At 35.5% G+C, this 60,948-nt stretch overlaps 7 protein-coding genes across 12 annotated transcripts in view; 4 read left to right on the top strand and 3 right to left on the bottom strand.

Annotated features, from left to right (window-relative positions):
• Positions 1-10,217: 10,217 nt before the first annotated feature.
• LOC147568284 (uncharacterized) lies at positions 10,218-17,793 on the bottom strand. Its single transcript, XM_086654745.1, has 14 exons — positions 17,620-17,793; positions 16,965-17,073; positions 16,595-16,722; positions 16,335-16,488; positions 16,031-16,140; positions 15,706-15,789; positions 15,571-15,619; positions 15,349-15,440; positions 14,108-14,243; positions 13,828-13,907; positions 12,342-13,747; positions 11,574-11,684; positions 10,716-11,483; positions 10,218-10,450 (listed from the first exon to the last, which is right to left on the bottom strand). The coding sequence occupies exons 2-13, from the start codon at positions 17,055-17,057 to the stop codon at positions 10,882-10,884; spliced, it is 3,045 nt and encodes a 1,014-aa protein (XP_086510871.1). The 5' UTR covers positions 17,058-17,073; positions 17,620-17,793; the 3' UTR covers positions 10,218-10,450; positions 10,716-10,881.
• Positions 17,794-20,192: 2,399 nt separating this feature from the next.
• On the top strand, positions 20,193-25,101 carry LOC147568283 (protein RETARDED ROOT GROWTH-LIKE-like). The gene is made up of 7 exons (XM_086654737.1): positions 20,193-20,668; positions 20,758-20,869; positions 22,099-22,258; positions 22,754-22,902; positions 22,975-23,126; positions 24,380-24,494; positions 24,592-25,101. The coding sequence occupies exons 1-7, from the start codon at positions 20,253-20,255 to the stop codon at positions 24,730-24,732; spliced, it is 1,245 nt and encodes a 414-aa protein (XP_086510863.1). The 5' UTR covers positions 20,193-20,252; the 3' UTR covers positions 24,733-25,101.
• A 704-nt stretch (positions 25,102-25,805) lies between these two features.
• Positions 25,806-28,155, bottom strand: LOC147568282 (uncharacterized). Its single transcript, XM_086654736.1, has 3 exons — positions 27,672-28,155; positions 27,426-27,581; positions 25,806-27,337 (listed from the first exon to the last, which is right to left on the bottom strand). The coding sequence occupies exons 1-3, from the start codon at positions 27,993-27,995 to the stop codon at positions 25,898-25,900; spliced, it is 1,920 nt and encodes a 639-aa protein (XP_086510862.1). The 5' UTR covers positions 27,996-28,155; the 3' UTR covers positions 25,806-25,897.
• A 4,224-nt stretch (positions 28,156-32,379) lies between these two features.
• Positions 32,380-35,184, top strand: LOC147568281 (L-ascorbate peroxidase, cytosolic-like). Of its 2 annotated transcripts, none has more exons than XM_086654734.1 (10): positions 32,380-32,432; positions 32,802-32,927; positions 33,229-33,403; positions 33,498-33,563; positions 34,012-34,060; positions 34,194-34,279; positions 34,389-34,468; positions 34,556-34,658; positions 34,758-34,816; positions 34,923-35,184. In XM_086654734.1, the coding sequence occupies exons 2-10, from the start codon at positions 32,809-32,811 to the stop codon at positions 34,936-34,938; spliced, it is 753 nt and encodes a 250-aa protein (XP_086510860.1). In that variant the 5' UTR covers positions 32,380-32,432; positions 32,802-32,808; the 3' UTR covers positions 34,939-35,184. The 2 variants fall into 2 exon arrangements, with proteins under 2 accessions (XP_086510860.1, XP_086510861.1); XM_086654735.1 differs by having other exon boundaries at positions 32,380-32,506; positions 32,551-32,927.
• Positions 35,185-41,953: 6,769 nt separating this feature from the next.
• On the top strand, positions 41,954-44,850 carry LOC147568280 (nuclear transcription factor Y subunit B-1-like). Its single transcript, XM_086654744.1, has 6 exons — positions 41,954-42,084; positions 42,208-42,424; positions 42,535-42,664; positions 42,903-42,974; positions 43,104-43,161; positions 44,539-44,850. Exons 2-5 carry the CDS (start codon positions 42,210-42,212, stop codon positions 43,152-43,154), a joined length of 468 nt encoding a protein of 155 aa, XP_086510870.1. The 5' UTR covers positions 41,954-42,084; positions 42,208-42,209; the 3' UTR covers positions 43,155-43,161; positions 44,539-44,850.
• Positions 44,851-48,694: 3,844 nt separating this feature from the next.
• Positions 48,695-58,549, top strand: UPL4 (ubiquitin-protein ligase 4). Of its 4 annotated transcripts, none has more exons than XM_086654743.1 (19): positions 48,695-48,808; positions 49,841-50,022; positions 50,207-50,925; positions 51,015-51,125; positions 51,392-51,508; positions 51,616-51,774; positions 51,883-52,044; positions 52,973-53,128; positions 53,212-53,333; positions 53,419-54,580; positions 54,873-54,945; positions 55,085-56,304; positions 56,421-56,648; positions 56,740-56,844; positions 57,193-57,273; positions 57,363-57,431; positions 57,516-57,644; positions 57,836-57,916; positions 58,028-58,549. In XM_086654743.1, exons 3-19 carry the CDS (start codon positions 50,269-50,271, stop codon positions 58,091-58,093), a joined length of 4,698 nt encoding a protein of 1,565 aa, XP_086510869.1. In that variant the 5' UTR covers positions 48,695-48,808; positions 49,841-50,022; positions 50,207-50,268; the 3' UTR covers positions 58,094-58,549. The 4 variants fall into 4 exon arrangements, with proteins under 4 accessions (XP_086510869.1, XP_086510867.1, XP_086510866.1 ...); XM_086654741.1 differs by having other exon boundaries at positions 49,841-50,121; positions 50,196-50,925; XM_086654740.1 differs by having other exon boundaries at positions 48,703-48,808; positions 49,841-49,930; positions 50,196-50,925.
• Positions 58,550-59,907: 1,358 nt separating this feature from the next.
• The window catches only part of LOC147568278 (V-type proton ATPase subunit a1-like), an 8,165-nt gene continuing 7,124 nt past the window's right edge, over positions 59,908-60,948 (bottom strand). For both annotated transcript variants that reach the window (XM_086654739.1, XM_086654738.1), the window contains exon 18: positions 59,908-60,526. In XM_086654739.1, the coding sequence (XP_086510865.1) occupies positions 60,322-60,526 (205 nt within the window). In that variant the 3' untranslated portion in view covers positions 59,908-60,321. The remainder of the gene's footprint in view (positions 60,527-60,948) is intronic.

The raw sequence follows: 60,948 nt of genomic DNA, 5'->3' as shown, positions 1-60,948 counted from the left end.
AGGGAGGATAATAGCAAATAAAGAATATATTATCACATTAGGAAATATATCTAAGATATTCTTGTATCCATACATATCATTCCATGTAACCATACTTAGAATATTGTGTATACTCTAATAAGAGTATTAAGACTATTATAAATAGTCATTGTAATCTCATTGATAAATACACTATTCTTCATTCAATCACCTTCAACTATGTCTGACAAGTTTGAACTCCAAATGAGATAAGAAAGAGAGAGAGAGAGAGAGATAACATTTAATTTAAGAGATGATGAAAGTTAAGGAAGGATACGACAATACGATACTGTAACATTGAAGTAACTAGTCAAGAGAGAGAAAGAAAGCCGATCCTAAGTCAGTGTCAAATCAATCATAAAAACTCTTTAGCAAACAACAAAACAAAACCATTCTCTATCTTTATTTCACTCAACTGTCACTTGTCTCTCTCTCTCTCTCTCTCTCCTCTATTTATAGTACTTAGTCGGATGGTCTTAAATAAACAGAGCTTAATATGGGAACAAACACAAACAGGATTATTTTTTTGAATTACAAACAGGATTATTGATCATTATGTTAAATATTACTCCATTTTCATACTTGGGACCGACCATTCATGATGTTAAATAACGGTCTAATTGAGAAAAGGGTGCCTCTAAATGCCCTCTCTTGACACTCCGAGTGGGTTTCACACTGTTCACGGATTGGAGTTGTCCAAGGGAGCTCAGACTAGACCTACTCCATTTTGTGCTTGAAAGCACGAAGAGAGAAGAAAGTCCAAGAGCAAAAAAAAAGAAGGGCGTCTATAGACCCAATCTTGAGAAGTTTCCATCTTGCATATACAAACGCATGATGAAGAATTTAGGTTCATATTTTATGGCTATGTTTGGCACTTGAGAATGAAATGTGATTTGTGGGAATTATAATCTCGTTAATGGTTTGGCTCGCGGGCATTCAGGGGGAATCTCATTCTCGGTGGAATATGATTCCTCCTAAATGGAGTAATAGAAAATCCAGAGAGGGAGTGGATATATACCATTCCCGGAAACAATTTGTTATAATATTTGTGGACAAAATTATCCTTAATAAAATATCATAATGACTAATATTAAAATTAATTTTTGAGCTTATGGTCCAAAAACCTACCCTTAAACACACATTTAGTCCTCTCTAATCTTAAAATGGGTTTGTAAACCAAAATATTAATGTAAATAGATATCTAGACCATTTGTATCCATCATGAGAGAAAACACAAATCCCTAGAATACATATTAAATCATAATATCTAAACTAACCTTTGATATATAAAAACTGATTAAATTGGGCCGGACACCCAATTTCATGTTTTTTTTTTTGTCAAAAAGACAAGTTATCTTTTTGTCCTTTTAGGCCCCATATATAGTTTCGAAATAGTCTTGAAGAACAATTCTAAAAGCACTCCCATTTCTAATGCCGAAATTGCGCTTAGAATCTTAGCTTGCGAAGCTTTGCAAACTGGTTTGCACTGCTTTTGCAATCTAGTTTACAGAGCTTTGCAAACTAGTTTGCATTGCTTTGCAATCTGGTTTACAGAGCTTTGCAATCCCGTTTGCACTGCTTTGCAATCTGGTTTGCAGAGCTTTGCAATCCCGTTTGCATTACTTTGCAATCTGGTTTGTCTTGCAATGACTTTGCACACACTTTGCAATCTAGTTTGCAAAGCTTTGCAAACTGGTTTACACTACTTTGCAATTTGATTTGTCTTGCAAAGCTTTGCAATCTGGTTTGCAGAGCTTTGCAAACTGGTTTGCAATAAGGTCAGTTTCGTCTTTTCCCTATATTAGATTATTTACAAAAATGCCATAGGGAGCCGAAGCTTATAAAAAGTTGATAAATCCTTTTTAACCAAAACTCAATTTTTTTAGGGAGTTTTGGCCAAATTTTCTTCAAAATCCCCAAATATCCGTTTCCATTTTTATCTCCCACCTTCTCTCCAATCACGATTCTATTAAAAGCAACCATTATCTCCATTCTTCTCCAAAACGAAAACCAATAATATTCTCTCACTAAAACCGAATCCTCTTTTCAACCTCCATTATTGAGTCTCGAAATCTGCTTCATCGTCATTAGACTAGCTGAAAACTCCATTGTTTATTTCGATTCCCATCATCAAATATTCAGGTTCGTACCTTTGTTAAGATCTACAGTTGCTTATGAGGTTAAAGTAACAAGTTTATCTTTCTTTGTAATGATTTTCATCATCATCTTTAAAAATATTTATGATTTTATTATAATCTATTTCACCTCTGTATCATCTTTTCAAAATATTCATCATTATTCACGATTTTTTCTCTCTAAGATCTTCATACCCGATTTATGATGTTAATGTTAAATCCTTGTTTACTAGTTCATTATTTTCGATTATGTTATGTCTGTATCCATGTATTATTTTTTTCATTAGACTTAGGTTACAGATTTTGATGTTTAGAACATTTCTTGATATCAGATCCGGTAACGATACCATTTCTGATCCGGAGAGGATTTCGTACGTTTTTTTGTAACAGAATGTAAACGATGTGTAATTTATATGAAACTATGTGTACTTTATTGAACATGACATATTTTAACCAGAGAACATTCCGTACAATGTTATTGTAACAGAATGTAAACGATGCACAATTTACATGAAAATATGTGCATTTATTGAACATCACACATTTGAACCATTGAAGATTTCGTACAATGTTACTGTAACAGAATGTAAACAATGTGTATTGTACAAAAAATTATAGGTAATTTATTGCATATTATACATATTTTTTCACATAACAATTACCTTGTGATTCAAACTAAAGTTCTGTTTGTCTCCCAACACATTATGAAGTTTAACAAACAGTATGCATAATTTACTCCATTATACATGTCATTTCTAGTAAATTATATGTTTTGTTGACAAATGTATATGTTTTTCTTTTTGTAGTTTTGCTGTTACTTATGGAATTTCCTACAGAATCGTCCAATCTAAGTAAGACCACAAAACTAAAATCTGGTGGATGGGACAAAATATTTACTGAAATTGGTCAATTGTTAACTGGTGGTGCAAAAGCATTTCGATATGCTCTTCGACAATATAGTATAAACACAAGGCATGATTTCAAATTCATTAAAAATGATTTAAAACGTGTAACTGATGTTTGTCATGTTCAAGATTGCAAATGAAAAGTACATGGATGGGCACCATTTCTGAACCAGAGAAGATTCTGTACGTTTTTTTTTGTAATAGAATGTAAACGATGTTTAATTTAAAACAAATTATGTGTAATTTATTGAACATGACACATATACATTTGATAAATTACGTTTTATACATGACAAATGATCGTTTCCTCGTCATAAATAACACATAATTTACGAACTTGTTTCAGAATTTGTATTCGATGTGTGGTTATGTATGAGTAAAAACGAAAACAAATGTTGTTATAATGTTCCCAGAAAAATATACTCTTTCCTTATCTGAAAGTTAAGTGAGAGAAAGTGATATATACGTTTTGTATATTAACACCCAAATTGAAGGAGTTGAAGGAGATGTCCTTCGACCAAGGTGACAATGCGAACAATTTGTCGGATAGGACAATTGATGTGGAAGATCATCAAGTCCGATTGATTTAGGGATCGTAGAGTTGTAGCTAGAGACCAACTACGATCGTCGAATTACGAAGTAATTCGCGGCTAACTTCGATCGGATCCTACAACGGGTTACACATAAGAGTGACAAATTGATCTAGGATATGACTAGTGGGAGTGAGATATAATCATGGGAGTGTCCCATAAACATATCTCATAGGCCTAAAAGGAATTAGGCAAAGATAGTACAAAAAGGCCAAAAACAGGGTTTTTGGGCCTAGACCGGTTCGGGTACTTCTAGGACTCGGATTGGGCTGAATTTTGGAGGGTTAGTTGCTGATATAATAAAAATTATATCTGCCAATTTTCGTGGTGTTTGGACACCTCCTCCTTAGGGAATTGAGAAAATACCAATAGTTGCTATTTTCGACTATTTCCCTAAATCTTATTCTAAAGGGTGTTTTGGGAAACCTAAAAGGAGGTGGATTCTTATTAGGGTTCTATATAAACACTCTTAGGGCAGAGAATAAGGTGTGGAATTTCTCTCTAAGCTTTCTTACTCTACCACATCAAGTAGAGAGGAGAAAGTGAGCTAATTCCCATTACTATCAATCTAGTCAAAGAAGAAGGTGTTCTTCTTTCCAACCACCATTGGTGTGCTAGCTATACAACAAGGTGGGAGATCAAATTGATTGCTCGTGTCCAAGTAGAGGAGCTACACTTGAAGCTCTTGGTCTTCTTCAATCAATTCAACTAGTTCGAGGGAAAATCGATTAAGGTAATCTACTATCTCCATTAGATTAATTACTAGTTTTGCATGTGATCCTGGGGATACTAGTGTAGACATTAGATGTCTTATTTCCGCTATAAACACTAGTATAAGGGTATAAATCCCAACACAAATCACGCTAATTGATCTTAGAAAATATATTCTTTCCAAATTTGAAAGTTGAGTGAGAGAAAGTGATATATACGTTTTGTATATTAACCCCCAAATCACGCTAAATTGATCCCAGAAATTTTCGGTTCTTGATCTGATTCGGGAAGAGGGAGATTCGATTTGGTTTCCAAATCTGAAAGGATGAGAGAGAAATTCTGTTGTGAAAAATATCCGTTTTTCATATTTAATTCTCCAAAATCACTCTAGAATGTTGTTGTTTCAAATTTACGGTCTCAATTTTAAATCAGCGAAAAATCTGTTGGGGACATGGACGGAAATATTTATTATATAATAAGGATTTTTAGGTCCAAAGTGCAAAAAGACTAAAAACCCATTTTTTGGGAAGATTGGAACTTAAACCCTTTTTGAACATTATTTTGGGTCTTATACCCATGGATTTAATTAAAATTTTCCTTCACATAATACCACAAAAAAAAAAAACTTACGATTTTGGCCACCAGCATAACATCTCTCACTCGAACATTACTCTCTCTGGGTGTTTTCATTTCTATTGTTCTTTGCTCATTCCAATCCATTTCATACCGTTTAAAAAGAAAAGAAAAAAGTTAGCCGAGACAATTATTTATTCTAAATAAATTTTTAAATATTACTTAAATTGGTGTGACGCGTTACTAATTCATATCTACAAATTTGAATAGGTAATACTGATCAAAATACATAACAAAGTTGACATATAATTTATGTAGTTTAAGTAAAAGGATAAAACATGACTTTTACAAAAATTTACAATCTTATTACGAACAAACACTAAGTTAGGAATCGAATTCCTATTCCTGATCAAACCAGACATCAAACTAAAGTAATCTTATTCTCAGGAATCGCGTTGTGGTAATGCGATTCCCAAGAATCACATTCCATTCCCGCAGACCAAACAAGGCCTAAAGTCCGCAGTTCCCAACTTCCAAGTACATTGCATAAGGTCGCGGCTTTGGGGAATAAAGAAGAATATCCGGGGAATAAATTCTCTTAGGAATACATGTTTCTTTGTAAAACCTCCAAAGCATATTTTCTATGGGGGATGACATAAAAAGTTACAATTTACAAAATTAACTTTAAGTAAAAAAAGATAATTTTTTTATTTATTTTAAGTCTTTTCCACCTTTTTTTCTTTCCTTCCCTTTCTTCTTCTCCGGAGAAAAACTCATCCATCTCATCTCTTCCATAACTTCTAGCCAAATTTTTGTTCTTCCTTCTCCATCACTTCTCTTACTAATCTTCTCCAAATCTTCAACCCCTACTACCCTGACTTCTCTAAAATCATAAATAAAGTTAGAGAGATAAAGAGGGAAAAACATTCTAAACTAAAAATCTTAAAAAAATCTCTTCAGGCTCTTAATACATCTTCCTTAGACGTCCAAAGTATAGATAAAGGCATTCTAAACCCTAGAAGTCAGTTAATTTTGGGCCTTAAAACATATTTTTAATCACTTCTAAGCATCTGAGAGCAAACTCTACAAAAAAAACGTTTCCTCTCTTCTCTCTTTCAAACTTTTTTTCAGATCTTGGTGTTTTCTGGAAGAGGAATCCCTCCTACGGATCTTCCTCTTTTAGTTTATATGTTAGATCTATAATAAGATCTTGTAGGTTTTTAAAGAGAAAAATATGGAATCTAAATCCATCTTACACAATGTTTCTATTACACTCTTAACTTTAGTAATATCATTTTCAAGATCGTCAATTTTCTCTTCTTCTTGTATTCTTCTTGTTCTTCTCTCTCCAACATGGATCGCCTTACAACAATTGAATTTGGATGAAGGTATAATCCACTTTTTGGTGGTTTTATATGGTTATAGAATGGAAGAATGGATATAGAGGCCATGAGACAAGAAGAGTTAATGTTGTCGATTTCTACGATGAACATCTCAAGAATATTGAAGATGAATTTACAAAACAAGAGAAAAGGTCGATCAAGATTTCACTTTTATTAGTTTAATTATTATTGATGTAATTTTATTATTGTTTGGTTATTTTCATGTTTGTTGACCTTTAGGGTCTTTTAATCCGTGATCTTTAGGATCCTTTCATCTTTCGACCTTTAGGGTCATTTTATTGAGTCGGTGTCTAGTCAATTTCTTTCTCCTCATGAGGCACTTTACATTTAAAAGTATGTAACTCTCATGATGTTTTCAGAGAGAAATGGTATGTAACTCTCATGAAGTTTTCAGAGGAGAGAAATAAGAATTATTATCCATGTAACATTGTGATTTTCAACAAAAAAAAATGCAACATTGTGATTTTATCACTTATGAATGAAATGATTTTCACTTGGTTTCCAGAAAAAAAAAAAAATCACTTCTAAGCATGTTAGGTTTGTTTTCCCTGTTCTTAGGGTTTAGTGATTAGAAGAAAAAAAAACTTTAGGGAAGAAGACGAAGAAAAGAATAATACTGGAAAGAAGTTTAGGGTTTAGATCCATAGATAGATTTTGTTTAAGTTTATATAATTACCTTCTAAATTCTTTTACGGAACTTCTAAAAAATCAATTTTTTTTAAATCTAAAATTATAAGGCCAATACGAATAAATTCTTTACAGTAGAAAATCATCGGAGAGATTTAAATAACTGACCCACTCTCTCATATCTTCCTAATTTCTCTCCTAACTATTTCACTTAAAATTAAATCTCCCAATTTTTTTGGTCGCGGCTTTGGGGAATAAAGAAAATTCTCCGGGGAATAAATACTAAAGAAGCATATTTACATTTTAGACCGAAAATTTACAAAGTTGTATCTTCCCCCCTAATCTTCATCTTCCACCAAGTTTATCTTCTTCTTCTTCTCTCTAAAAACCCTAATCCAAAAAACCTAATAGTAGTACTACAAATCAGAATCCCGAATAAATCAAGAGAAGAAGATTGAGGAATTTAAAGACCAACGGGTTCTTCTTCCATCAAATTCGTGTTGGAATGGATACTAAATCATTGTCAATCAACTCACCCAATTTTGATATAACATGACTTTGTAGGTTTCAAACTAATTGGATTTTTGAAGGTGTAGGAATACTACTTCTAAAACTCAATTTGTAACCCTAATCCCTCAATCTTCTTCTCTTGATTTATTAGGAATTTTGATTTGTAGTACTATTATTGAGTTTCTTGGATTAGGGTTTTTAGAGATAAGAAGAAGAAGATAAACTTAATGGAAGATGAAGATTAGGGGACAAAATACAACTTTGTAAATTTTTGGGTTAAAAGTAAATATGCTCCCTTAGACTTTATTCTCCGGAGAATTTTCTTTATTCCCCAAAGTCGTGGCCTTTTTTTTTTATCAAATCTTTCTGTTAGTGATATTTCTTCCATAAATACAGTTTTGTTATCTCTTCTCTATTGATTTTGGAATATGATTTACAAATTAAGGGAAGTTAATGTAATTTATGTTATAATTTAAATTTATTTTTCTCTTCCTCAAAGGCGTTAGCCAAGAGGGATCTTCCCCGTCCGTAGGACGGGGAGGAAACCTAGTATCTATATAACAAATGACATAGATTTTTTGCCATGTCATAACTTGCAATCATAAATCTCATCCGTCAACATTCATAGTTCAATTCTCACCATTAGATTTTTTCCACTAATTTAACTACTCAACATATAACTCCCCACCTATTCTTGAGATAACTAACTACCCTCAATTTTCATCTTAAATTTGTGGTGGTCATGTTAATATTGGGACAAAAAGTAATTTTATTTTGATTTTCCAGAGACATGCAAAGTCAGGAGAATTTGACCGAGACTTCTTTTTGTTGTATGATTGTAGTTTGTCTTCATCTACTAACATGATCGACAAATTAGGCCGTGGCGGAGGCACGGGCTATACCCTAGTATAATATAATATAATTAGATATGCATTATACAAAACTATATTAATAATCATTATTAATGAGCATCATAAACTAAGAAATAGATTTTCTTTTTTAGGTATTCAAATTAATAATAATTTCTTCATAAAAAAAATTAATAATAATTTAAAAATTGACATAAAAAATAAGTACCAACCCTTGTTCTTCTCACTCTGGTTCACTTTTTTTTTCTATTAGTTGAATTTGATTTGTACCGACTAGCCGAAATCAGTCCAGTCAAAGTAAATTGAGCCGAATGAAGTAGGTTGATTGTTTCATTGACTCGGCTTCGATCAATGATTTAACCAAACCACCATCGATTGATTGACTTCGTCCTTGCCCTAAATTGCGGACAACAGACCACTTCTAACCCTTATAGGTTAAAACTAAACTTCTTTCTTTTTGTTGAAAGAGGTCAAAACTAAACTGGTTTGTTAATAACAGATAAATCAACACCAAAGTACCAAAATAAATATGGGATAACACGGAAGTACCAAGATAAATATGGGATATACTAGTCTCCCTTGACCCTCAGACCCTGTACATTATTATGCATACTGCATACACTTGTACCTATTGGACATTTGTCTGGACGTGTAAAGAGAAAATTGGACCGGCACACTGACAAAAAAATCTTCAGAGAAGGAAATCTCACTGTGAAATTTCATATTTCATTTCCAGCCGAAAATAATGTTTTTCTTTTTTGAGAATTCGACTGATCTGATCGTTACAAGGCAGTAATACATCATGAAGATGTGTCGAAAGAACGTGTTTTAACATACAGGATTGGCATCACAATTCCCCACTTTGTCCTCTGCTCTAGTCTAGTCCATGTCATTACAGATTTAGACTACCCTAGAAAAGATGTGAACTGGTAGTTCTAACATTTTTGGTTGAAACTTGCTTGGCTCTTTTGACTCTATTCCATAGATCCACCATATATATAGAAAATTATGACAAATATTCTAACCCTACCATACTTATAACTAGATCCCACACATTAGGGGTGAGCAAAAACCGAACCAATCGGCCAAACCAAACCAAGTCGAACCGCATCGATCGGTTTTTGGACCGAACCGATCACCGTTCCACTCGGTTCGGCCGAAAAACCGAACAACCCAAATCGACTTGGTTTGGCCTCGGCTTGAGTTTCTAGAAACCGCCCAAACCGAACCGACCGAATTCTTTGGAAAGAGGAAATAATAATTTTCTCAATAAGGAAAAAAATTAGGAAAACCAAATCAAATCTTCCAAGTCTAAATTTGTCTTCTTTCCTAGTTGTTGTTGTCGGCTTCGTGAACCACACAACCTATTCAATTTGATTGAAAGGTTTTTAGAGGTAAGTCTTCATTAATGTTCTATGTACCACAAGTCATTCTTAGTTAGTAACTTAAAAATGTAGATATTGCATTCGCGCTTCTACTTTTTTTTTGTAATGGTGGAAAAGTACTATGAATTTTTATTTTCCGTATATGTAATGGTGGAAAAGTACGGTAGACTCTTAATTTTTATTTTCCGCATATCCAGTGAAATGATTAACATTAGTTTGTCATTTTCTCTAAATTGTGTTCGGTTAAACCGATCAACCGAACTCAACCGAGCCGAACCAAACCGGGCCGAACCTTGTCGGTCGGCCGATGATTTAGTCGAACCGCCACTTATTGGTTCGGCTCCGGCTCGAACAAAAACCGAAAAAAACCGACCGCTGCTCACCCCTACCACACATCCACCGATTAAGAGTTTTCTGACACAGGTCCCAGAAATGCAACAAACTAAAAGAGAATCTCTATATTACTTATCCACACTTAAGGAGAACTTCAATTTCTCAACTCAAAATCATATATTCAAACAAATTGTTATTGAACAGAATGTAGTAAGTACCATTACTTCACTTACTTTTTCGGTATAAGATTTCATGGGTATTCAACCCGTTCACGACAAATTACAGCTTTCCTTCTGGATGATAACAGAACATAGCCCTCGAGGGGGATTCTTTCAGACAAGCAGATCATTCCACGTTCAACATACCACAATGTTTGTACCAAGTTTTCTACCTGCACACCACCAAAAAAGTAAGAAACTGACAGAATTAACTTACAACAATAGTTATAGAACAGATCCCATTCAACCTTGAAAAAAAATTAATTAAACTTGAGGGAACAATCCAATGTGTACTAGAATATAATTTTGTTGTATATCTAACGTAATTTTGTTGCACTTGCACCAATAGTTTTTTGAGATTTAAATTGATTTGGATCATGCAAGTTGAAGAACAAACCAACCACTGGAGTATAACAAATCTAAAAGAATCATTCTTACCCATAAGCCAGTTAATATCACATTGTCGGCAGGAAATTCGAGATTTCTAGATTCCAAAAGCTAACCATCAGTTGAAACTAACCAGGTAGACATTCGCATGCAAAGATTTGGATCACACTCTATTGCTCTGTTCAGGCAAAAGACGAAGTTTCATATCCACCTAGAATCACATCCTGTACGCTCTGTTGAATATATCTGCCGAACTAGGAGGCATTCTTTGATATTTTAGATCCTCATAACCAGTAAAATGATTTACTCCGAGTCTCTCATTTCTAAGTAATTCTGCCATGAGGAGGTCATTTGGGTTTTGAACTTCATTCCAACTATCCCAATGGCCCCCATTTGACAGAGGTGGGCTTCTAGATTGATGAAACGACGTTTGGCCGAAATGGGAATGATTAGCCATATGGGTTTGATCCGGAAATCTTGAAGAGGACCTATAAGCATCAGTAAGTGGAGAAAATCTATCTCCAACATGACTAGAAAATCTATCTCCAACATGACTAGAAAATCTCGTGTTTTGGTTTGATGACAGAGATTGTTGCATCAAGTGGTGAAGCCTGGGATCGGTTTCAGGGCTTACACTTAGCTGTGGGGTATATGTTGATCGCATATCTAAGCCTAAACCATTCATCCCGTTTGGCCTTCTTCCTTTACCCACAACTGCCATAATTGCAGGATCGATAAATTCAGGATCCTCGATACCGGTAGTATTTTGTGGAGAATACTGATTATTCAGAATCGATGAGCTTTCGAACAAACGGTGCCCTGCAAATATACAGGTATTTAAATATCAGCATAAAGGAAAGGCATAACCACCAAGAAGCAAATCAAGTAATGACTTGAGAAAATACAGACCAGAAAAAGGGTCAAATGTCTGGCCCATCTTCTCCTGAGAAGGAAAACCAGGTGGAGGCGATCTGCTTGGAAGGGAGAATCCCGGAGGAGCTGAAATTTGAGGTCGTGAAGCTGTTCGAAAAATTAAAGTTAAATTCCTAATATAACACATGAAGGTAACTTTGACTAGTAAAAAGACCAACATAAGATATCTTGAAGTTATTGACTCCATTTGCATATGATGAAGTATTGACTCCATTTGCATATGATGAAATATTTGGGTATGATTTACTTCCTGTCAATTAAGTTTGAAAATAAATTGTAACCAGGATATAGTCTTCTCAAATTACACCCACGATGCTTTAACGCTCAAAATAGAGCATATGCTTTAAGTACGACTATAAACAAATAATAGAAGTTTGTTTTGGAGGTCAAAGTTAGCAAGGTACTAGTAAAACCCAAGAATTCCAACTCATATTTCGGGTGGAATGTAAACTTCGAATTGTAAGCTATTTTATTCGCGAAACATATTAATATAAACTTAAACGTCCAATACTAGAAGATATCATGCTAGAGACGGCAATAACTTATGGTAGAGGAGAACAAAAGAGGGAATCAATACAAAATATCAGAAAAAACAGAAGAATTGTAAGATTCCACGCGGAACCCAAAAGCAATCGTTGAAACAAAAGCGTTTGGAACTTCGATCACCCTTCTCAATGTAATGAGCACTGCATAAGTTTGTAACTAGAAAGAAATCCATTGGTATAAAAATATAAGTAGACTCACCAGAAAGTGTATCAGCTGGCATAGTAAATTGGCTGCTTGGAAAATTCGCATGTTCCTCTAAAATGCTGGAAGAAAATCCATTCCGTAGCCTATCTAGGTACGGATCCCTGCTTCCTGGAAAGTTCTGATTGTTGGAATGTGTTCCAGTGATGTGCCCGAAGTTACTAAAAGCTGGCTCTACATTTGATTGGAAATCCTCCTGTCTAGCAAAAGAAAATCTGGATTGATTGCTACTTTGACCCCACCAAGAATTTGATATTTTAAGAGAACCATGGGATTTATCACTTTCACTCAGCAACTTGGATAGATGATGAGGTGAAGTCAATGAGTTATGCCAAGCATCATTGTCCAACGACAAAATATTGGATATGATACTGCTCTCACCCATATCCAAAGAAGCATTTCTAACAGCAGCGGCTGGATCATCATTAAATCTTCCCAAATACTTACCTTCCTCTTTATCTGAAGGAAAGTTGCTATAATTGAAAGAATTCCCCAACTCAAAAGGACTACTGACTTTATTTTCATTGCTTCCACTTGCTATCGGATTACCATATGCAAATGGAGTCGATACTTCTTTGAGGTGAACACTCCTAGGACTAGGAACTGGATTATCTAGGTTACTGTTGCTATTAACATCACCATGTTGATCATAATGACCACTGTATGTATCAGAAAATCTGAGACTATTAGAAAAATGACGCATAGATGATGAATTAGCAGCTTCTGAAATGTTCAAATTTCGCTCATCAAAAGTTGGTGCCTTGTCTTCCACTCCACTTTGCACGTCATTTATAACTTGTCTGGGTGACTCCAATCTCTGTGTAGATAGACCCCTAGAATTGGAGAAATCATCAGACAAAGTGGGTTCCCCTGACGGTAGTGAGGTTAGAGGGTCAGTGGTACATTCCATTGTGTCATTCTCATGTGATCTAAATGCATGAAGACTAGAAACTGTATCAACAGTATCAGAATGCTCCACATCAAATTGGTTATCGAGGCCTATTGATGACAACCCAGAGCATAGACCTTGAACTGTGTTATTTCTAGCAACATTCCCATCTTTACTGGATGCAACAATGTGTGTCTGTTCATCAGCAGCTATCTCACCATCCGTTGATGAAGTGGATGAAGTGCTACAAACAACCTTTGCGAGGCCATTTGATATATCTGTTTGACTATCTCTAAGTGTCGACTGTTTTGACGAATCCCATTCTTTTACTAAACCATTAGAATTTGAGTTGCTTTCTTCTTTAACATCGGGCCTTTTCCCAAAATCAGTAGTCGATGTAGATACTTGATTTGACCTTGCAACCACTGGAGGAGACAAGTTATCGGGCTTTTGTTTTGTAGGTCCATCCGAGCAACTTGCGCTTAGTGGTCGGCCGTTAGGGACACGCGATCCCCTGATGAGTATGATAAATCATGTTAACACACATAACTAACAAAAGAAATTGGAAACACAACAAATAAGTAGATTATGTACCATGAAGCGGCAGCTGGCAGGGTGGTAGATCTACCAGAGCTACTATTGGGAGGAGAAATTCTGCTCTGGGGTGCAGGGTTCTAATGGAAACATCAAACCGTGACAAAATAATGCAATATATCAGTAATAAATGCAATACAAGATGTGTAAAACCTAAATATATAGTATTTCAAATCAATTTGCAAGTTTAAGATGTATCGCAATATCTGTTTTATCACATACCCATCCAGCAAATAATACTTCTTTTACAATGATATTGAGATGTAAGTGAATGTCTTACATTTAAAACACTTGCAGGTATAGGTTTAGCTGAAGCAGCCTCATTACTGCAGAAGTCATCCAACGGAGGAGGCAACGTACTCCCTGAACGCTGATGCATATTATTTGTAGCAGCAGTAATTTGTTGTACTCTACTCCTTTTGAAATAAATATCAACAAAATGTTATACAACTACCAAAACTTACAGCTGACCTACACGTAACATGTGCAGCTAGCAAAAACTGCGAACATAGATAACAATGAAGAACAAGATATAAAAATCAAAACAACCCCATGATAGGGAAAATTCTCCACTGTAATCAGAGATTTCAGACTTCTATTGCAAGGCTAAGAATGATAGTATGAGATGAATGCTACAGTTTGCCTTTGAGGAAAAACTGTAGTTGTTTTATGTTTGGAAATTATTGGTCTCAAAAAGACTTTCTATAAAATCAACCTGCATCTATTTACCCTGTAAACTGTGCTATTGTGCACATACCGTCATTTATCCGAGAAATATATAATTATGAGTTCCTGTATACAGCATATCAGGGAAATTGATCCATCACAACGCTCTGCGCAACAGAAGCAGGGTATTGCCCTAGTGGGATAGCTTTACTAACTGTAACTGAAAATTATTACCGTACAGTCGTAATCTTAGCTTTACTCTCATATTTCTCAGGATACATTGTGTTTCTCCATTTTATAATGAAGTATTTCAATTACAACGTAACTAAAAATTATCCACAACTAAATGACAGGGAAAAAAGAATGAGTTCAACCATTCAATCAAAAGATTTGTTCCAAGACTTCCAATTAAAACACTTGCGTTTAAGGTAGGTTCAGTTGTATGGTTGGAATAACTTCTTGAAAAAAATACAAAACTTCAAAGAAAATCGCACAAGTATCCAATAAACACCACAAGCCCACGACCATTATACTTCTCAGCCTAAATTTTGAGTGGTTCACTAAGCAAGAGACAGCAGCACATGCAATCTAATTCTACATAATTAGCAAAAGTCCAAGGTAAACCAAGGGAACAGGGTTTTCTGTACTTCAATGACAATTTTTCTTAATAGACCTCTAAAAAATTACGAGCAAGCATGAGAACATTTACAAGATAGTCATATATCATGGAACAGATAAACTCATCAACTATTGTAAATCAATTCACAAAAGTCACTATAAAAATAAGTAGGCAATCTATAACAATACTGAAGAAACTAAACAAGGCAGATAGATGCATAGAATATGTTGACGTACCTCGTAAAGGCTGAAACTATCTCATCTTTACTGAAACTATCTTCCTCGGTACCAATTTCATGCAGATATAAACAATCTGGATTGCTGCAAGACTGGACCAAGAAAAGAAACTATATTAAGCAAATACCCTGCCAGAGCCAGAGTGCCAGACCCCGACAAAGGATAATTTATGAACCCAATACACAACATGAATTCTAGATTCTAGAAAAATTAAGACCATACCATATTTCTTAACCATGCATGGCAATATTTTGTGGTTCCAAAGCAAGCTCTGCAAACAAGAATACCCAAGCAACAATCAAGGTGATGGCATGAAGAGTTTTCCCTGGTGAAAATTGAAAATGAACCACAAGTTACCTTAATGGTTTGTCATCTAAAACATAGCCATGCACTGACTGAATACATCGGACTGCTTCCTCCTCTTTTGAATATGTAATATATCTGCAGAAAGTACGGCAGTTCCAAAAAAATTAAATCGAACGTCCTAACTTGTTCAAAAGGAGAAACTTGAGATATTGATTAAAAAAGGGGTTCACTTTTCTTTTATCATTAGAACAGTATAAGAGTCGAGTCCCTAACCAATACAACCACCCAAACACTGTCATAGACTCATAGTGATACTACTCGGAATGCAAAGTTAAAGGCACTAAACTGCAATCATAGTGATCGCAATGGAACTTACACATTAAATGTGTTGTTAGACGAATGTTGAATTGCTCCACCAGACGTACGCGAAATAGACACCTTTAGAACCTTTCCGTACTGAGCAAAATATTCCTTGCGCTGAAGAACCTGTTTAAAACAATAAAACCCCACTCAGGGACATATAAAAGTGAATCAACAGTCAACACAAAAGCAAAAATTGCTATACGAAACCAGCAAATTGGCGCCATGAAACTTCATAAACAACTCAAGGTCTCAAGAAGAAGAGAAAGTTAAACGGGTGAAGAAGGATAACACAAATTAAGGTTGTAACATGTACTCACATCTTCATCTGCTAAATTGGATGGTATCCCCATTACATACACCAGATTCCGTTGGATCACTCGGATACTGGTAAGATGCTTTCTTCCTTCAGATGTTTTAGATTTTGACTTATGTGACTTTTGCTTTCTTTCTGAATTGATTTCAGCAACCAACCTATTATAAAGATATCACACAAATGAGATTTTCTTGTTTCAAACAATAATAGAAACAAATAATTTTTTTTTGAAAACTTAAATAATATATATATTAGTTAAACCACCTCTCACAGTTCGCTGCCGTCCCCACAATTTTCTCCTTATCATAAGGTGTTCGGCATGCTGGACAGCGCCCTTCAGTGTCATCCTTCTCGGCCATGTCCATAATATGATGCCAACACCAAACACATATCTGCATACGTAACGATAAAATAAATATCGGGACATAGAGAGAAATTTTAGTAACAAGCATCCAGCACATTCTGTAAGCAACAAGTCGACTTATCAAGAAGGTCCGTTGTTTACAACTAAGCATGCATCTACGTGAAAACAGATAATTGGAACATGCAGAGAGTGATCCGCCTCTACACGTTGGCGTTCAGAGATGCATCTACGCCAGCATATTTGTTGAGTGAACAAGGTTGGTGTCCTAACCTGGTAACCGCACTTGCAAGGCTTCAATTGCTGATCTGTAGGATCCATCTCTTCAGTGCAGAGAGGGCACACCTTTTCTCCTTCTTCACCCATAGCTATTCTACAAATACTGAAAAAAAAATATATAGCATATATCTAAGAATCCCTTCCTAAGTAATTTAAACTCATAAACAACACTAAATCAAAAAACAAATTGCTAACCAAAAAAAATCAATTATGACATATGCATCTAATTTGTCTAAGACGTGTAAATTTCAATCATTCACACCATTCAGAAACAGATAATTCAGATACAGGCCAAAACAGAATTTCTGTTTCATCACAAATCTCATTCCTAGTCCTAAATCCCTAATTCAACTAGAGATCGGATAAATAACAAGCTGGTGCCTGACTAATTGTCAAATAACTATCTCTCTGATGAAGTAGATCGCCAGAACGAAACGACAAAACTAATCTTGAAAATTCAGTAAACAGAATGAGAAATTGAAATTAAACAGGCAAAATCATACATATCAACACAATAAGCGGTAATCGGAATGAAAAATAACAAGCAATTGTGATGTTTAGGGATCTCGGCATGAAATCGAGTGATCTAGATTGAGAAACTTGAAAAATTAGGGTTAAGATTTAAGAAAATTCGAACGGGAATACTTACAGTGATAGATCGATGAGAAAGATAAATCTTCAAGAAAGAAGATGAGAGAGAAAGTAGAGCGAGAAAGAGAGGAAAACAGAAGGGGGTAGCAGAACGATTGAAAACCACAGGTCTAAGACGCCCTCGCTGGATGGGTTTTGATGCTGCTGGTTTTTTCGTCTCTGACGTTTAAATAGAAGTAATTTCAACTATAGCCCGACTTATTAGTGGTATTTCAACTTTAGTCCACTTGGTATTGATGTTTCATCTTTTAGCCCGATTGTAACTAGTAATTGAATTCAGCTCTCGTGTTAAACGGTTATTAACTTTATGACCATGTATGGCCATGGGGCATGGAAATAGAATGAAATTATCATAAGTTGCATTCTGAAATGATGCCTCGTACCTCAAGAGTGAATAAGATATTGCATTACGAGATTGTGTATTCTTGATAAAGATTTCCTTACACCAACATATGAGCTTCTTTTTTAAGTGTTGTAACATTAATTGCCTTCGTGTGTAAGAGATTTGAATATCACACCAAGATTATCTTGGACATAACATTTTAGTAAAATCATTTAGATATTTTTCAATACAAAACATCTCATATGCAAAAAAAGTGGAATAATAATAAAAAGGCATGCATCTTTTTGGTTTTCCTTGAGAAAATTTTATCGCATTTTATGACGAGACGATATTCGACCAGACGTATTGAGAATAACTAAATCTTATACTATCGATGTAAAACTTAATGGTGCGTGTATTTGAGTTCGTCTTTGGTAAACACAATACAGTTTTAAACTAAAGAAATACCAGTTAAAAATATGGACAAAAGCTAAATATACTTGTAGGAGTATATAATTGCAATTCTTACTTTTTCTATTTTTATTACAAAATTGTAATTCCACTTGGAATCTCAAAGATGTTGCCTCAAAAAAAAATCTCAAAATGTTGAATAAATACTAATTTGTTAATGTCATATCAACATGTACGGATAAATTATGTAAGAATCTTTTCTTTTTTTGAGAAGTCGACCGCGTTCTACGTTAGTCATTACAAGGATTTGATACACCATGAAGATGTGATAAGCACAATGACCGCCTATTGGTCATATCTTTGTACGTGCAATAATTTTTGCATGCAGCTTTCGTCGAAATATATGTTTGATTTTTCTGTAATATTCAGTATTTTGGTTAAATAACTAGAAAATTGTATGATTAATCTATATCTTAATTAATTAAATTAGTATTTGGATCACGTGCACCAAAATTAATTGTGTGTTTTTGTAACATATCGCATTTCTCATGAAAATTTATGTGTTACAAATTTAACAAAGAGTAATAGTAAAAAAGACTAAAAGTCAGAGACTATATAGAAATACACAAAATCAACCGTCTTCGTTTAGGTCTAGAGTAGGTACATCTTTTAAGTTTTTTCAATCATTTTTCATTAACAAATGGTCATTAGGAATTGAGTTTTTAGTTTCTAAGTTATCTTGACGATTGTTTTCATCTCTTTTGTCGCAATATTTACAATTCAAAAAATCAAAAAAATTGGAATATCTGGTCTCAAATAAATAATTCCTGTAGCATATGTCAAATACGAATTGTCAATCCACAATTTATATTTATTTGTTTGCCGCCCTCTTAGTTGAAGATGAATAACACTAGCGAACAACCTTGATTAGAGTGATAAGAGTTATAGTCTTCCACCTCAGAGGTTAATGGTTCGAGACACGCTAACAATTAGAAAGAATGACTCTTACTCCAAGATAATAACTTAACAACAACAACCAAACTTCTTATATGTACGTCTTTTAGTCAGTCTTTAGGTCTGCTAGCAATACTGTCTACTTCACTGGTATAAAACTCATGTCCTTAAAATGAAAATGAACCTCAAAAACCCTAATCTTCCCATTTAAACCCTGTACCTAGGGGTGGGAAAAAGATCCGGAAGACCGCTATCCGACCCGTTCGACCGAGATAAAAAGTGTCCATGGACACCCGATGGTCATAACGGTCAGTGTCCAACCGGCCCGAAAGAATTGGCGGACGGTCACGGTCAAAATTCTATGTCGAAGGACCGACCGCTGACCGACCGGTACGAGTGACCGAATAGGTTGACCAACTAAACTGTCCTCATTTTTAGAAGTTGACCGTTGAATTTTATAGACATATGAATATATGATGATCGTTGGCTATAGTCATATAGTCCTCTGGAAGACCAAACATTAGTGCATGGCTTAATTATATCTTGTCAAATGATGATCCACTGTGTTTTTTCTTTTTTATATTTACTTCTGATTTCTTGGCTAAACATCTTCATTTGTAAGTAATTTTGTTTGTGGTAATAAAAATAAAGTTCTGAATTAAGTAAATTTATTGGAAAGTCCGGACCGAGACCGTCCGGTGTCCGACTGGACCGGTAAAATAAACGGTCTTGGACGGTCAATGGACAAAGAATTCTTGAGAGTGACCGTCCGAGTCCGCCCGAGTAAATAGGTGGTCACCAACAGTTTATGTCCGAGTCGACCGGTTCGATGAAGTTAGAGTCCGATACCGACCGGTCCGGACCGATTCCCACCCCTACCTGTACCCTCCTCGGTTAAGTTCATTTTTTATTGCACACAGGTTGATCGTGTTTTATTTCAACTGATGAAGAGAGAGAAACTTAAAATGATGAAAATGTTGAGAGTTCTTTCGTTGGACAAGCAATTGAAGTCTGTCTCAATACTTTCTTCTTCATCTTCACCAGCTACTTCATCTATTAAGCTTTTCAGAACAGCCAAATCGTCCATTACAAGTCCTTGTTTCTCTCTCCTAAACACAATTCGATGTTTCACTGGTTCAGAAACCCTAACCTCTAATCAAAACTTCTCCAGCTTGGTTTTCTCTACGAGAATATATGACTTCGGTTCAACTGTTCGTGGTATTTCTTCGTCTTCTTCGCCTCATACATTAGATTATAACGATTCAGCTTCTTATTCTGATATTGATAACAACAACGCCAATATAAAGGAAGAGGATCTAAAGGCGGTAATTCCTGTTAGGGCGTTTTTCTTCTCAACTAGGTCTGATTATCGCTATTCTTTTACACTACTGTTTAAGAATTGATTGTGATCGTGTTTATGAATTACGGTGTATTTTGGTGTTTGTGTAGTATTGATTTGAGAGGTTTGGTTGATCGCAATAAAGCCAATTTCATTCCTCCTACTTCACGGATGACTAACTATGTTGTTCTTCGATTTGGCGACAACAAGTCTGATCCAAAGGTGAGTTTCTAACTTCGAGTTTCATTTATTTTCGTCTTAAGTTTAATTTGTTATTAGCATAATCTTCAACTAAGCGTTTAGAAAACATATAGACTAATGCTAGAGGAGTAGAGGGGCCAATACCACTTTAGCTCACAACAAATGTAGCTAGAACAAGTAACTTGCCATCACAATATCGATATCTAGACATAGATGATAGATCCTCCCCATTTGATATCATAGAAAAGAAAGGCTAAGGCGTCATATAATCAGTAAATTAGGCAGAAGATTCATGTTGGTATTGGTTATATATATGTAACAGTTATATTTTAGGCTTGGCCTCCTTGTTTGAATCGTGCCAACTATGTGCAAATCTTGCATACTATGTGTGAATTTATACAAACCTTGTGCGGAAAAATGTCCAAACTTTACATACGAAGCTGAAGAATGGAAACATACATGGATCCTTTTTGACAAAAGAAAATTTGGGCGTAGGGAAGTTTCCGCTATTTTTCCTTTTATAATCTTTATTATCCTCGATGCAAGTACTAAGTTTCATGCTTGCTTGCAAAGTATTGTTTCTTGTAGTATGGCACAGTTATGAAGTGGATCAAGGTTATCTTGGTCGTAGCATCACTTTAGTAAGCAAAGCAAAGTTTAAATGTTTTCCTAGATTATGTCCAAACACTGATTTCATCACAATGCATGTTTTACGAGCCAGTAGGACAAGGCAATGGACCTCTTGCCTCGCATAGATGCCCTTTAGCGTGTGCCAGCAAATGCCTCTAAGTTAGGCACTCCCTAATATTCAAGTTCGCTTGTAGCTTCAATATTCTCAATAAGATGTTCATGATATCTTCTTTAATTACGCATATTCTGGATTGATATTCTCCAAAGCATATTTAGGCAATCAATCAAGTGATTGTTATAGTTTCCCTTAAGGCTCCAACTTTTTTTGGGGGTAATAGAGATAACCTTGTCTCCAGACAAGTGGTATGCTAGTTACAATCAAAATAATATAAACATAAAAGGTTAAAAATAACAAAACACAATTTTTTGCAACATAGAGTCAGACGCGATGCATAACTGAAGTGTTCTCCCAGAAAATTGTGAATTCCAAAATGAACTTGCAAGGCATAATTAGCTGCTAATTTTACACATATTAGCTAAACATTATCTGCTTATACTTGTTGCATTTTGCTGATGGCCAAGTTAGATGTTATTTAAAAAAATGTTTGAAATTCTCTCAGAGCTTGGAATCTAGCATAAGTGGGAGTAGTTGCTGTTACATGGTGGTTTTCCAATACGGGGCAATCGTATTGTTTAACACACTCGAGCACGAGATTGATGTGTATTTAAAGATTATAGAGAGACATGCTGTGGGGTTGCTCTCAGAAATGAGAAAGGATGGTGAGTCATTATTATGCAATCACTTATGAAGCTTCCAGTTTTAGCCACTTCATATCTTTATGTTAGTTCTGTTCTGGAGAGGTTTAGAGCATCTCTTACTAATGGTTAAAGGGTAATACATATATTGTTTCCACTGAACATTGAAGAGATGTTTCGCTATTGGGTTGCTAAATCATTTTTCTTGTGCTCTTACATACATGATTTTTTTTTGCAAGAAAACCTCCATTTCAATGGTTTGCATTAATTGTACTTCTAATTTCTTTATTAAGACTTAGGACTAGGAGCATGTGCATAGTAATTGTGTATTATCAATTTGTTCCCCTTCGTTGAGACAATAAGGTTGTTAACAATATTACATGTGCTTTCTGTAACATCAGTTCATTTATTTTTGTTAGAATAGTTTGAGTTCGACTATTTGTCAATAGTTACACTGTTTTTATTGCTTTTATGATGCCCACTTTTTACCTTGGGACGTTTCTCTTCTGGGATCTTTAGAGTACGAGGTGAGAGAAGTACCGACATTGCACACATGGATGCGAGGTGGATTGGACTATATATTGCTTCAGTATTTGAATATTGATGGGATTCGTACAATCGGTAGCGTTCTTGGCCAAAGTATTGCCCTTGATTACTACGTTCGGCAGGTAATTATTGTAAATTGCTAACAGGTTCATTTTTCGCATTTATGAGGGGACACTCATAACACTTTTTTTTAGGTTGATGGCATGGTTGCAGAGTTTACAGACATTAATCGTGAAATGGAAAAAACTGGTACCTTTACCATGGAAAGGAAAAAACTATTTCAACTAGTGGGGAAAGCGAATTCTAATCTCGCTGATGTTATTCTTAAGCTTGGGCTTTTCGAAAGGTAGTTTATCGTATCTCTTTCTTTGACCATGTTTTAGTTACTTTATTGCTTATATAAACATCTTCTTGGTACAAGTTGTTAAGAGTTGTGTCCTTTTTGAGGATTCTTGTAAATACACCTGTTTGGAAGTTTGGATATGCTTAAGCGATATATTCGAATCTCCGGTAAGAGTATCCAAATTCGAGTGCTCAATAAGGAGAAAAGTAATCCATATGAAGTAGATATATGTTGAAGTAAGACATATTTGATTTCTTCAAAAGTAGTACGAGTTCAAAACTCTCAATGGTTGTCTTTTATTTACAATTTTGAAAGAAAATGGTTCTTGTGAGCTTGCACGGTAGATTCTTATAGTTATAGATATAATGGTAACGTGGTTTGTGGTCCAGTCAACTGATTCAGCCTGCTATTATTGTAGATTCTTCTATAGACCTTTGGTTCATGGGTTTAGTACTAACAATCATCCGACACCCTAACTACTTGTTTTTTTATTTTATAAATTCTTATTTTAGCCTTTTTTGGCAATTTGTATTTGTATTTCAGTTCATGTTTTTTTTTTGGTTTTGGACGTTTATGGAACTTTTTTATATGACATTGAGAAGTTCCAAGTCTATTCAAAATTCATATTCTTGTCCTCATCTATTAAATTCTTGGATAGTTGGATTAATTCTTTGCATATTTTAGATTCAACTGCTATCTCTGATCCACCGTGTCCATGCGTTAGACAAGCTCGAAGTTCTTTGCTTCAAGCTATAGAAAATAAAGACATGAAATTGGAAAGAAGAAACCTAGGAAACATCAGAAATCATAGATGAAGAATCACAAATGTGAACTAAAAGCAGAACTCAAGAAGTTCTTATTTTATGTCCTGTTAAGGAAACTAAATGTGACAAAGATCAGAATTTCATTCCTTTCTTTGTTCTTGCTCGATACATCGAAGCAGGGTTTTCAATATCATTTGGGAAGCATCATTATCTTGATCAACACAATGACACAGTTAGCTATACTAAGAATTCACCCATACAAACTATGCAACTCATCCACAATCATAACTTTAAACTCTAGTCCCATCTGTTTGCCCAACAAAACTCTTACTTTCTTTCTTAAGGGGGAGTGCATTGGGAGTGTATTTGTGTGTCTTTTTTACTGATCCATATTTGTGATAGAGATTCTTTAATTAAAATTATATTTATCGCATTGAAAATTCCATAAGCCAACGGCGTATGCTTAGAATTACAAAATGAATGCCTTTTCAGATCAGACATTGCTTGGAAAGATGCCAAGTATGCCCAGATATGGGAATACCTTAGGGACGAATTTGAATTGACGCAACGATTTGCAACACTTGACTTCAAATTAAAATTTGTGGAGGTAATATTATTTCCAGTATCTCCTTTTGAAACTTCCCTTGGAACTGCCACACCTTGTCATTTTAAGTATACTGATACGTTGTTTGCATTTATTGCAGCACAATATCCGCTTTTTACAGGAAATTCTTCAGAATAGGAAATCGGATTTTCTGGAATGGCTCATCATTATTTTAATAGGAGCAGAGATTCTCATCTCAGTCTATGATATCGCCCATAGGTCAGCTATAACGTCACTATAGCATGACAAAGCTGAGGTTACCTGAGTTTGGAGTCAGGGGTTTCAGTGACGCGTATCAACCAGCTAGTTCCTCTGCTTGCTCAGCCTGTTTTGCAGTCTTATGTTTGGACTCCGCATCAATCAGTACTTCCCATGAGATGGATAACCTGGACTGACCATTTTAATGCTCCTAGTTGCAGAAGCCTTCGGATACTCTACTGTCACTAGATTTTGTTGTTACGCAGTGACTAGATCACCCATTGTATGATTTTATCAATTGTGAGATTCATACAACGTTTATAAATATGTGCAGTCTATATGGTTTTCTGATCCAACTTAATGAAATTGGGCGACTTTGATCCAATTTAATGAAATTGAATGACTTCTAATACTATTTGACTGAGAATATATATTTTTTTTGAAGAGAAGAATATATTTGTTGAATTCCTTTCCTTTGGACCCATTGCTTGATACGTTTTCTCACTTGGCCTCAGATACGTGAGCTTCCATATGGTCTTATATTTATTATTTATTCTCTTCCCTCTTTCTTCCCCTGTATATTGAGGTCTATAAGCAAATAAATAGAGGAACTCATCTGGTTGTGTAATGTATTTTGAAAAGGTTATCTTCTCGGACATTGTTGTGGCTTTCGAGGGGCCCTTAATACTTGTTCTATCTTTAGCTTGCTGGTGGATGTAAAACACCTTGAACTGTTAAAGTATTAAGCTTATTGTTATGGGAATCAATAGAATGGAGAATACAATGAGATGGGAATAAACTTCTCATATTCGGTTGCTGAAAGATTGGCTGTTGATTGATATCAGTGTTAATTCTGCTATTTTATTAACTTATGCGGTGGATTTATTTGTAGGTTTGACGTGGAAGTCGGAGATTACATGGTCTTGGAAAGATCTGGTTCAGCAGATTTGATATTCAAAGAGGCCTTTGCAAGTAATCCTATCCAGATAAAGTGTACCAGAATACAATTATATGTAGATAATAGATTACTAAGACGGCATTTAGAAGGAGTTCAGTTAGAAGCAGCAAAATGGTATGCCGATTGAAGGCTTTAAAAGGTAAGCGAAAACCAAAACATCTGCAAGATATGCTTTTTAAGCTATTAGAATCGTATATGTAAGTTGTAACTAGATGTTACAAAGTTAAAGAAGGCACCATAATTGCTTATTCTAAGTGCAGGGAACAGTATAATGAAACTCAATTTGCAGACGGTGATGCAGAGAGGCTTCTTTCATCCCTCCTCTCTGAATATCATCGTGCAGTTCTTTGAGTGGAAGAGCTGCGAGAAACCCCTTTATATATTCTTTGAAAGAAGATATTCCTTCACTTATGATTCCTATTGAAGATTCGTCCTCCACTTGCTTACTAGCAGTGTCTTCGTCAAGTTCTGAACTTTTACCTTGTTCAACTTTTTGGGTTGTTTGTTTCGGTCTTACTCTAGAAATCCTACTTTCTTTGTCGAATTTCAGAATGTATGCTTTCTTGCATCCCTCAAATAACCTCTCCCCAAGTGTATCAATCATGTAAATAGTTTCAGCTTCCACCTTTAGAATAAAGAAGTGGTCGTTCCAACTCACGATGTATATTTGTTCTTCTGATGTTGCTTCATTACTTCGAAGCTTTTCCCAAATATCATCAAATGACAAAGCACCTTGTAGGTATTCCAAGTGGTCTTTGTTATCTTCGAGTTCGAAGAAACCTATGTATGACTTCTCTGAGACCACAGATAGTGGTCGTATTTTTTCTTGTAAGACTGTATCAAGGTCGAAGTGCTGATCAGAGAATTTTGTTTTGTGGGTTTCATTTTCACAAAGACTTCTCCACTCTGAAGAACCTTCACGTACTAGCTTATCTAGTTCGCATTTGAGTGGTAGGATACCCGGGTTCTTATGCAGCCAGTCAGCAATAACTGCAACAAGAACTGAGCAGGCATTCTCTCCTGCAGCTTTCTCACTCCTCTGGTCGATTGAAGCCAGAAAAAACTTGGTCACGAGTTCCATTTTCCCATTTCTGCTCACCAATTTCCTTTTTTCCCAGTTCCCTATCTCAAATCGATCACTGTTTGTAAACTCAGAAGCCTGAAATTTGTTTTCTTCTTTAACGGATCTAGAGCTGAGGGACATTAATTGGTAGCGACGGTCAATATCGATATCATCCCCACCATCTTCATTGTTGTCCTTATTTAACAGGGGCTCATCTCTCGGATGAGTCAAGCTTCTTCTGAAGCTTAGCTTTCTTTTGTTCCATGAAAGTCGTCTAACTAGAGGACAAGTAGTCGTTGTCTGGTGATTCTGTGACTGGACTTCATCTGGTTCCACATTCCTGTTTATTTCAATCTTGTCACTTTCAAGGGCAACAAGAAAGAGTTTTGTTGCAGTCAAATTCCTATAGCTAAACTCAGGTTCCTCCCCAGTTATTGATCTCGCCGAAGATGTAGAATCTCGGGGTTCATCCTTCTCTGGAGGAGCTTCAAGATCATTGAATCTGTTGCTATGAGGTTGATGAATTCTCATGCATGATGATAGCGTCGGTAATAATAGAGTGTGAGCTATCGGATGAACTGATCTGTTATTGCCTTTGGCTTGGAAGTCAAGCAAGTGAAGTGCTATCTGCAATATGAACGAAGTTGCAATTAGTTGAACAAAAAGATGAATTACAAAGATGAACCCTAATCAGGGTTTAGCAGATTGATCTTACCGTCAGCGTTGCTTCAGATGTAGTGTCTCCGAAACTGCAGTTGACTGGTAAGCAGACCGTTTTCTTGCATACTCTATCTGGGTTAGCAAACTTTGCAATATCTACTTCAGTTTTGGCAAGTATTAAAGCCGGACGGTTTGATTTCTGATTCAATTCCTAGAAAAGAAGTTTAATATCAAAATCAGTTTATGAGCTTTTTGCTCACTAAAAAGTTAATGAACACAATTCTCGAAGATAATCACTTACATGAATCTCAAGATTTATGATCCAGCTCCTGAAACTCTGGGAACTCATCAATTTCAGCTTACAATCATGGTTAAACTCTTCTTCCCAATTGACAGAGCCATCTGATCGGATTCCCTGCTTCGATGTGCAATTCCTCTCGACTCCCTTGGGCAGGTACGTTGTTCTACTTCTTGAACCTTTCCACTGTATTTGCACAATCAAATTATCACCTTTACTGTTTTCTGTTGAATCACCTTTCAAACCCTTTAGGTTATGAATCACAAGGTGGAGTTTAGAACTCCTGTTTGATTCATTATTAACAGGCCACATCTTCCACTTATGCATATATTAATCAATCACCAAATTCTTCTCTGCAACTATTTATTTGCTCATATAATTTCCTTGTTTTCAACGGAGGAGATAGAAAATGGCAACTTGATCATTCTGTTTCATTTTTTCCCTTTCTTATAATTCAATGTGATCCTTCTAGCATTTAGACATGGGTGGATATTTAATAAATAGAGTTGTTTATTATATGTATTAGGTCAACTTCTTAGATATGCAAGCAAGCATGAATTTTTTGACTGTTTCATCTACTTACCTTCATTTTCTATAAAAAATCACTCTTACCGTTCGAGTCATAAACCTTTTCCCTCCATTAATAGGCTTCGATAACGCCTGACACTATCTTGGCAGAATCAAGTCATTTGATGAGTTAGTAGTATTTCGTGATATAACCTGTACATCTTAGGCGCACGAAAAAACCATATGAGTTTCAAAATAACCAAGACATATAAGGGTTACGATAAAATCAAGTAGTTTGACAGTATTGACTGTGTCTGACTGATGCAGGTTATGCCTAGTCTAGATAGAAACGACACAGTCGAAATAGGTTTTTCTGTTATAATCTCCTGAAAACCATATAGACTATACATATATGTACAGTTTTGTTGAAAATAACTTATGCTATGATTGGTTGCCATTAGTCAGGTCATTTGACAACTTCAACAGCTTTTTAAATTCCTCCGCTGTGAAAATGAAGTCCACCTTTTTCGGCTTGGATTATTTTTGTTGAATTTTGTAGTACTTGATCTTCAATTTATTGTTCTTCACACGAGGGTACTGGAGTAAAATTATTTTCTCGTACAGTTAGGTTTTCAACAACCTCCTATATTGAATTGCCGCATATATTGATATGTTACAGTGTCAAATATTTTATTTCATTAATGAAAAGGAAATATTTTATTTCATTTAATGAGCATTCTTCCTAGATTTTAATCCGCCCGTTGATTTTGAGTCTTAAGATTTTAAAGTGGATTGATATGAGTAGTTAGGTCGATAAAACATCATCATCGGGATCTAATTAAGATACTGAGTGAAATTTTAGGAGGGAGAAGCTTTTTCTTCTCTTTATGGTGATGATGTTTGTGCTCTTATGGGGCCTATTTTTATATCTTTATATGTAGGAGTAGTTTTCTGTCTACTAAATGCGTGGGTCAGGCAACTTTGTTTAGTTGCTCGTTTGGGTTTGATTGTGTCATAGTTTTATAATTTTCTAATATCTGTAAGCCCCGTACATGAAATCGTTCAATTCCCTTGGCATATTCTAGTTTTATAATGTGGGAATGGTCATTGGACGGCTTAACGCCTGGAATTTGCTGTTCCTTGTTTATAAAGAAAGAGCATGTTGGACTTTATCAATGTGTCCTTTAGATTTTATAAACGCATTAGATGAGGTGTTGTGGCTTCCCATAAATATGACTCTTCAAAGCTTTTTATATTGATATTCTCATATTTGTATAAACATTTTTGCTTAGGTTATCTTTCTTTTTTTTTTTATTATTTTTTTAGATCGGGCGTTGTTTCCACTAATTTGGTGGGTGTAATTTCTCCAATCATTTTTTGATATTAAAAACAGAGTGAGGTATTGCTTGTCTTTTTTATTTGTTAGATATGAAAACTAAGTCGAGTTTGGACCATCTTGAGGCAAGATTTTCAGTATCTACTTATTTTTGTTTGCTTATTTTTGTGGTTAAATTATGCTTATTTTATATCAATAGTCATATATGACGGTAAAGAAACAACTAGCACCGCCAAGTCAAAGAACAAATAGGAGGAAATAGATAGTTTTCAAATATTATGGGTAGATTGTGAAGTAGCAAATGAGAGCAACTTATTGTTGGTTGGGGCTGGACGTACGCACAGTATTTTGGCCAGCGCTTTGGGGAAAGCTAAATATTTTTCGGGGTGTGAAATTTTAAAGGGAATATTTAGAATTTTAGAAATTTTCCGGGGAAATAAATTTTAAGGGGAAATAAAAAAAACCTCCACTTCACTTCTCTCTCCTTCCACCTCACCTTTCTGTTCTTCAACAGACCTCCTTCGCCGAAGTTTTCGGAGAGGAGTGAATTTTTTTTTTTCATGGTCACTGGTCGGAAATTTTTTCGGCCGGCAACCTGTCGGAGAAGAGAGAGAGAGTGGTGGGGAGAGAGAAGATGAGGTGGAGAGAGAGAAGTGAGGTGGAGAGAGAGAGAGAAGTGAGGTGGAGAGAGAGAGAAGTGAGGTGGAGAAGCTATTTTGCTTTCGCAAAATGAAATTGTCAAACAAAATTGACCAATTTTTTACCTTTCCCCAATGTGTTGGCAAATATTTTGATTTAATTTGTGATTTGATGATTCAACTTCAAAGACAAAGAACCTTTCAAAAAAAAAAAAACTTCAAAGACAAAGGAAGTTTAATTTCAATGTGAATCTTTTTTTTACTTGAGTATATAGAAATTAAGTTAAGATCTCTTGTACACATAATACTTTAGTTTTGGCTAACCATTTTGTGCAGGTAGCATGCACATAGCTTTATTATAAAGTGGTAATGTGCTCGAGGATATACTGTGCAGATTTTGTAAGATACGTGAAATATTTCTGAAATGACGTAAAGATCGAAAGGTAATATTTCTAAAATAATGTTTTTTTTTGTTAAGGATATTTCTAAAATAATGTAAAGATCGAAAGATAGATATTAGCACGACGTGCCACATTTAAGTTCTATGTCATTTTTCGAGTTGAATGTACGGCCAGGAAATCTCAATGAGAAATTATATATACACATCTTTCTTTTTATTATCTAACTTGTAAATGTGTTTGGATATATGAATAAAATGGGTAAAATGTAAATCAAATAGTGTAACTCCAAAGACAAATAACTTACTTTTGATTATTTTTTTCATTGTAGATTATCAAATAGTTGAATATATGATGAATAAATAGGTAAAAATGTATGAATTTGTGATCTTCCCTTGACCATTTTTATTTCTTTTTTGTTGAAGATTATTTACTAATTGTAGACTAGCAATTTTAATCATCACAAGACAAATATCCATCAAATAGTGCAAATCTCGAGCCGAGATAGAAATTACAACTACTTTTTTGTGTTGGGATAATGTATTTTGGATATTCATTCAATGTCGCTAGAGGTCATATTTTGTTCAAAATTCATTATATTTGCGTTAAATTGTCCAGAATAATACTTTTACTATCTTTTTGCGGTGTTGGATCTTAGGTGTGGAGTGAAATATTTGTCGATCTTGATTAGATTTATCATGAACTCTGATTGATCAAGAAGGTGACGGTTTGACCAAGAAGGTTCTCGCTTAGTTTCATAGGCATTTGAACAAGTTCTCAATGTAGCTATCAGAGGAGTGGACCTGCAGAGCCATGCCAGTCTAATCGGGTTGATTGTTACAAGGCGAGCACAAGTATCTTAACCATCTGAAATCCTGTTATGGGCTAGAGACAAGCACAGAGTCAGTTTAACTCTTTCATGAACTTTGCTCTGATCATAGACATATCAGGAGATTTGCAGAAGTAGTCTCGCCACCTTGAGCTTTGTTCTACGTGAGAGGCAAGAAGATAAACAGAAATTAGAATAACCTCGCACTAATTGGAGTCGTTACTCACAGAGATACGATCAAGTGACACAATCTTCTCCACCGACGACATTTCGTACACTAGAAAGAGATTGATTCAAAATCATGGAGCTGAATTAATCATGGAGCTGAATTGATGGAGTTTTTTGCTTGTTGATACGTGGGATATTGCTTTTGGACATTATAAGAAATCAATTAACCTAGTCATGGTTGTGCTTCTCTCAACAAAAAAAAAAATAGTCATGGTTGTGCTTATAAAATGATTCACATTTTTAGGGGCAATCCCCTAACAACCAATCTCAGCGGGACCCATTTATTGAATGCTCGTGAGAGCGTTGCTCAACTTCCGAATGTTGAAACGTGTCAATATTTTAATCGTAAAAATTAAAATCCATCATGTCAGGAATCTTTTCCAATCAAACGCGTTCACACCAACCACTTTTTACTTATCCACAAATGACTAAATTACCCTTAACAAATAAATATACTCTTCATCTTGTAGTGCTTTTTTGATCCAACAAACAGAACTCCGAAGGGTATATTCGTCATTTTCAATTTAGCTAGTAAAACTGGAATCAGAAAAGAGCGTCATTATTGGCAGAAATCGTCTAAGCGATATTTTTGGGACTAATTTTGGTACTACAGAAACATTATAGGAAGTATAGGTCATACCCCAAGATTCTTTCTTATCCATTAGATTAGTCAACACAATGATTTGACGATTAGATCTCTCTCTCTCTCTCTAAACCCCGGAGAGGAATAGAGAGAGAAAAGTGCTATAAAGAGAGTGAGGCGTGTGGTTTGGTTGTGACATTCTTGATTCATTAGGGTTTATCATTTCTTTTCAAGCATTTTCAAAGGTTTGCTGTTCATATCTTCATCATTTTCATTTCTACTCATGAATCGATTTTATGGATCTGTATTTCAATTTTGAGCTTCTTTTAGTTCATTGATTTTGGATTCAGTTTTCTCATCTAGTTTTTTCTCATCTCTTTGGATCAGAAATAAGTTTGATACAGGATTTTAGTTTTCTGCTTCGTCTTCGTTGTTTAGAGATTTATAAGATTGTCTTTGTTCAATTTTTAAGCCGGATCCGAGATCTTCTTATTGTTTTTGGTTGATTCTTTAATCATCATTGTGTTTTCGTCTGATCTTCTTGATTTTGTGACGATCTGACTCTTGATCTACTAATATAACGTGGATTTGTTGGTTTTCTTTGGATCTAATAGGATCGCCATGGGAAAATCTTACCCAACTGTGAGTGCTGATTACGAGAAGGAAATTGAGAAAGCTAGGAAGAAGCTCAGAGCACTCATCTATGAGAAGCATTGCGCTCCTCTCATGCTCCGATTAGGGTTCGTTTTCCGATTTTGTTTAGTCTTTAATCAAATTACTATCCTCAGATAAGGATGATATTAAAGTTTCAGAGATTTTTTTTTTTTTTTTAATGAGTCAGATCTGAATCTGACTTGATGGCTGGATTTACTTGAGTCAGATTTTATGATCTATGTTTATATCTGATCTGTGATGTTTCATTCATCTGCATGGCTTATATAGTTGTTTCTAAGCCGGATAATTTGGGTTTATGAGTCAGATTCAGACCATGACAAAAAACACCACCGTAGTGATTTTTTAGATTTGCTGTTATTGATTCAGATGGCACTCTGCTGGAACCTACGATGTGAAAACTAAGACCGGAGGTCCATTCGGAACAATGAAACACAAGGATGAGCTTGCCCATGGAGCCAACAATGGTCTTGATATTGCTGTTAGGCTTTTGGAACCTCTCAAGGAACAATTCCCCACTTTGAGTTTTGCTGATTTCTATCAGGTAATAATCATCTCTTTAATCCTGTCTGTTTTAATCTTATTTATTCAATTCAGGAAAGGAAAAAAGTTTACATGTTTTGATTAATATTTTGCAGTTGGCTGGAGTTGTTGCTGTTGAAATTACCGGAGGGCCTATTGTTCCTTTCCACCCTGGAAGAGAGGTCAGTAATCTTAATGAATCCCCTTGTAGTTCTTTAATTGAAATATTATTACCTAATTTTGTGAGTCTGATTAGTTTTCAATGGTTTGAATTATCATTCTCATTTGTTTTTTACATGGAAATGGGTTCTTTTGGTTTCAAAACATTGACATTTTGCTTTTACATGGAAATGTCTTTGTTTCTTGCCTGCCCGCATATTTGGTTGCATCTCAGGATGTCTGTGTATTGGTGTTATAACTTATTATAATTATAATTGAATGCTACATTGTTGCAGTGTCATGTACTTCAAGCATTTATCCCTTAATAATCGAGAAAGCGATTAGTTTTCTAGGGTTTCAAGAATAAGCATCATTTTGTCATGTTACTAGGATATTATGATTATCATATCTTGCTACCAGTTGGTACTAATATTCTAGTAAGCTTACAGTTGAGGTTTGTGAATTTCTCAGGACAAGGTTGAACCACCAAATGAGGGTCGCTTACCTGATGCCACCAAGGGTTAGTGATGCTTTTCAATTTGTTCCTATTTCATGTGTTGATTTCATATTCCATTGGTAGGAAGCTAGTTTTGTAGTTAGTAATATTAACATTTGAGTGGCGAGTTGAATATGTTTCTCCTTCTAAATTTCAGGCAACGACCATCTCAGACAAGTCTTTGTCACCCAAATGGGTCTGAACGACAAGGATATTGTTGCTCTCTCTGGTGGTCACACTCTGGTCGGTTTATTTTCCAAAATCTTCTCCATAATGCATCTTCAATGTTTTCAATTAATTTGCCACTACACCCTAGTTAGTTTCTGAATTTTGTGTTCTACTATTTCCTCAGGGAAGGTGCCACAAAGATCGATCAGGATTTGACGGACCCTGGACTTCCAACCCTCTCGTTTTCGACAACTCTTACTTCAAGTAAGAAGACCTATATGCATATCTATTTTCAATTCTGTTTGTAAAACAAAATATTGTTCAACTCATACTCTCTTTTCTTGTTTAAAGGGAGCTCTTATCTGGAGAGAAAGAAGGTCTTCTTCAACTCCCAACTGACAAGTCCCTTTTGGAAGATCCTATCTTCCGCCCACTTGTTGAGAAATATGCTGCGGTTTGAACTCTCTCTCTCTTTCGCACATAATGTCTTTTTGTCTAAGATTATGGATTTCAACAACAGTAAATTGAGATTTCTTTTTCATTATTTTCTCAGGATGAGGAAGCTTTCTTTGCCGACTATGCAGAGTCTCACATGAAGCTCTCCGAATTGGGGTGAGTTTTAGAACATAACAATTCACCGACACTTCAAAGTTTTATCTTGTACTATAATTCTTTCTTTTTGACACTAAATGAGTTGTCTTCTCTTGTGTAAACTCAGATTCGCCGAGGCTTGAGGAGAACACCGATTTATACATACCTGTTTGATGGAGGGTGTTCCTTTATTTTCTTTAGTTGATTTTGAATTTTAGTACTGGACAACTATTAGTAAGACTAGAGAAGTTGGTGGATTGGAAATGGATCTTATGTGTTTTTGTTGGTTGTTTTTTGGGGATTTGAAAATGATGGATAGTTGTGATTCATGAACTAGATTTCACCAACAGTATCAGATGAAATAAAAGCAGACTATTTTGTGGTTAAAACATATATTTTTACATTCTGTTAGTATTTACTTTTTTTTTTTGATGAAGGCTGTTAGTATTTACTTGTGTTGATATTATTCTCTTCAATTTGGAATGACGGACTTCAATTACTACTAACAGATAGTATTTGCTATTTCCAGTTGATGCCGTTTACCATACGATATAAACAAATTGTAAATTTTAATTTTTTCTCTCTCTAAATTTTGCGAGACACATCAGCTTGCCGGAGAAGTGCCGGGCATAGCATCATTAATGTATTATTTTAGATATTCTTGTGTGCTCTTATCTCTTACTTTTTTGAATCATTTTGATTTGATTACAAACATGTCTTCTTTTCAATCTTGCAACCAACCATGATGTATATTTTCTAAATGCCAGTAACATCTCACGTACATTTATTGGGAAAGACGACAATACAACCATTAGTAAATGGCTTTGGTCCCAACCAACCATTATGAATTATGTTTTTTTTTTTGTTGAAATCATTATGAATTATGTTGATGAACTACAAACTATATGACAGATTGACAATGAACGACTATAAAAGCTGATAAAACTGTTGTAAATATTCATTTGGTACTTTGACGACTATTGATCTACTATTTACTCATAGAACATGTATTCGGTCGAAATTTAATGTTCATTTGTATTAGGTTGAGCTTTTTCTATGTAATAATGGTGGTTATGGTCCCAACCACCTTATATGTCTTCCAACCACGTACTCTTAGAGTCTTGCTCAGTCAATGAAAGACAAAAGGACTCAACAATTTGATGAAGAAAGGATCAACCACCAACATTACGCTTAATTCACTTGTATGTGAGATGGGGTTTTAAATTGTTTAAAAAGACTATTATAATATGTGGTTTGATTTCAAGGATGATTGTGAAGACAATAGAGATGAATGAATCACTAAAACTCACTAGCATTAATATTCAAGATACTCAATCGAGACCCCCTTCTCCAGAAGAAGTAATTCAATGATCTCACAAGCTAACAAGACTAGCTTGGGGATCGTCGTGGCTAACAAGACTAGAACCCAAAAGGGTGATTGTCGAGGGAGATGGGTTAACAGTTATTAGTTATCCGTGTTTGTGAGAAGAACTTAGATGGAATCCCATGGACAAATAGAAGACTAGTGATGGAAATAAAAACCACTGTAACAACATTAGATTGAAATGAAATACAATATATACCATTAGACTAGCAAAAAAGGCAGTATATACTCCGGTGAAAAATGTTTTCGAAATCCATGTCAGTTATGAGATGCTAATGAACTCCCATCGATCATTGTTGATCTTTTACTACCTCATAAGAATCTTGTTGGAACTTCATCTTCTAAAAAGTAATAAATAGGCAAAAGTCATAATATCAAAAACATTATGAATTGTTTAAGTACATGACATATATCATAATGTATGATAAAATGTTAATTTAGTATATTATGGGATTACTATATATGCTTATTATAATAGGGTTTTTTGAGCTTACCCCCTCACAATTAATTGGTAATTGAGTTTACCCCCTTCAGTAATTGGTAATTGAGCTTACCCCCTTGAATTTAGATTTTTTTGTCAAAACTACTAAAGATATGTTTGGTATGTGATAATAAAATCAGAAAGTAAATAATATATAGACAAAATCGATCTTTACTAATCATATTCCTGACCAAATCAAACAATAAAATGAGATAGAATCCCTAACATGAATCATATTGAAGAATAGTTGTTCTTAGTAGTGGCAATTATTTCACGTACGTCAAACATAGCCTTTGTGTTTTTGTCACTAATAGTAAGTTCAAGGGGGTAAGCTCAATTACCCATTATTGAAGGGGGTAAACTCAATTACCAATTAGTGACGAGGGGGTAAGCCCAAAAAACCCATTATAATATAACATGTTTATATCATATAATACAATAATCTTATGAGATAAATAAGTTTAGGAGCAGGTAGGCTAAAATATATTTTGGAGTTGGTGGTCAAGATCAGCCGGTTAAAGTGGAAATTGAAACGGACGGTCATAAAACCAAGTTTCGTTTGCAGGAGCAGACGCAGCCCCGGAAGAATTGGAATGGTTAGAGAGAAAAAGATAAAATTGATAAAGGGACACCTATGTGGTGGGTTGGGACATAAACTGTATAGGGACATCACTCCCCCCCCCTTTTTTTTGGAAGAGACATCACTCCCTTTTGTAAGTGAACAACATTTTACAAAATCACTCCATAAACTATGTCAATTTTAAGGACTTATTGTTAAAATAATTCACATATGACCCAAATTCTCAGCCGATAGCAAACAAAGCTTATTTTATCTGCTAGAGAAATTGATTTTTGAAGTTTCATCGCTTAAACACAAGAGAATCACAAGGAGAGACGAAGGAGAAGACAACAAAGAAAATGACAATACGAGAAGAGCAGAAAATGTGGAGAGCAAGAACTGAAGTAGGATTTCATCCTATGAAGGGGCGACTTACATTAAAATTTTGCAGCTTAAATTTCGATTCAAGATGTATGGAAAGTTCGCAACATATTATCTGAATGCAATTTTTTAGAGCATGATATATGCATAGTTGAATCATATCCATATTAATCTGCATTATATTTTATCAATGAATTCACGATTAAATGCATCTGATGATGCTGAAAAGTGGCTTTCCAAACATTTCTAATGACCTTATAACCTTTAATTTGGCTGTTATTTCTTGTTGTAATGACGACTTGACAGAGGGGAGAAGAGTACCTGCAAAAGACATCCCGACATTCAATCAGTTCAGTATGCAGGTTAGAAATCGATTGATCATTAGAGATTTTAGTTTCGATATATTTTCAGGGCAAATTTGCGGTGGTTATATAGGTTTGCATGGCGGTGCTCGATTACCGGATGAGATCTTGTGATGGCAAGACACCGACTTGACAATAGCCACATGACATGACTGTTAGAGGATAATCTTTAAAGTTTAGTCTAAAAGATAATGAAAGAGTCCAAATAGGTTTATTGGGTGCGTGATCTGATAAATGAAATCCTATTAAGTGAACCTGAAATGATTCGTTATCCGTTCTCTAGAGTCTAGTCCAAGTTATTAGATGAACAATAGTGACTTATTAATTAAGACTAACACATGATATTGATTGATATTGTCGTTTCATGGGCTATTTGAATAAGTGTATTGAAGTCAACTACGTGGATGCATAAATGGAGAATAAGCACTAGGTAACCCACCATGCGAGTTCTTCAAAGAGTTCAACGTCATAAACTCTCATTGACAAGATTGAAAAGATTTTTAAGAACATGAGTGTTCCACTCATCTTTTAAGGAATGTCAAACTTTGGTTTCGTTAATCATCGCGTTGTAAAATGAGATTATAAAAGCAGATACTGGGTAAGACATTATAGACATGAAGTTAAGTGGATGTACAAGAAGGAATTGCATCCTCCTAATGAATTAGGATCTGCATCCTAGGCCAATTGAGGAGTAACAACTGGAAATGCATGACCTCTTATTCTTCGGGAAAAGAGAGTTAATTAGAGGGAAATGAGTTGCCTTGGCCGGAAAAGACACAATCCATTAGCCTGAGGAGCTGCATAAGTGGATCTCTTGATCTTCGAGAAAAGACAATCCAACTCAGAGGGAAAGTGAATTAAGGTAATTTTCTTGTTTATCTAATTCATTACTAGTTTTGGCATGAGTTCCGGGCAACCTAATGTTAGGTATATGATATTTGAGATTCCACTTCGAACATAAGGAGACACAATAACCCAACATTAAGATCTATGCAAAAATTTGATACAAATAGAAATCACCTACAAACCCTAATCGTAAAAAAATGTCAATCACTCAATTTGTCCCATTTTATTTAGTATTTTGGGATATTGAACTTATGTAGAAAACTTATCTATCGTTGTCAACTAAAATTACTTTATCAAGCTATCCATATTTGATGCATAATATTCATAGAAAGTAACATTTGTAGAAGTGTAGAACCAATTATAACTTAATATTGTAGAAGTGTAGAACTTTAAAACCACCACTTTAGAAATGTCATCATATTAGTAGTTAAATGAATGTTATATAAAGAAAGTGGACAAATATTTTGGGGCACCTATAAAAGGAACAACACCCAAAAAAATGAGACATAAGGAGTATGCTTTGTTGACTAATCTTTTTCAATGTTTTCATAGAGTATCTCATCAACATCATCATTACATTCTACTCAGATTCGTTGAGAGTGAGAAAGACACAAAAAGAGAGATACAAAGAAATACAAATCTATAACAAAACTAATTATTTTTTTACAAATTCTACATAAAAAATGAATAACTTACAAATTGTCTCTTATATAAACATGAATTTACATTTACAGATCTACATGAACTATAAAAGCCAAAGCAAACATACTGTGAATAATTTTTTCGAAGGACAACAAATGAGCAGCGAGAGGGAAAAATAGGGAGTTACATTGAGCATATTGTGTTATCAGACAATTACAAACAATCATGGCTTTCTTTAGTACTGATTGTACCGACGCTTCTCACCTCTCCCTTTCCGCTTCTTCTTCTCCTTTAAGAAAATGAGAAAGTATATTCTCTCTCTACTCTTCATCTTTTTTCTCTTTTTCTTTCGTTGAAGATCATTCACAAGCAAACTCTTCCACTCTTTGTTGCTCATCTGTTTCTCAAACTTGTTGCTCATTCTCTAACCAGTTTGCTCTCATATTTCTTGGGCTCTTATAAGAAGTAATATATGGGTCGGACTTATATGGGGAGCCCAAGCCACTCCCATTAAAATCTAACGGGTTGGGCAGGTAGTGTCCAAAATGGGCTTCGAGCAGACTGTGTCTCCGATGACCCGGGCATTCCGAACCAGGTTTCGGACTCTCGGGATTAATTCCCACCCTCACTCTCTGTTAGCTCTATTAAAGGTTCACTTATAGGCGTATACAGGGCTTTGGCCGCGTGACTCCTAGGTCCATCTGTTGATTTTTTTTACGAGTTAAAACTGACCAATATTTGGCTCAACACTCAAAGTTTGCGATGGAAACAAATTAGTAGTTAAATTTGTGACGAGAAACATCAAACTTACACATTGCTCCCATGCCAAGTAAGTTTACTAGAACATTGAGTGATACAAGTAAAATTGTGTCTGAGGTAAGAAAGTGAATTGATGAGTATATAAACGTAATAGATTTGTGTAGTATTCATAAGTTCAAACCTATGTCGTAACCTCGTAAATAACAAAGCTTTAACCGTTGAACCAAATTTTACTTACGTCCAAATCTATAGAAAAAGTTATAAATTTCGACTTAGGTGTCTTTTGGCAACACAAAAGTAAGTAAGTTTTCACTTATTTAAGTAAAAATGTTAATGTGGTAATGTAAAAACTTATGACTTTACTCAAACTAAAATTTGACTTTCTTTTAAATTTCAAAATTTTTGCCTTTGACCCTGCAATGTAAAGTCGCTTAATTTCAACGTAACACTGAGTATTTTGACTACTTTTTTTCGTGCCTACTTCTGCTCCATCACAATAAAATTTTCACAATCACCATCTCCTCAACCACCACCTTTGTCGCACCTTCACGTCCACCACCACATCTCCACCACCGTCACCACCACACCTCCACCACCGTCACCACCACACCTCCACCACCGTCACCACACCTCCATCGTCACCATACCTCCACCACCACTATCATCACCACATCTCCACCACAACCACTACATTTCCACCACCACGATCACCGCCCTATAATCACCACAACACCTCAAACACCACCACTGTGCCTCCACACAACCACCGCCATACTTTCATCTCCACCACCAAACTTTAACCACCAATACCATACCATCATACCTCCATCACCACCACCGTTGTCATATTTTCACCACCATACTATCACCATTACCACCATATGAACACGACCATCGTCATATTTTCACCTCCACCACCACCACACCTCAACCACTACCAACGTATCTCCATCACCACTACAACCATATCTTAACCACCTCCATCACCATTTCTCCAAAGGTCCAAAACAAACATCACTACCACTTCTATCACTATGGGCACCACAACCAGCACCATCACCTTTGCCACTATAGTTATCATGAATCGTGTGAGTGAACTTAAAATAAATTATCTCAATGAGAAAAGAAAAATAGAAAGTAAAAAAAGTAAGTTATGTTGCCAAACTAGATTTTTTTTACTTTTTTTTACTTATAAGTAACTATTTTGCCAAATAGCCAACAACCCTTAGTTGGAGTGGTAAGAGGTTTGTCTTCCACCCTAGAGGTTAGGGGTTCGAGGCACGCTGACAATTTAAAAAAAAACTATTTTGCAAAAATATATTTTTGATACTTTTGCAAAAGTTCTTCTGCTAAAGGCAAAAGGCATTCCGCTTTTGTTTGTCAAACACCACCTTAACATTAGCCCATGTTAGCCTATTAACAAGGTATTTCGTGGCGGAAAGAGAGAATATGAAGACGATGGCAAAGTCAGTTATGGAAGTGGGTGTTGATTGTGAAAAAAGTGAAGATAAAGGGGTGTTTTTAGGAAGATAACAAGAATTAAAGATAATATCGGAGATAATACATCTCTACCAATTGGTATAGGGGAATAAAATTCACAAGGTTGTAATTTATAAGATGTGTATGTCCCTATAGTAGCATTGAGGTTGGAAAGAGAAAGAGTGTGCGCATGCCATTCGCACGCACTAAAAGAAGGCATTAAAACACAGCAAACCCGGCCGAGAGGAAAAAGAATTAACCAACGGTTTAGATAAACAACGCCACCGCTCAAGTTATCATCTCGTTCGTTTCCTTCTTCCCATCTTCTCCAACGTTGGATCGCTACTCTCATCAATCCTCTCTTCCTCTCCCGCCATTTACGAAAATTTCTACCTGGTAATAACCTCTTCATCTTTCTCTTTCTCTCTCTCTCTCTATAATACTCTTTCAATAGTTTGTTTCATCAAAGAATTAGGGTTTCCGTACATATTGATTATGATTTTGTTTTGGTATGTTTATAGATGGCTGATGCTCCTGGAAGTCCTAACGGAGGAAGTCATGAAAGCGGTGATCAAAGTCCTCGTTCTAATGTTCGTGAACAAGATAGGTACCTTCCGATCGCTAATATTAGTCGGATCATGAAGAAAGCTCTTCCGGCTAATGGAAAGATCGCTAAAGATGCTAAAGAAACTGTTCAGGAATGTGTTTCTGAGTTCATCAGTTTCATTACCAGCGAGTATGAGATCTGATTTTTTTTTTCTTTTCTTTCTGTGTTTAATTTGATTTGATTTGATAATTAGGGTTTGTGTTTTACTTTTCCTGTTTGGTGCGTTTTATTCCTTGTAGGGCCAGTGATAAGTGCCAGAGAGAAAAAAGAAAGACAATTAATGGTGATGATCTTTTATGGGCAATGGCTACTCTAGGGTTTGAGGATTATATTGATCCTCTTAAGGTGTACCTTAATAGGTACAGAGAGGTAAAAAATTTCTTCTTCTATATGTAATCTGTGATTTATATCTTCTTTTTATGTGTCAATTAGTTTCCTCTCCAAACACCAATCTGATGATTTGATGTTTCTATTCTTGATTTTATTTGGATGATGATTTTGGCGTCACAGATGGAGGTAACTGTTTTTCTTTTTCCATTTCGGTTGTTTGATTTGTTCTCCTTTGTTATAAACAATGATTTCTTATGAAATTTCTGGACTTTACTAGGGTGATACCAAAGGAACAGCAAAAGGTGCAGAAGGATCTGGTAAACCTCAACCTGGTGGTCAAAACCCTCAGGTGATAATTTCAAATTCAGTAGATCGTTTGTTTGATTCGGTTAACCTGCACCCATAGTTGGTTTAAATAGGGTTTGTTTACGGCTGCCGATCTTAGTTGTTCTGCATTTTGGGAAATAAATTTTTGCAGATTGCTCATCAGGGATCATTTCCACAAGGCACAAGCTATTTGAACTCTTAAAAAAATGGTATTTGGCTCTTTAGCTTTTCCTTTTACAGTTAATTCTGTCCGGTTTTCTTCGTGCTAGTTGTGGTTTACCCATTGGCGTATTCATCAAGAACTATCTCAATATGCAACTTTGCTTTATATATGTGATATTGCTCGTTGAGTTGCTTATTAGCACTCAGAAAAAAGTATAGAGGTAGTTGCATAGGCTATCAAATTTGAGACATTACTCGAAACATCTGGAATTGTTACTCGATTTAGTGGGCCACAAGTTAAATTCGGATAACCTGAGTCTCAAAGTATAGTTTGACGGGAAAATATATTGAGAACTTAAAACGAGGGATCAATGAATCTCAATATTACCCATGACCTTGTATATATGTATATAACCAGAAACTTAATACGAAGGATCAATGAATCTCAATATTAGTACTAAGCAAATTAAGAACGTAAAAAACACAATTAACCCATAAAGACCGGGGTTCATTGTTGGGATTTCGCAGATACTATCGCAGTTTTCTTAGTTTAAGCTGTATTGGCCAATAAGCGTGGTTGTAAAATTGCCAATTGAAATTTGTGCACAAGCTAATAATGTTTGCGAAAAATGATGATAATTCACTTGTTTACTTCGTGTAGAATTTAATTTTACAAGAATCTCGTAATTTTGAAGTATTATTACCTTATTTTATATGTGGATTCATATAAGAGACAAAGTCAATTAAATGTTTGATATGGATAACACCGAGTTCTGCTCATGTAAAACGTGTTCAGAAATAACCAACCAACTGACTTCAAGCCACTTTCACATGTTCAAAACTTCAACATTTGTTCTCATTTCACGTCCAACTGGGTCAGTTATCACGTCTGTTTGAAAGTTTGTGCATCTTATCTGTTCTCCTATGTGATCTTAAATCTATAAACCAGTAATCTTTTGTACCCTTTGATAGATTCTAGATGGGCAAACATTATTTTCTAAAGCAAAACTTCACTTAGTAATCTTGGGGAACTGCAGTTCTCTGCTTTTAGCTTCTACTGTGGTGTTTTTTTCTGAGTCTGATCTAGAATCTGACTCGAGTTCTCTAGTCAGATGTCAGAAAAAATTGTTTTTGCCTGTGTCTTTTATTTATGATGATTTTGGGTTCACATGAGTCAGACGAGTCAGATTCAAACAATGAGGGGGAAAACCACCTAGGCATTATAGTAGAACGTCATTAATGTCCTCGTATTGATTTTATACAATCATATTATCCACTCACAATCCGTATTGATTCTGTCTAGTCAATGTGATTTGTGTGCAAAAATGGTTTGATTTGTTCTTGTTTATGTGATCTCGTTTGCAAAAATATTTGGTGGTTCTGAACTTCTTACTGATCATTTCCTTTTGTAAAAATTGTTGCAGGCAGAATGAGTCATGGTTCCTGAACGATGAAATAGGTGTAAAATCCGACAAATTCTTCTATTTAAAATTCTGTAGCGAGTAGAATTTGTTTCTCATCAGATAGTAGAGTTAATATGATCTATCTATATATATATAAATGTTATCCAGATCTAGGAACATTTACTTGAGGATTATGTTTGGTTCATTATCTTCGTGGTCAATGAAGGCAAGGAAATTGTTCCTATCTAGTAAACTGATTGGTATTTGATACAATTTGGGAATTTGAGTTATGACTTTTTTAGTTGTGATGTATAAAACAACTACTTTGTTCTCTCTCTCTCTCTCTTTCTTATATTATATTATTATGTAGTTTTTTTTTTTTTTTTTTGATGAAGTATTATTATGTAGTTGATGATTAAAGCTGTTTTATTCCTCTCTCTCTCTCTCTCTCTCTCTCTCTCTCTCTCTCTCTACAATGCAATAATGTCCTTCTGCAGAGGGCCATTTAGCAATGCAAAAAGGAGTAACTCAATACATCAGTTCATGTTGGCTAAGGTGACATCTCTTTCTTTATCCCTAGCACATTATTATTTTAAAGGTGATTACTTTATCCATAACATGAGCCCATTGTCAGTGATTTTTTCTTGTTAGTCCGTTTTCGTCACTCTGACACAATTTCTCTAATCCAAATAGTTGGGTACCTTTTCAAGGATCAGCACATGTAAAATGAGACTGGTATATCACTAGTGACACTATAGCACTAGTGTCACTTGCATACATGTAAATCTAATAAGTATGATATCTAATTTGCCAAATCTAAATTACTTTCCACGGTAAGTATAGGTGTCGATTGTTTCTAGTATCTCCAGTAATTTTCTATGGAGAGGTATACCGATAACCATAGTGTAGAGTTGTCATATTGCAGTTTCCTGTCTTACAATTTACCAAAAGCTAAGTTTCGAAACTGGAACTGTTAGATAGTGAGTTGAGGCCCAATTCACACAGTTTAGAATAAAAATGTTATCCCCAACAGTTGACGTAAAATAGATTATTGTTGCATGACATATTTTTTTTTTTGTTGTTAAGGAATTGTCGCATGACATATAACATCGACAAAATAATAGTTTATTTTATGGAGTTCTGTCATTTTGAGATGTTTAAAAGAACTTAGAAAGTACTAACCCCAAGGAGAAAAAAGGTACAAGTCTATTGACCCAAAGTTAGGTTTTTTTTTTTTGATGAAGTCCCAAAGTTAGGTTGGGATCAAAAAGTTAGATTAGTCTAGTTAAAGTCTGGTTGGTGTATGTTTTCATGGATCAAAGAGCATCAGGATACCTACGTGTCGATCTTAAACATGTCAATGCATATACGAAAGAAATAGTATACAACCATTTTCTGGACACTGATATTTTTGTATACAATGATTTTTATATATAAAGTGCCAGATTTGGCAAGTAAAAAATAAACAGAAAATGTCAATTATATGCCAGTCAGGTGGACCATGGACAACAAAAATGGATCATGTTATTAGTATACTGCATCTGCTTTCAACAAAAAAAAGTATACTGCATCTGATGAAAATGTGATATTCAAATGCGACTTGTGGTACTTACATCAACTTGACCATGTAGACAAACTTTTATCAACGGAGAAGTATATTGACATGTCTTACTTATTTTTTTTTTGAAATGAAGGAATGAAATTTTGGTTTTGGATCAGTCTAAAAGTGGAAACGTTTCGGTTTGTGCGGAAATGATAGAAATATGATGCAACTGTGCATAACTTAACTGTAATTAAACATAAAAAGATGTAATCTGCAATAAGTTGTCAATTAGAGGGTTAATTTGCAATAATCTTTGTTAGTTAGGGTTAATCTACAATAACTGTCTATTGGAGGCCGAGTATGCAATAAAGTCTGTTAGTTCAGGAACTAAAATCAAACCAGACAGTAAAGTCAGGGGGTTAAAATCAAACTGGATTGCACAATCAGAGGGCTAATATGAAATAATGAAGACTTAAAAAACCTAAGTCTTGATGCACTTCTTCCCCCTCTCTCTAGATTTTATCTAAAAATTAGGTAACAAATTTCTCGAAGAAGACTAAGTTTTGATTCAGTGAAGAAAGATGAAGAATTTTATCAAAGAAATTAGAAGAAGATAGACAGGTATGAGTTGATTTTCAATTCTTACGAGTTAGGTTTGATATAACTTTTGGAATATCGCAATCCAGACCAAATCTCTACGAAATCATACTATTGCTCTAAAAATTTCTTCTTTTGAAAAAAATTTGTTAGAAACTCAGAACCCGCTAGGGTTCGAAACCCTAAATCTCTTTTTCGAAATTTTGTGTCAGATCGAAATTTTTGTATGCAAACTTTCGTGTCGATGGATTGAAAAATCGACAAATTTCGATTGAAATTGGTTGGCATGTCATTCTTGAAATGAAATGACATGCTCTTAATTTCTTAGTTTGGACCTTCCGTTTACTAATCTTATGATATTTTAAGCTCTTAACCAACCTCTTTGAAGTCGTGTCTTTGTGGCGTGAGGAACAATCTCTTGTGCATCTAAATTTTTGGGTTGGGAAAGTACGGTAGGCTTCTTCCTTGCAAAGAAGGTTGCGGTCGTGGTTGCGGACTAGAGAATTTTTCACTGAAAATTTCTTTTTCCTTTCCTTTCATCACCACCGCCCCCACCACCACTATTTCTCTCTTCCCCACGAAGTGAACCATCTCGTTAGAAAGAAGAGAAAGAGGAAAAAAAAAGAGATTGAGCATAGAATTAGAGAGAGTGGAAGAAAGAGAAATGGTGGTGGTTATGTTAAGAATAGATGAAAAAAAAGATTTTTCTTTTCCTAGTGAAGGAGTGTCCTTAATGACAATATGTCGGCAATCTTTCACCAACGACTTATATGAAGAGAAAAATAGGAGAATACAGAGACTCTCAAAATTTTTCCACCCAAAATTTAGATGCTCCGAATTATTTTGGAAACCTCAAAGCGGTGGCTCTTTAATAAATAACACAAAGTAATTTAAGGCGTATTTGGATGAAGGAATCATAAATCCACGAATTTATGAGTCTAAATTTTGTGTCTGTTTGGTAACTAATCAGAGTTCTAGAAATTATTATTAAAAATTTTTTTATTTTTAAAAATCATTTTGTTTAAGATGTCTTTTCTCGAAAATCTATTTTTTTTTCGCGAAAATTATTTTTCTTTCACAAATTTTTTTCGTTCTACGAAAACTATTTTTTTCATGAAAACGTTTCTGAAAACAATGGTTAAAGAAAAGTGTTTTTGAAAACAATAAAACAATAGTTCCTAGAAAAAACGGGTTTCATGAAAAAACACTTTTGGGAAAAACAGCTTTCTGGAACAAAACAGTTTAAAAAAAAAAAAAGATTTTTGGAAAACAATTTTCGAAAAAAATATTTTCGAAGAAACGAACAGATAAACAATTTTCGGGAAAAATGTTTTTTAGAAGAAATTAATTTACGAAAAAACTATTTCTTAAAAAACATATTGATAAAATCTTAAAACAATTACTCCCTGATAGCCAAAATGTATTTTTAAAGGAATATTTTGTTTTGATTTTAAATTTGAAATTTGAGTTTAGTAACCCAATCATATCTTAGAGGCTGAAGTGAGATCTTAGTCATACAAACTTTTTAGTGGCAATTCTACAACTTCTGCTTCAATTTTTTTTAATTCTAGTGAAATCTAACTTTTAATAGAAATTTTACAAATTCTGCCCTCCAAACACACCATTAAACAAAAGAAGTTTTTTTTTTTGAAAAGAACAAAAGAAGTTAGTGATAAGTTCTCCTCTTAATGAATTTTGTATTCTGATTTTAAAATATAAAAAGTTATTATCTAAACCTAAATCGGTTGAAATTTTCTTGAAATAATTTAGATACGCATCTTTTCTAAATTTTATTTTATTTTCTGTTAAGATTATTGAGATTTATAAATATCAAATAACTAAAGGAAAGAAATTAGGAAAAGCAACACTAATTAAAAAGACTAATCTAACCGTACACCTTTACTAATATACTACTCGATTTAAAGTTCATCTGGTACTCCTCCTAATATCTCAATCCTGACCGTTTATTTTTATCATTGATTAGTCATATTAAAGCCAAACTTTTGTTAACTATAATCAGTTAGAGATTATAAGAGTATCTAACTACAGTGTTATTGTCTGACACAATAACATAACCCTAATACTTTTTAATTGAAGTCTTGTTCTTATTAAACACAAGTCCGTAATATAATCAATGTTACACGACCAAAAGTAGCTAAGGTGTCGTTTGGCAACCAAAAGTAGAAGTACTTTTGTTTGTAGTAGAAGTATTTTTGCTTTAAAAAAGTAAAAAAGTTTCAAAAGTATATTTGGCAAAAATGTTACTTATAAGTAAAAAAAATCAAAAAGTTAGTTTGGTAACTCAACTTACTTTTAATAATTTTATTTTTCTTCTTCATAGAGATACTTGATTTTAATTGAATTTATCTATGATTTCCATGATTACTCTTGTATGCGAAGTAGTGGTGATATTGGTGGTAGTGGTGGTGCCATGAAGGTATGGTAATGAGGTGTGTTGGTGGTTGAGGTTTGGTGGTGGTAGCGAGGTATGATGGTGGCAGCGGTGGTGGTGGAGGTATGATGGTGGCGATGGTAGTGGAAGTATGGCGGTGGTGGAAGTACGGTGGTGGTTGGGATACGGTGGTGGTGGATAAGGTATGTGAGTGATAGTGACGGAGTTATGGTGGAGGTGGTACGGTGATGGTGGTAAAGGTGGTGGATTAGATATGTAGATGGTAACGATGGAGGTATGACGGTGGTGGTGAAGCACTGTGGTGGTGAAGGTACGTTGGTAGTGGTGGTGGCGGTGAAGGTACGGTGGTGGTGGTGGCCGTGAAGGTAAGGTGGTGGTGAAGGTACGGTGATGGTGGTAGTGGTGGTGGTGTATGGTGGTGGTGGTGTATGGTGGTGTATGGTGGTGGTGGTGGTGGTAGTTGAGGTAGGATGGTGGGGGAGGTGCAATGCTTATTGTGGTGGTGGTGAGGGTAGATTGGTATGGTAGAAGTTTAGTTGTGGTAGTGGAGCGGAGATAGACAAAAAAAATTCGTTAAGTAAAATTCATGCATGTCTCAAAGAAAAGTTACTTTACTTTGAAGTCAAAAGCTAAAAATTTTAACTACAAAAAAAGTCAAATTTTAACTTAAATGAAGTCGGTAATTTTTGCGTACCAAACTAGCTTTTCGACTTTTCTACTTAAATAAGCAAAAAAGTAACTTATTTTAGTGTTGCCAAACGACACCTTAGGAAAAGGGAATTTATAAGTTAGAGAGAGAGAGTCGTAATGGCGGTGTGAATTCACTAATTTCGCTCACTAAAAAGGAAACTATCTCGATCGTAAGAGTTTGAAACCCTAGTTTTTCTTATACTACAAGTTAAATCAATTGAAAGATTCAACAAATAGAACTACTCAGAAATAAATAAAAAACGTAACTAAAATCAATCTCTGTAAATCTTTTTTGCTTTTGATTAAATGTTTTAGGTTAACGATCATCGTTTTTTGGCCTTGTTGATGTTAACGATTAGAGGTATTAATGACTGTTCAATTTATTTTTATTATGATGATTTCGTCTTGTTAATTGATTTCTACTTTTTGTTTTAGGAGCTGTACAGGAGTGATTAGATTCCATTAATATCAATCTTACTGGTTTTCAAAACCAGACGAATTGATTTGTATGGAAAACCGTGGCCGGAAAAGAAGCGAGATAGCCGATCAAAAATCGTCTGAGAAACGTCCTTGTAGTAGTAGTTCATCGGAGTTAAAACCAAGTTCATCAAACTCACCTGTTGAAATTTCAATGGGAGCGAAGAACTCTGTGATAACAGAGCATCAGAATTGTGAAGTTGAAGCTTCATCATCTGCTTCAGTTTCTGGTCGATCTGAAGGTGAAACAGATAAAGATTCATCTACTTATGGTTCATGTGATTCTGATGAAGGAGATGAATCAGAGAAAAGACAGAAAAATGAGAATGATAATCGTTCAAGGAGATATCATGGTGAACAAGAGAAGTTCAAGAGGATTTTGATGAACTTGAATGATGAAACGAAAGGAACTTCTGATCAACTCGCTTCACTCACTGAACTTTGTGATGTTTTATCTTTCTGTACAGATAGATCAATTACAAGTTATACAGCGGATTCACTTTCTCCTGTTCTTGTTCGTTTAGCTAGTAATGAAGCTAATCCGGATATAATGCTTTTTGCTATTAGGGCTATAACTTATCTTTGTGATGTTTTACCTAGATCATCTGCGTTTCTTGTTAGACATGATGCAGTGCACACTCTTTGTGCTAGATTAATGGCTATTGATTACTTGGATGTGGTTGAACAGGTTTGCTATCTGTTCAATAAAATTACTCTTTATCTTTTATATATCACTGGTATTTGAATCAATGATGGGTTTCTGTGTTTTCTCTGTAGTGTTTGTTAGCGTTAGAGAAGATTTCTGCCGATCAACCACTCGCCTGCTTACAAGCAGGAACTGTAATGGCTGTTCTGAAGTATATAGATTTCTTCACATCAAGTGTTCAGGTAAGAAAGGGGTTGATTGCGTAACCGTTAGATTGATATATCTGAAATCAGGGTGTTCTTATGTTTTCTGTATTTGATAATGGACTGGTGGAATCCATTAATAGTTTGAATTTTAATGGATGGTTTTTTTGAAGGTTCGTATCCTGCTTTGTGCTGGTATTCGAGTTGACATTCACACATGTCTCTAATTTATCCGAAAGGAACACAAATACTTTCAACAACTTGATTGGATTATAGTGATACTAATTTTTCATCTTCTGCATCAGATGGTTGCTATCAATACTATAGCAAATATGTGCAAGGAACTTCCTTCTGACAGTTCGGCTCATTTCATGGATGGGGTTCCTGTTCTGTGCAACCTTCTCCAGTATGAAGACCAAAAGGTATAAGTTTCTGCTTGCTAATTTTAGTTGTCATCCAATTAATGTGCTGATGTTTCTGGTGGGACATTGGAATTTAAGTTTTCTTTGTCGAAATGTGTATTCGACAGCTTGTAGAAAAGGTCGCTGATTGCCTAATAAGAATAACAGAAGCAGTTGGTCATTCTTCTGAGATGATAGATGAAATCTGCAAGCATGGGTTAATCAGTGAAGTTATACGTCGTATAGATTTAAACAGTCAAACAAGTGCTGGCCAGTCATTTTCAACTGTATGTGAACTTCTGCACTATATTTTCACCACGTGTCTGATGTATGTTTGTTTCCTTCAGTTCTCGGTCTCTTTATGCGGCGACTGATTTTGTTTACATCACCTGCAGCGTTTGATTGGGCTGCTTTCTAGGGTTGCATTTGGTTCTGTTTCTGCTGTCAGGACGCTTCTTGAGCTAAATATAAGCCGCATATTAAAGAATATTTTATCAAAATATGACATTTCACATGGTGCACCTGCTCTTGTTGGTGGTGATGGAAACTATAACCAGGTTTTATTCTGCTTCACATTCCTTTCGTTTGTTGCTGTTTCCCCATAATGTTCGATCTTTGATATAACCTTCTTAAGTATGTTACTCTACTATCTATCTGCAAATACATTTTACTTCATATTCTTAAGATGGCGATTGAATATATAAAGAATAGTGGATGACACAAAAGGATCCACTGAGGATCCAAGTATCCAACTAGATTAATTGATAAAAAAAAGATCTGTTCCTCACAACCAGAAGGAAGAGCGCTGGGATCATCGAAAGTGAAGAGAAAATATGAATAGACACCTAGTACCCGCTGGCCACTGCAAAATACAAAATCCAATTGTCCACTAAATACCTCCCAGCTGAAAGTAAAGTATGTGTAAGTCGAGGATGTTGTCTGATCCTTCTCGTGCTCCATTTAGAAAGAGTTCGCTGAACACATTTTACTTCATTAGTTAGAGTTACTGGCTTAAATTAAATTTGTATCCTATATTTACTTGGCATATCTAGGAAGATAATTCTTTTCAAGTAAAGACACTTAGGAGAGGAAAAATCGAACTTACAGAGCTTCAAATATTGCCCCGCATACTCTTGCCGAAGTCTGAAAAATCGAGCGCAAATTAGAGGTGTCGTGTGTGTTTATAAACTCATCTTGAGATGGTTTGAGGCCTTATTCTAGTGCGAGTGAGTACCTAGTCATGAAAATCTAACTTCTAAAAGTACACCCTCCAATCATAGTTAGTCAAATAGTATATTATTAACTGCAAATAACCATTTTACTATCAAGTCCTCTTATTTAATCTGCTTTAGCTTCTATCTTCTTAAATTTTTGGGCATTTGGAATCTAATTGCTAAAGGAGCATAAGCTAAGTGCTGACATCACACTGCGGAACATTAAGAAGTAAAAGAAATTGAGGCATAAGACCAAGATATCCTTTTGCAGGTACATGAAATTCTGAAATTGCTGGATGTGCTACTTCCTCCTTTGGGCGGCGATCGTGGAAATAGTTTGGTTATGTCAGATAAGGAAAAGATTCTGAAGGATCGACCTGAACTTCTGCAGCTTTATGGTACAAACATTCTTCCTGTCCTGATCCAGGTTGGCTTTTGTTATCGTAATTATTTACTGCAATGTATTTTTTTTTTGTGGATCTTCTTACAATCTTTTCTATCATGTAAAAGATGGTAAATGCTGGTGGGAACGTACATGTTTGCTGCGGCTGCCTGTCTGTTATTAACAAGTTAGTTTATGTTAGTGGATCAGATATCCTTTCAGACATGCTTAAGAATACCAACGTTTCGAGGTAAAATATCTTTTAGTTAGTCTTTGTGGGGGACTTCCTTCCGTTTAACAAAACCGGGTACTTAAAATTCATTTCTCTATGGCAGGTTTCTCGCTGGTGTACTTGCTAGGAAGGACCCCCATGTCCTGATGTCAGCCCTAAATATCGTGGAAATTGTCCTGCAAAAGCTTCCGGGTGTTATGCTGAACTCTCTTATAAAGGAGGGTGTTATTTATGCCATTGATGCAATTCTTGCACCAGAAAGATCTTCACACTTCATGCTTTCATCATCTAGTAGCAGTCCAGTCTCACCTCCCCCGAACCAAAAATTAGTTGCGAAGGATGCAGATAGATGCCTGTGTCATAATCTTGACATAAGTAGGAATCTATCATCAGGAATGGGAGCTTGCAAGCTTCAAAAAGATTCTGTTCACATGATGGCGAAGCATATTAAAGACACTTACATTGTTACAGAATCAAGTAACTTCCAAATGGGATTGACTGAAACTCTTCAGGAGCTTAGAAGCTATGCTGCAGTATTTACTGATATGGTCAACTCGTCTGCGAGTAATAAATATTGCGCCGAACAGGAAAGTTTCTTGTTTGAAGTCCTCCATCAAATAATGACGGAGCTCAATGGAAGTGAATCAGTCTCCACATTTGAGTTTATTGAGAGTGGAATTGTAAAATCCTTGCTGAATTATTTCTCCAATGGTCTGTTATTTAAAGGCAAGGTTGGCTATAATGGCTTATCTGATCATTCACAGATTGTACTGAAGAGGTTTGTGATGTTTGCAAGTTTCTCTTTGTCATTGAAACGCCTACACTCAGGGAGCATGCCCATGGCTCTTTTAATACGGAAACTGCAAACTGCATTATCATCATTGGAGAGCTTCCCTGTTATTCTTAACCAGATTTCCAAGTCAAGAAGTACTTATGCTGCTATTCCAGCTGGACGTCACACAACACATCCGTGTTTGACGGTTCGACTTGTAAAAGAAGAGGGTGAAACAGGCCTTCCTGATTACTCCGGGGAAATTTCAACAGTTGAGCCTTTAACTTCTTTAGATGCTATTGGAAGATATCTGTCGGTGAAACTCAACAGTAGGAAAGATGAACACCAAAACAAATCCATTGAGAAGTGTACGACCCAATCAGAAGATAATCCTGGCCTTTTACCTTCTGCTCCAAGATCTTTATCATCTAAGGGAAAAGATCCAAGCCCCATGGAAGAAGACTCTCATAATACATCCTTCAATAAAAGTCAGGTATTCCTAGATTTTGTCTACAAAACGCAAATGAATCAGCTTACAAGATAGAGAAGGTTTCATTGATTTCATTAAAAGGAAGAGAACTTTAAATTCTTTATATTGGTAGCTAGTGCCAAATAAATTATGAAAAGATCTTGAGCTCTTCATGTGTATTTTTTTTTGTTGAAGTTACTTGTATATGTTAGTTAACTTCTTGTGCTTCGAAATATAAATTGTACTATAGTGCACCTTTGCTACCTTCAGGTAGGAAGGGAAAAACCATGCTGACTTGGATCTTTCTTTGTTTCAGGATTTTCAAATGGCAGACGACCAATATTTGTCCGAAGTAGTTGCTGCACTAAAAGCAAGACAATCAGCTGATGGTAATTTTGGATCTTCTGTTTTAAGCATTGTAATATGGATATCATTTAAAACGCCCAAAAGTGTTGTTTATCAATTATTTGGTGTGGAGTTGTTCTTACTACGGCTCAAAACATATGATATGTTAACTTTTCTATGCAGCAACTACCTCCGGTACTTCACCTGCCAGCGAAGAACTCAGGGAACATGGAAAATGCCCTGAATCCTTCAGTAATGAAGATACTTCGGGGAAGTTGATCATTTGCTTAGATGGAAAACAGCTAGATCAGACATTAACACTCTATCAAGCAATTCTGCAATTGCAAGTGAAGGAAGAAAATGACATGATTGCGGGAAGAAGGTTTTGGGATGAGGTACACGAACTGACATTCAGAAAAGCTGCTGAATCGGTGCCACTTCATCCAGAAGATTGCATAAGCGAAGCTCGAATTTCAACTATGCACAATCATCATAGAGCACTTCATCAGAAGGTTTTGTGTTTCTCCAGCATGTTGAATGATAAACCTTTGTATAACTTGGAGAAGTCAGATCCTGTGTATGAGATATTGTGCCTGCTGCAAATTTTGGATTTCATAAACAAGTCCATGTTTCATCTAACATCACATGATAAGATCAAGGCCTTCGCTGAAGGGGAAAACGATGACTGGGATTCTTTAACCGTAGCAAACTGTTCAGTTCCACATGCCGAGTTTGTGAGCAGTAAGCTAACTGAAAAACTAGAACAACAAATGGGGGACCCTTTGGCTGACTCCAGCGGTATGATGCCGTCATGGTGCGGCCAATTAATCGACCACTGCCCATTCTTGTTCAGTTTCGAGGCAAAGTGTAAATACTTTCGATTGACAACCTTTGGTTCTCCCCATCCATCATCACCATCTGGTGGTAACCTAAGTCCAACAAGTGATAGACGGTCACATCGGGGTATCCTTCCAAAGAAAAAGTTCAAAGTCGACAGGAATAATATTTTAGATTCTGCTGTCGAGATGATGGACCAGTATGCACATCGCAAGGTTAGCCTTGAAGTAGAGTTCATTGAAGAAGTCGGTACTGGTTTGGGTCCATTAATAGAGTTCTACACCTTGGTCAGTCATGAATTTCAGAAGGTAGGATTGGGTATGTGGAGAGAGGATCGCTGTTTCCCCAATTTAGGGAAAGATGCGGAACCTGGATTTGTAGCTGCTCCTTGTGGTTTGTTTCCCCGCCCGTGGTCATCTTCAATGAGTACCTCCTATGGGAATGATTTATCCCAGGTATTAAAACAGTTTTCCCTTTTGGGAAAGATTACAGCCAAGGCACTTCAAGATGGAAGAGTTCTGGATCTTCCGCTCTCAAAAGCTTTTTATAAGCTTATTCTGGATCAGGTTCTCTTGCAATTTCAGTTAAACTCTTAATCTAATTGCTCGTTGGCGTTTAAATGTTCATTACTTGCTTATATTTGACTTATCCCTTGTGTGTGTTTGTTTTTTTTTTTCTGTAGGAACTCAATATATATGATATCAATTCAATTGATCCTGGGTTTGCCAGGGTTCTGCTAGAGTTTCAGGCTCTTGTTGATAGGAAGAACTCAGCTTTAGTATCTGGGAAAAGCTCATTTTCTGTATCTTCATCCTGTTTCCGGAATACTGAGATCAAAGCTCTTTGTCTAGATTTTACTCTTCCAGGTTACCCGGATTACTCGCTTACTTCTGAACAGGACCATAAAATGGTAACAGAATGCGTGTGATCTAGATTTTTTTTACCTTATCTTAGTTTTTAAGATAAACACCATAAAATATGTTCTTTGTTGTCCTTGCCAGGTAAATATGGGTAACTTGGAAGAATATGTTTCATCAATTGTGGATGCAACTGTGACTTGTGGGGTTGCCAGACAAGTGGAAGCTTTTAAATCCGGTTTTAACCAGGTATATTCTATTATATGCCATATCTAGCCAGCATATAATTCATTAAAACTTTCTAGTGTCAGAAACCATACTTCCCTAAGTTCCTTGCTTGGGGCATGTTGAGAGGTTTTTTTCCTAATTTTGTTCTGAATTCGTTGTGATTAAAATATACTCTCACTTATGAACCTTGAAAAGCGAGTATATCTTTCTTCTGTTCAGTAGTAGGTGGACAAATTCCTAATATTCACGTGTCGATTCGTTGAAACAAATGGATTCCTCTGTAGATTTAGAACAGTTTAATCAGAACTATCTAATGCATCAATAATGTATATGTGCAAATCATTTGACGAGTTCTAATTTGGGTTTCAGGTATTTCCGATAAAAAGTCTGAAGATATTCACCGAAGAGGAAATCGAGCATTTACTATGTGGTGAACAAGATACTTGGACTGTATGTATCTAAAGATTTGATTGCCAACCACGTTTTAACATTTTCAAGTGACACTTTTTACTAAAATCCGATGATCATATTTTTATCAGTACAATGAGCTCATGGATCACATCAAATTCGATCATGGATACACTGCTAGTAGTCCTCCCATTGTTTATGTCAGTACCGATATTCCCTTTTCATCCTTCCATTCTTTTCCATAAATTTAATAGTAAGAACCACTCATTTAATATCTTGTGCAGTTGCTAGAACTTATGCAGGAGTTTGAACGAGAGGAACAACAAGCTTTTGTGCAGTTCGTAACCGGAGCACCTCGCCTTCCACACGGAGGCTTAGCAGCTCTGAATCCAAAAATGACTGTTGTTCGTAAGGTTCGTCTTCTTTGGCATTATCATCCATTTATAACTCCAAATCATTTTTGTTGATCTAGGCGGACTTATATCTCAAAAGTATATTTTTTTTACTCCGGATATGTCTTGTACCTTGAGTTGTATCCTATATTCTATAGTTGTCTTCTTTTTCGTTGTTATTTGGTTACTTAAAGTGAACACTTGAATAGCAGTGGAGTGAATGTGCCGACGGGGACTTGCCTAGTGTGATGACTTGTGCGAATTATCTAAAGCTTCCTTCTTACTCTTGCAAGGTGACTTTTCCCAAAACCTTATCAATTCTTTTCTTTGGCTTTAAGAAAGTAATTTAGGTTGCTTATTTTGAAGAACGGTTAGTCTTACTCTTTGGGGTGATGATAATGCAGGAAATAATGAGGGAGAGGCTGCTTTATGCTATCACAGAAGGACAGGGATCCTTTCACCTGTCATAGTTTTCCGTTAATTAGCTCCTCCACCAGCACATAAACTGTGAATTTGTAATTATCAGTTGGTAGTGGTTAAGGTTGTGGTGATTCATATAAGAATGGGTTTCGAGTTGGAAAAAGTCTCGACAAAGTGGTGGTGGTGGTGGTGGTGGTGGTAGAGTGGTGGGTGGTTGAGGAGCAAAAGAGAAGGCCCCGTCATTATTTTGGGAGGTGTAGATAGAGGTAGAATGGTTAGTTGAAGCTGACAAGAAACTTAGAAGGTGAATTGCTAATTAAAAAAAACTAGGAAAAGTGTACAGGTAAAGAAAAGTAGAACTGAGTCCACCTTCAGTTCAGTATATATTGGGTGTACAAAAATCTAGAATTAGACAGCTTAATATATCTTAGAAATGTTTTTTGAAGTTTTGAACCAGTTATTTTGATCAATCAATCCATGCTCTTCTTATTGAAGGTTTGTCAAAAGTGGTAGATGATCTTATTAATGAATATGCTGCTAATAATGTTTTGGTTTTTCTGATACGGGTCTGACTTCTAACTATTATCTGATTCACGTTGACTTCAGTCTGAGTAGTTGACACTGGGGCTAATAATTTGGGTCATATAAAACAACTTAGCTTTGGACTGGTCACATCAAGAGGACTTGGATAACAGAGTAACATCACTTCAACTAACTCTAATGTTTTGGAACGCTGTGGGAAGTTGCTAACCAGCATTAATGCGCTCTCTAACCTGGCTCAGCCTGAACTCCATTACCTGCCATGTTTGTCGGTTCATTGTAAAAGACATAAAAATCCGAAGGGAGTAAGCATGTCAGTCGCCCCTGACCCAGCTCTCATCTTGGTTCCAAAGAAAGTAGGAGACTTTTCGGTGTTTGTTCGAGCCGAAGCCGAACCAATAAGTGGCGACCGGTTGAAGTCAAGTCGATCATTCAGCCGACCGACATTGTTTGACTCAGTTTGGTTCGGTTGATCGGTTTAAACGAACACAATTTAGAGAAATGGTAAACTGATGTTATTCATTTCATTGCATATACTAAGAATAAAAATTAGGAGTGCATCATACTTTTCCAGTACACTTGGAAGACTTAATTATAGTTTTCCTAATTTTTTTTACTTTTTAGTTTAACACTTTCTAACTTGACAAAATTATTATTTTCTCTTTCCTGAGTTCGGTCGGTTTGGTTTGAACGGTTTCTAGAAACCCAATCCGACGTCAAACCAAACTAATTTGGATTGTTCGATTTCTCGAGCGAACCGAGTCAAACGGTAATTGGTTCGGTCCAAAAATCGATCGGTGCGGTTCGACTTGGCCGATTGGTTCGGTTTTTCCTGATCCCTAAAAGAAAGTAGATGTGGTGATGACCCAACTTTCACCCTTGTCCCAAAGAAAGTAGATGCAGTAGATTCCTTTTGCCTTGGACCAGATGTTTTGATGAATCTAGTCATTTCTTTTTCTTTTCATTTTATAAGATGTCAGCCAGTGCACCTTTGTGACGGGATTGTTTCCCATTAGACATATCTAAGTTTGCAAATTTCCCATCAAACAAAGTTGGGAAGAGGATTTGGCATTTGTCTGTCTCTCCAGCCAAGGTAAATGAAGTGAGGTTATATGAGTAGAAACCTTACCTATTTGCCAGTCGGAATGTTTTCATTACATTTTTAACTCAATTCTGATCCTGATAGAATGTGATCCATAGATACACTTCCTAGAATTTTTAACGAAAGAGTTTTTTCCCCTTATTACTATCATGTAATCCCATTTACAATATTGGATTAAGCTGATTTTGGAACTTCCACAAACGAAAAAAAAGCAAACAAACAAAAAAGATAAAAATCATGTATAAAATGTCAATTATCTGCAAAAGTTCACCTGTTGTGTGCAAAAATTTGATAAAAACCTGCTTCTTCTCTGCTGATGAACAAGTACATCAGTGAAGATCCATGGTATTTTTGGCTCTATTACCCTAATAACCTCAACTAGAAAATTTACAAAAGCTCTTAGATCGACTCTATCGAAGTAAAGGATCTATCCATCCCATGTATACCCCCAATATTTCCTGAACAAACTAACCAATGAATTTTACATCTCGCAGTCGAAAAATAAGCAAGCTCCAAGATGATAAATAGAAATGGATACCTCTTCGGAATCACCAAAACTCTCTATTCTCGGCTTCTGTTGTTGGCTCTTTTTCTGTATGTTTTCGGTTAGACGGTGGATGTAATGGAAATGGTGAATTAGTCTTCTTCGTCCGCTAAGCTGGCAAAGGAGAAAGGGCTGAACTTGTACCCATCTCCATGGTAGAATTTGTTCTGGAATTCGACCCAGTGGAGACGTAATGCATGAAGTAGAGCACTTAAAGTTTCCATCATGAGTAATACAAAGGCTGTGGCAAAGACAAAAACTACTAGCCCCACCATTCGGATTGCTACGTTGTCGTACCTGAAATCATTGTAATCAATCTTTAGCTTTAAAACCCAAGTCTAGCCTTTCCCCATAAATCAGGAAGAAATATATTAGTTCCCTTTAGATGAACTGAAAGAGTATGAAAGTTGGGTATTAGCCCCATATATGATCCTTTAAGACTTCTGGAGCTTTTTACTATCTTAGTAGTTGCTTTGGAGTCTCAGGATTGGGTCCACCTCAACTAGTCCCGCGCCCTGAACTAGCCCGGTGACTAAGGAGTTACTCGGCTGAAATTAGATCAGCATGTTTCTGAAAATATAAATATGGTAGTTCTTGTACTAAATACTATGTATATACTTATTTACTACAAGGAAAGAAGAATTAGGGGGAAAAAGAGAGAAATGGGGAGATGGAGAGCCCATAAAACTCCGCCTCAGTTCCCTAAACAACTAGGTTGT

The sequence above is a fragment of the Eschscholzia californica genome, unplaced genomic scaffold (assembly GCF_041429995.1).
Source record: "Eschscholzia californica isolate CP2 unplaced genomic scaffold, dmEscCali1.0.p SCAF_1, whole genome shotgun sequence".
NCBI lineage: Eukaryota > Viridiplantae > Streptophyta > Magnoliopsida > Ranunculales > Papaveraceae > Eschscholzia > Eschscholzia californica.
The sequence above is the reverse complement of the archived record's forward strand: the minus strand, read 5'-3'. Positions and strand labels throughout refer to the sequence as shown.

Excerpts from the sequence above, each read along its gene's own strand:
- LOC147568284 (XM_086654745.1), bottom strand. The coding sequence starts at position 17,057 with ATGGGTGAAGAAGGAGAAAAGGTGTGCCCTCTCTGCACTGAAGAGATG. Across the intron at positions 15,790-16,030 it reads TCTAACAACACATTTAATGT|ATATATTACATATTCAAAAG; the intron begins GTAAGTTCCATT and ends TACTTTCTGCAG. Across the intron at positions 13,908-14,107 it reads TACCTGCAAGTGTTTTAAAT|AACCCTGCACCCCAGAGCAG; the intron begins GTAAGACATTCA and ends TGTTTCCATTAG.
- LOC147568283 (XM_086654737.1), top strand. The coding sequence starts at position 20,253 with ATGAAGAGAGAGAAACTTAAAATGATGAAAATGTTGAGAGTTCTTTCG. Across the intron at positions 22,903-22,974 it reads TTGATTACTACGTTCGGCAG|GTTGATGGCATGGTTGCAGA; the intron begins GTAATTATTGTA and ends ACTTTTTTTTAG. Across the intron at positions 23,127-24,379 it reads AAGCTTGGGCTTTTCGAAAG|ATCAGACATTGCTTGGAAAG; the intron begins GTAGTTTATCGT and ends ATGCCTTTTCAG.
- LOC147568282 (XM_086654736.1), bottom strand. The coding sequence starts at position 27,995 with ATGCATAAGTGGAAGATGTGGCCTGTTAATAATGAATCAAACAGGAGT. Across the intron at positions 27,582-27,671 it reads TCATAAATCTTGAGATTCAT|GAATTGAATCAGAAATCAAA; the intron begins GTAAGTGATTAT and ends CTTCTTTTCTAG. Across the intron at positions 27,338-27,425 it reads CATCTGAAGCAACGCTGACG|ATAGCACTTCACTTGCTTGA; the intron begins GTAAGATCAATC and ends TTCATATTGCAG.
- LOC147568281 (XM_086654734.1), top strand. The coding sequence starts at position 32,809 with ATGGGAAAATCTTACCCAACTGTGAGTGCTGATTACGAGAAGGAAATT. Across the intron at positions 33,404-33,497 it reads GTTTTGCTGATTTCTATCAG|TTGGCTGGAGTTGTTGCTGT; the intron begins GTAATAATCATC and ends AATATTTTGCAG. Across the intron at positions 34,061-34,193 it reads CTTACCTGATGCCACCAAGG|GCAACGACCATCTCAGACAA; the intron begins GTTAGTGATGCT and ends TCTAAATTTCAG.
- LOC147568280 (XM_086654744.1), top strand. The coding sequence starts at position 42,210 with ATGGCTGATGCTCCTGGAAGTCCTAACGGAGGAAGTCATGAAAGCGGT. Across the intron at positions 42,665-42,902 it reads ACCTTAATAGGTACAGAGAG|GGTGATACCAAAGGAACAGC; the intron begins GTAAAAAATTTC and ends GGACTTTACTAG. Across the intron at positions 42,975-43,103 it reads CTGGTGGTCAAAACCCTCAG|ATTGCTCATCAGGGATCATT; the intron begins GTGATAATTTCA and ends AAATTTTTGCAG.
- UPL4 (XM_086654743.1), top strand. The coding sequence starts at position 50,269 with ATGGAAAACCGTGGCCGGAAAAGAAGCGAGATAGCCGATCAAAAATCG. Across the intron at positions 54,581-54,872 it reads CATCCTTCAATAAAAGTCAG|GATTTTCAAATGGCAGACGA; the intron begins GTATTCCTAGAT and ends TCTTTGTTTCAG. Across the intron at positions 56,845-57,192 it reads TTAAATCCGGTTTTAACCAG|GTATTTCCGATAAAAAGTCT; the intron begins GTATATTCTATT and ends TTTGGGTTTCAG.